This window comes from Ahaetulla prasina, chromosome 3, assembly GCF_028640845.1.
Source record: "Ahaetulla prasina isolate Xishuangbanna chromosome 3, ASM2864084v1, whole genome shotgun sequence".
In the NCBI taxonomy this organism is placed as follows: Eukaryota; Metazoa; Chordata; class Lepidosauria; order Squamata; family Colubridae; genus Ahaetulla; species Ahaetulla prasina.
Genome location: NC_080541.1, coordinates 40,371,139 through 40,441,855, shown reverse-complemented (window position 1 = coordinate 40,441,855; position 70,717 = coordinate 40,371,139). Strand labels below are relative to the sequence as shown.

General features: G+C 37.2%; 1 protein-coding gene across 4 annotated transcripts; it reads right to left on the bottom strand.

The window, feature by feature from the left end:
• Nucleotides 1-10,354: 10,354 nt before the first annotated feature.
• Nucleotides 10,355-41,513, bottom strand: PEX2 (peroxisomal biogenesis factor 2). Of its 4 annotated transcripts, XM_058177506.1 has the most exons (4): nucleotides 41,249-41,386; nucleotides 38,517-38,738; nucleotides 35,758-35,801; nucleotides 30,899-32,044 (listed from the first exon to the last, which is right to left on the bottom strand). In XM_058177506.1, the coding sequence occupies exon 4, from the start codon at nucleotides 32,025-32,027 to the stop codon at nucleotides 31,119-31,121; it is 909 nt and encodes a 302-aa protein (XP_058033489.1). In that variant the 5' UTR covers nucleotides 32,028-32,044; nucleotides 35,758-35,801; nucleotides 38,517-38,738; nucleotides 41,249-41,386; the 3' UTR covers nucleotides 30,899-31,118. The 4 variants fall into 4 exon arrangements, 3 of the variants coding, with proteins under 3 accessions (XP_058033489.1, XP_058033488.1, XP_058033487.1); XR_009154475.1 differs by lacking the exons at nucleotides 30,899-32,044; nucleotides 35,758-35,801 and adding an exon at nucleotides 10,355-11,639; XM_058177505.1 differs by lacking the exon at nucleotides 35,758-35,801.
• Nucleotides 41,514-70,717: the final 29,204 nt, after the last annotated feature.

Here is a 70,717-nt window from a genome sequence, read left to right as displayed (position 1 = left end):
CAGAAGTAAAGCAAACATCTTTAGGATTACTCCACCTTTTGCATACACAAATAGACAGCACAAAGAATTTAGCAGTATAGTTCTCCATTGATTTTAGGTGCTCAAAAGAACAAAAAAACTGTATCTTAACCTTGTACTTCGGAGATCTTATTTAAAGTGTGAATCCAAGGTTGATTCTTCTTCATTTCACTGAAGAATCAGGATTGTTTTAAAAGGATGGTACTTCAGCAAACTCATCCGGCATCCAAGTAAAACACCTAGTTATAATGAAAAAAGGCAGTCCTATATGCATATGATGATCACTGATAAAGGTCACCAATAATGGTTTTATTAATCTGCAGAATTTTTATTTAGATCGCTAGAGTTTGTACCTAATTTTCTAGTAATGAAAGAACTGGAAGTAGATCAACAGTAGGTTTTGCTGGCACTGTGACATTTTTTATAAACTCAGGAAAAAAAGAGTTTTCTACTGCTTTTTATAAAGCAGCTTTGTAGAAATCATTTTTGAAAACAGAAAGTTATGCTGAAATGTAATTATACCTCACCATACCAGGATAGCAGTTAAGCCTAAGGGACTGAAAATGACTATTCTGCTTCCCTTCCCAATTGGCATAACTGGAAACTTGGAAACATTTCTGGTCAAATGTTCTATATTTATGTCGTTTTGTCTATTGTTTTAAAACTGACAGCTTTAAAAACCTGAGACTGATCTTCCTAAACATGCATTAACTCATATTATTTTTCCGCATGTTTGCAATTAATTATTTACATAAATACTTGCATAATTTCAATAGGTTTTAGAAATCTGAGATTAGTTTTCCTAGGAGTGCATGAACAAATATCAAAATCAAAAACAGAGTTAGATGAAAAACCTGTTTTTGTTCATAGCTGACATTTTTCTTTTTTTCTTTTAAAAGCTACTTCTTTAGTATAGGTTATCTCCATTTTACTTTAATGATAGTATGTTTTCATTGCTTCAACACAGTACTTTATACCAATTGTTGTTTCTATTTCACTTAAGATAAAATATTCATTTTCCCCATGTGTATGTCTAACACATTCTGCCTCAGTTAACACTCAGATTTGTAGATACATAAAAAACAGCTAGAAGAAATGGGAGAAGTATGCAAATGAGGGAGAAAATTTACATCAGTTGAAGTTAGAATCAAGACTTACTAATCAAGTCAGGGATTATGTATTATGGTGCAGTTTCCGTCATATGATATGTTAGCATCAATTATAAATTTTAAGTCCTAGCAAAACATATACTGAAGTTATGACATCAGTATTCTATGGTGAATGTAGGGCCTTCTTAAAATCTATAACAAAGGAAACAAAGGTCTAGCCTTTTAGACCAGAGGTTTCCAAACTTTTTAGCCTTGGATGCTATTAGAAATTATTATTGTTATGGTCCATTGCATAATCACCCAGATGTTTAGACTAAATTTTACATTTTTATCCCCCTGGAAAAGGCAGATTTTGTTTGATGGTTTCAAAATCATCGTCATAGGATTCAGGGATGTAAGCTTCTAAGTAAAACTGCCTTTTGTAATTGATGGTGATTTGGTCAATGTCAGAATTCATGTGGTGCTCCAGATGTTTTGCCAGTGAATCCAGGGTGTTTATTACTATTGGTACTATCTTTGCTGTCTTTTGCCACAGTCATTCTATTTTCTATTTACTGATATTACTATGGTTGGTTGCACAGTCAGCCACATCTTTAGACTGGATTTAGCATTTTCATCCACACAAGGACTTGGGATGGGAAAATGTTGTTTCATGTAATAATAATGTTATTATCAGAAGCCTTGATCGAGAGGTAAAATGCTAGTGATGGAACATTGGCTGCTTTCAAGTGAATTTTTCCTTTCTTCGGTTTTCTTTTTCCTTCTTCCATATTCTGTCATGGAACCCAGCAAGTTCTTATGGAACCCTAAGGTTTGAAAAGCCTTATTCTGCTTAACTTATGGAACCCAACCAACACAAGTAACAGTGATCAATATTGAAAAGTGTAGTTCAGTAACATGGATCTTACGTCTCTGCCATAGATAATCATTAAAGGGTTCAGAACAAAGAATTCATTAAGCAGTTTTGCTTTTTGCTTTTTGTAGTATGTAAAATAAAATCCAAGTTCTATGAAGAATTAGAATAGCGCTATTTAATTTCATTGTAAAATATCAGACAATTAGGTTTAAATGTCCTGTTACGTATATTCAAACAACCATATTTGTTATCCAATATATATGATATGAGATTGACATCAGTCAAGGCTTTACATAATATCTCAACCCTGATATTTTTTATTCTCCAAAGAGAAGATTTTGAGACTATAAGATATTGAGTTTATAAGACGCTTCTTATAAACAATGTTTTGTACATAAATATCAAGATATCTTCATTTTTCTTCTATCCAGAATGAAGAAGACTATACTTTTTTGGGGGGGAGTTTAAACTTGAATACGCCCAGAATCGATTGAATCTTAATATGATTCTAGCCCTGTTGAAACTTGAAAGTTTCAATTTGCATGTGACTGCTAGTGGCTTCAGTGACAAGCCCATGTGGCTTTATTAGCAATAATATAATATAGATTTAAGATGTGTGTAATCATTTTGAATATGAAAAATAATGATTTGCCATTGCTGTCTTCCTGGACTTTTTTTTATTTTCCAGGCTACCTAGCAGATCTGGGATAGATTGTGAGAGACTAGTGATCTCTCACTTAAATATTAATGTGCTCCAACCATGCTTAAATAATTAAGTTGGCAAATTTCTGCCATGCATTGTAGGCATCTATTCTCTGAAAACTTGTAGATTTCTTCAAATTGTTTCTGAGGTCACATTTGAGCATGTATGGATGAACGACATTTCTGCCTCACAGGTAAAATCCAGGTAGTATAGTTGATATTAATACTCTGATTTTAATTTAGCACTTGATTAAGACCATAATAAATGCATCTATATGGGGCAGAGCAGAGGATAATAAATACCTGCGTGGGTGTATCATACCTGGCTAATTCTGGATTCCAGTTTTGAACTTGTCCTATTTTGACTTTGTGTTGTTGTGCTGTGCTCCTGGTCTTGAGCTTGATCTCTTGAGCTCCAAGTGTTGCAAAGGAGGTGTCATGCCATTCATTATGGTGATAAAGGGAAACTTAATTTGTTCAGTCTGCCCTCAAAGGGGTGGAAAAGTCTTCCAACTGGAAGATGGTTTGCTATATGTAGCTCAGAGGTCAGCAACTTTAAATACTCAGAGCCACAAAGATCCTAACCGGAAGCCCTCCATTCAATTCTAGAGCTGACCGGAAGTCCAGTTCCCGCACCATAGAGACTTTCCTAGCGTGGCATCCTTTTTCCTCTACCGAAAGCCTTATCAATTGTGGAGCCGACCAGCAACAGGGGGATGAAAGAGCCACATGCGGCTCCAGAGCCCCAGGTTGCTGACCCCTGATGTAGCTCATTATTACCAGTCATATAACTTGAATAGTTGCATCCTTTCTAAAGTCCATTAACTAGCAGCTACACAACAGCTGCTTATCTCAGAAATTAAGTAATTAGTACTTGGTTAGTGGCCTGCCTGAGAATCCCACAGCAGTTAACTACACTGGGAAGTCATTTAAAAAACTGGAACAAAGCAATGGCATACCACTGCCATAATGATCGTAAAAAAACTTCATGAATGAAGTGAACAAAAGCTGAGTTCAACTTGAAGGTGTTTTTCTTTTATCTTTTTTTTTAAATTGAATATATTAAACGTCTCAACAGATCTTACCTCCCAAAATTTGAATCATCTTATTAAAAATACCATACTTTTGTACAAATACCACTTTTATTTTCTTTTTATTGTTTTAATTTCATTGGAAAATTTATCCCAATCTGTCTAAATTTTTCAAGGGGGTGCCACACTTAAGAAATTGCTAATACTATGAATCATATTTTGTTCCTCAAATAAGAAAAGTTACATTTTATAAGAGTACTGTATCAATTTCTATAAAATTGGAAAAATTGCTTTATGAAGTTTTATTTTGCTTGCAAAATAAAGAATATATGTAGGGTATATACCTATCCAAAGGAGCTATTTAATCAATTGTAATTTTACCATATTATTTATGTAAGATTGTTCTATATTTATTCAGAAGTTCAAGGCTGCACACACTTATATTTTTCTCCACAACTACCTAAGAGGTAGGTTGAGCTGAGAGGCATATTTTCGGGAGCTTATCCTATTGGAGGACAAGAGCCAAATACCTTACAGCTCAAAACAAAGAAGCAAAATAAGGGTGGGGGGAATACTTCATAAATTACAGACTCAAAGAATGGAAGCAAAATCGAATCCAGTAAAAATACATTGAAGTGGGTTGAGTCCTTTAGGTTAAAGCAGATTAAGAAACCAATGTCATACACTTCAAGACTAACTGTATTAAAACTGCTATACTAAAAGAATCATACAAGTCTGAATGTCCTCCCTTCTTCCTCTCTCCCTGTAGTTTTGTGAGAATTACAGAGGGGCCATTCTGACATGTTTTCTCAAGTTTCTTGGAATGGGATTAAGCCGTGCTTCCCTGACGTTGCCCTGGTAGTGAACCTTCCCACTGTATTTCAAGGCCATTCTTCATGACATCTACATTGTCTTCTGATATAAGCTGAATCTCACTTTTAAAAGAATCATTTGTTGTTGTTGTTGTTGTTTTTGAAAAATGATGGATGGATGGATGGATGGATGGATGGATGGATGGATGGATGGATGATTAGATCTGGAAAAATACCCATCCTCCAAAAGATCCTGGTTGGCGTGCAATACTCACAAAAAGAACAAACAAAAATATGTGGAAGAACAAACAATCAAACATACTCCAAATCAACAGAAAACTAAGAAAGTGTCAGCACCCTCCCTAACCACATGTTTTTAACAACTTCTGAAACAGATGTAGGGTGAAAACTATACAAATCTGAAAACTAAATGTGTAGCAGATGGTAAGTGGTGAACAAAATGGCATCTTTTATTTTTACATTGTTTAAAAAATTGCTCTTCATGTACAATCTGATAACTAGGTCAAAGATTACTGTATAATGTGGTATTTACTGAAAAATATCACTGTGCAATAAGGATTACACAAAGTCTACTGACATTCATGCCGGTGAAAGAGATTCTTCATATATGTCCCTCCTATAATCCAGAACCCTGGAGATATTTTGGGACTGTAATTCCAGTCTTTCCCTGAAAGTATACTAAATGGGACTTCTGTGAGATATAATCACATTTGGAGGACTGTGGATGCATATAGTAGATATATAAACCAAGGACTATGGTCACTTTCAGAAAAGGTTTGACATCTTGGGTTTTTGTTCATTATCATGTTGGAATCAGCCTAAATTCTTTTGTAATGAAGGAAGCTAGCAAATACTACCTGGTGAAGCATGGTTATCCACATGGTGCCCTAATTAAAACAAATGGCATGCTGTGTGTTGAGGCTGCTTGAGCAACTGACAAAACACAGGCTATTTTCAAATGGGAAGCAATTTTATGTGAAACTCCTTCTCGCAAAGACAGAAAGTATAAATTAAAGTGGCTTGGCTGAAATTGCTATATCCAAAGTAATATGCTTTAGAAAAGGAGAATTGTTTGGAAGACATATTGAATTTACTACAATGAATTATTGAAACAGTTTAATGAGACTTAACCTCTACCTATTCTGCTTAAAAAGTGCTCTTTTTATGAACTCAGCAAAGCCTTGTGATTATGAAGATAGTGATGGTAACAGGCACTGGTTAATTCAGAGACTTGTATGGTAAAGCTGTGAGTAGCACACAGTACTTACAGTTTATACCAACGGAGTGCTCCAAGAATCACTTCTGAAAGGTCTGAGTAGATAGACACATCCATAGAAGAAAACAACACAGGTTAATAAAAACGTGTGCTAATTATTAAGATATAATGTTCTTATAACAAGAGGCTCCTGATGAAGTGGCTGAAAATAATGTGCCTTAGTCTACCACATATTGCCTTGTTGATTCTGTGTACCTTCTTTTCCATGGTATCCTTTTAAGTTATCTTCTTATGAAATTGGTACATTTCTGTTTATGAATAATGATCTAAAACAGGGGTCACCAATCTTTTGGACCTCAGGGACCACTAAATTCATAATTTTAAATCCCAGGGACCACTAATATGATTTTTTTAAAAAAAATAAATAGTATTTAGTGCAATATAAAAAATGCAAATATTTTTTCTGTGGACCACCAAAACTTTTTCGCGGACCACTTATGGTCCATGGACCACCAGTTGGTGACCACTGGTCTAAGATGCAGTTAATAACTTTTAGCAAAAGAAGCTAAGAATTATTATCCACTTTTCAATTTATTCAACAGAACCTTAAAACATTTGTAAATTGCCAAATCACACTTCAAGGCAAAGCAGCAGTGTTATTATTAAAAAATAAAAAAATAAAAAAATCCCTCTCTCACCAAGCTTATAATCATAAAAACAATTAAATTTGTTCAATAAGTTATAAATTCATTTAAATGAACCAGTTCTGGTCATAGAGGCAATCTGATTAATCCATAAAAGAGAATATTTGTAACTCAGGGTTGAAATGAGGGGTCCTTGGTGCTCTCTGAACTTGGTTGGTATTTTTTTGCAGACGTTTTAGCACTAGCACTTGTTACCTAGTTTGGGTAATGAAACACCTGCAATAAAACCACCAAGCTCAAAGATTACCAAGGTCCCCAAAATCTGATTAAATTCACTGAAGCATGGATCCCATCTGATTCACCTTGTAAAACAATTTGAATGGTTTTGAATCACTGTAAGTCACAGTTGAAAATGCAGGCTCTTTATTGCTAGTCAGTGTTTCCAAGTTGGGTGATTTCAGGATCATGTACATTTTATTAAAATTATTTGGTCTAGAGGATATTTAGTTTAGTGGGTGTCAGACTATGTATCTTCAATATTGCCCAGCTTGCAATCATCTGAGCTTCCTACTTCTATAGTTCCATAGTTGATTCTTTCATGTCATTGATTCTTCATCTCATATTTTTTCCTTATTACTGATCTCTCTCATCCATTGGCCATCTGGAAAGTGGTTGTAAAAACCAATGATATGAAAACAACTTTCCCACATCACTGGCATCTCTCATCTGTGGGCAAAAGTGGGAAGAAAGGAAAGAGAACACATCCCTTCTATTTCTAGGTTCTGTTAATAATTTGTCAGCAGGGTTGTTGCTGGAACAGCCAGCAGAATGAAAGGAACTTGCCTTCATCATTATTCTCTTTTGGTCAGATGAACAGTTTGAAGGATTCCTCACAGGATTCCTCACAGACACCACCAGAACTACCCAGCTTGGGAGATCCTTCATGAGGTCCTAGGCAGACTGATTTCTTCTGCAGCTCACATAGGAGCTCAGTTGGCTGGCCATCTTCTCTCTCCTTAAAGGTTATGGGATCCTTATTGTATGTCATCTCATCAGTAAACTCTGTTTAACTATTGGAATCTCATAAAAGCGGAATAAATCCAAGAAAGGAAGCAGAATATCCTTAATTTAGGAGGCCAGCTATTTATATAGAAATAGGTAGTGATTCAGTTGAAGTCTTGTTATAATGCCTGGAGTCTGGCAGTTTGGGTCTGATGTGGAAGACTGGCTCTAACATAAAAATAACAATAGCTATTGTATTCCTGGAAATTTTCCATCTGAATGGGATTGCACTTGAGGCCAGGATGGCCTTTGCATAGACTTCTCCGATGTGCCAATTGTGCCCTTTCCTGGACCAGTAGTTCTTTCCCATGGTCACTTCACATGTAGTTTACTCTAATGGACTTTACATTGAAACCATTTGGAACTACAGCTGGTCCAGTTTGCAGTAGTCAAATCAATTATAGGCCCATCTAAGTATATCCCTGTAATATCTCTGCTACACATGCTTATTGGTTACCAACAGATCTTCAAGTGCAATTCAAGTAGCTGGATAGCATCTATAAAGCCCTTCATGGCACATGGCAAACTTGCTATCCTGTGATTTCTGCCCTCCTTGTAAGATAGGACAAAGTGGGCAGGCTTTATATCCAAATAGACCAAGAGGCATATTTTCTCTGCTGCAGTACTTGCCCTATAGAACAGAATTCCTGGAGACTTAGATCATTGTTATCTTGTAAGTCTTTAAATGTTCTTTAAAAAAAAACCTGGCTTTTCCCCAGGCCCTGGGGTAGGTTGGTAATGTACATTTAATGTGTTTGTTGGTTTTGACTGTGATCTATGTTTTCTTCCATTATCTGATTTTCTTTTTGGTTTCTTTTTTGGTTATGTTTTAGATAGAACTAATTTTAATTATGCAACACTCAAATGTGACTCTAGGGTAAATTTGACTTTGGGGCAAATTATGGATGTTGTTTTTCATATGGCTTACTAAACTTTCAAGACCATTCACCCCACTGTATTACATGTATCATTTGTATCATGTTATGATTTATACAATATTATGTTTTTTTACTGAATGTTGTGCCCCTCAATCACCCATAAATATATATATATATAATATTCTCATCCAAATCCTTGGAGGCTGATATTGTTTGTATAGTCATAGAAAATTGGTCCATGGGTTGACAGCACTACAGAATATTCTTTAGGAAGATTATTTGTTTGCCTTAAATAACATTCAAAAGGATTGCTTATCCAGATTTTTTTTCTTTTTACAACTCTTCGATCCCTTTCTTCGGGATGGATTCAGGCGACTGAATGGAACTGAGCATTTACTGGCTGGATGCCCTTTCTGATGCCTATGCAGAGTTCACAGCAGATATTTTCTCTCTGTGCCCTGATAGAGGCTGTTGCCTATGATTGAACTCTCAACTTTCTGAGTGGAAAGTGAGCATCTTCATACAACCATGCCACTCACTGCTCATCGAGATTATTAAAACTAAAAAAGGCCATTTTAAATTAAGATAAAACAGCTATAAATTAAATACTAAGAGTCTTCAGATGTTTCTAAGAAGAGATTGGAAACCGTCAGAGTAACAAGAACTACTGTATGATTTCTCACTCATTCAGAATGGAAGAAATTATTTCCTCACTTGATTTATCATACATAATGATATAGATGCTGTGTTGAATTCTCCAGTTCACTGCATGTTGGCTAAAGTAATTTGCTGGAGTTTTAATGTTAACTCTTTTACCAAAGATGGTTTAAATATATTGGATATGAAACATACCTTAAACAACAATTTGAGGTAAAACAGGTACTATATTTCCACCTCTATTCTATTGTCCTTAATTGGAATAGTTACTACTACCTTTACTACCATTATTTTCATAATAATATATCCTTTGTCAGAAACAAAACTTGCACATAGAATTCACTTAACAAAACTGCTGAACTGCTAAATAGCACTTATTTCAACAATATAATCATACACATACAGTATAAGGCAGATGACTTGTATCTTTTAATTCTGGTGTGGAAAATGTCAAACTATTTCCATGTGGGATATAAGAGAGTCTTGTAATAACTCATAATTGGCTGGATGGTTTTGGAACTGATACTAAACCAATTGCCTAAGCAATAGGCCAGTCTGATACATTTTATTTAATTTTAATGCAGTCATTAAATCAGGGGCTGGATGCAGATGTATTAATACTTGAACTCCATGGGATGCAAGTTAATTGTGATCCAAAACAGATTTGACAATGCTTCCTCTTCTTCTGGAATTTGGTTATGAGTCTGGATTTCTTTCTATTTCTAAACGAAAATAAATGTCTAATCTTGTGGGTTTCGTGAATTTGCCAAATCAGGCTGTCATGGAAAAAGTGATTATGTTTAGTCACAGAGATGGAGATATCTTTCCCAATTCCCTCTGAAGGGTTCCCTTTCCATGTTCTCTTTCTTCTACTTGCTCTTGGAAGCAGAAACTAATGCCAGCATCTCTTGTCTGAACGCACATTCTTTCTCTGAAAGAAACTAATATTAGAATATCTTTCTCTCAATTGTTCCATCACTTTTCACAATCATTTCCCTGGATCAGAAAAAAATATCAAGATGTTGCCTACATATTATTACTCATATGTCTATTTAGGAAATTGTGGTATTAACCCATTTTTGGATAAATTGGTAGGGAGGTGGTCAGGCAAGGAAGGCTAAAGGAAAGAGATGTCCTTACATGACAACTGACATAGGTGACGGTTAGTAGCATCCTCCTTCATTTTCAAGGGAAATTAAATGAGGGTTTCTAGATCAGATGGAATGATGGAGTTGAAGAAAGCAGAGAAGAAGAACATTTTCTTGGTTTTTGAAAGTTGTGGAGATGTGGAGATTAAGGATAAAAGAGGCACTGAAAGGATTGGAGTGAGGACCAACAACAAGACAGCTATGGCTTCCCTTTTAATTTCCAAAAACACATTTTCTAAGACACATATTATACATACAGTATGTGAAGTATTTTCTAAATAAATACTTGCTATCTCTGTTTATCTGCAGGCTTTAGATTTTTATATACAATATCACTGGTATAACTGCCACCTATGATGTTACAATATATTCATGAACAGTCTAGTATAGATTATAAATTAGGGTTAGCTAACTTGTGCTTTGTTGTCTCTAGTTTAATTTATTGTGGCTTGTGGTCACTGGTCATTATTTTAAAACCCCACTGGGCCTTTGATCCCTTGAGCGTGGTCACCACCTTAATCATTTTAACCCTTCCCTCACAGATCCCCAATAGTAGCATATGTTTATGTATCATAATCAGGTTGATAGGTTTGTCAGTGCATGGATTATCACCTGCATACTTTAGTGAGCATCCTAATAGCATTAATTAAAACTTTTTTCTTTTCAGTTTTGCATTCATCTAGATACATCTCAAGGCATATATATATAATGTGTGTGTGTGTGTGTGTGTGTGTGTGTGTGTGTACTTTGCTTTTTCTTTTTTCTTTTTGATAAACACTCTACTAAATAGTTGCAACAAATAAATAAAATGAAATATTTATCTATTGAGGCTGTAAGCTTTGCATTGCAAATTGATGAGGAATTCATAATTAAGAAGGAACCCATAATTAAGTACATCTGCTCTAAGCAGTAGCAATTTGCAACTGTGAATTAATGCACTTTTATTGCCATTTGGAGAAACGTTTGTTTTGGTTATTGTTTCAGGGTATTTATTCATTTATTCTCCCACATTACTCATCCCTTGCATGTTTATCTTCAATTGCCTTTCTCTTTTTCATAATAAAGCTGAAGACAAATTTGCTATAAGTCTGTAGCGTAGCTGCAGAAACTGATAACGCAAGCATCACATAAGAGATTATATGAAACAGAAGGTTGCCCTGGAAGCAGTGGTTCTTTTCTTTCCCTATACCCTAAGAATAGTCAATATTATTCTGAAATACTGTACAAAAATACAGCTTTCATATTTCATATGAGGGGGACGGACGATGACATTCTCCAATGAATCTCCAAGAGGGAGATAGAGGCAAAAATGAGAACTGAGTTGTTCTTCCTTGTCTCCTCATGGGGAAGTGCTGATGGTCAAGTGCTGATGCTAAACACCATCACTAAACTGGTTTGTTGTCTTCCTGCTGGTGCCTTTTTAACAAGAGCGTAACTTTATCTTCTTCCATCAAGATACAGGTTTGTAGGCTAAAGGGTGTGAACCTGAAAAAGATGATGAAAGAATATGTTGTAAGAGGTTATTACTGTTTGTTTCTACCTTCACAAAATAAAAATAGTGGGTTCCCTTGTCTACCTGACACTGCTTTATTGATCAAAGGAGCTTAACAGAGAAACCTCCAAAGCACTATCGAAAGAAAGGCTGGAGGGCTGTTGACTGAGAAGGACATTGCATGGATGAAGCTTTCAAGGGCACAATTGTCCCTTATCTAGGAAATTTTCACATACCATTCTATATTATTCAGGAGGAACCCAATACTTACAGCTAACATATTTACTCTGCCATTTAGCATTTACCCCCCAAACCTTCCCCTGAAATGCTAGCAAGAGGCAAATGGATTTTAATACTCAGCAGATCTTTCTAGAGAGTCACTTTGAGCTTTCTCTGGCCCACCTTGACTTGGTACTTCGAATCAATCTGATCAGTTGCTAAGTAGGCAGAAAGAAGGAATTGGGGAGGGAGAAGACTGGGGAAACAAAAGCAGATTTTCTTCCTATCTTAGATTGCTGGCATTTCTAGCATTAGAGGTTAACATATTGTCTGCCTGCTTTTAATAGAAACATTCTTCATGCATTCTAACAAATCATGTATCTCTGAATTCTGCATATAAATTTGTAATTTTGTCAAGAGCTTGTAATGACATTGATAAATGATGTAACTGAAACCCCTTGGTTGAAATACAGCTTTAATTATGGACACCTGAGTCCTTATTATTCCTTATATTATTTCTGTCATAGCACTATCTTGTCCTACTAGCTGGTCCTCTAGTGCAATTTGCTTTATCAGCAGCTCAAGAAATGCAGTAAGGTATAGCAGCCTCTGTCTATGTTAATTTACTCTGCCGAAGGTAATATAGATCTGTAGGATTTTTTTAAAAAATCATGCAGAGCCACAACAGTAAGTTCAGATTTGAGTTTATTCTCAAAATGGAAACTACATATGATGCTGAGTTTCACCCAGCGGTTTGTGTTTGCCTTTTTGAAGGTAATTCAACATTAGATGCTGGAATGAGGAAAGGAAAAATGGATGACAGATGCGTAGCAAATTCCTTTCCAGCTCTTTGTCTGCTTAAAATCATTTCTCCAATTGCTTTTCCATTTTGGGTGAAAGCACACTGTGTGCCGATATTTTTTTTTCTTCAAATGGAGAAAGCAGCTAGGAGGTAAAAGGAATCCATTTTGAGCAGTCATATAGCAATTTTTTAAAAAAAGGAGCCATTCAGGTTTTCCTCCCAAAATTGATACTATATGGAAAATAGCAGCTGCTTTGAATTTTTAAAAGGAAGCTCAAACCAGTAGATGAAACAATCAAAAATGCAGAAGTTACTCCCACCAGTCAGTGATACAATTGGGCAGAAATTAGGGCCCACCACAACCAAATTAGATATAGGGTCAGAATACAGCAGACATGGCTTAACACTTATACACTAAAGTATACAACATGTATTATTCCAAAATCTGATTCAGATTGGAAATTTCAAGGAGGCAAGATATAATTCAAATAAGAGTTTTGATGGCAACAAGATTACAATCAGTTCAATTCAAAATTGGATCTAGTGACAAATCTGACCATAGGTTTAAATGGGAATGCACCAAAACACTAACAGTTGTTCTACTTTTTGATAAAATGGAATAAAAATAGCAGACATTTCAAGGATTTTGGTTAAAAAAATATTTCTCTGCAGTTCTTTATGGCAGAAATAGCATGGACTGGAAAGAAAACAGAACGGCCGTTGCTCAATAGTCCATCAAAGAGCTTAGATAAAACCTTAACCATTGTAGAAATTGTCCACCTTAAGAATAACAATTTTTATTTTATTTTATTTGTTTGTTGAACATGTACAAGGTAGCAAGTATAAGTATAAACATAAGCATGAAAAAAAGGAAGTAAATACAGATAAATGGGGACAGTAAGACAGGGATAGTAGGCAGGCTGGTGTGCTTATGCACGCCTCCTCCAAACAATGTTTGAAGACTGTTTTAAAGTAAATTTTAAAAGAAAAGTCTGAGAAGTTTGCATAATACTATTACTGTGGATATATGCTTAAAATGATGCTAATCTGTATAAGATGCAATATTTTAAATCTCATAACCATTTACACAATGAAGATAACTGACAATAGAAGAGAAATTCAGAGAACTAATAAAAATAAATTAATTTGAAGCAATGAATGGGACACATGGAGAATGAAAAGAAATGGAGGGGGCAAACACATAGACTAATGGACTATATATAGAAATGTAGACTGAAACTTGATAAAATATAACAATAAAAGAATTTGTGAATCTGAAAATAGAGTATCATTCCAAAATGCATTTAAATACATAATGATAATGAATTGATTTTTTGAAAAGCAGCAAAATTAGAAAATACACAAGAGATATTCCCCAAAGCATTCCAATAAGCAGCATTTGCAGAGGTGATAAAATTTAATGGCCAACCACTATGTTTCTCATCTGAGCATCCATCATATCACTCAGCCCTCCTTCAGATTTAGATAAGTGGATATGGAGAGTAAACTGGAACAACATTTGGGGCTCTGCAAAGCTGTAAAACATCAGAACATTAATCAAAACTCAGAATCTCTCAGATGTTATTCTTCCTTTAAACAGTTTAATGACAGAAATACCAGCTCTACAGCTATAATTGCCACACGGTTTTCTTTTTAAACAACTGAACAGGGACAGCTAATAGGAGTTTAGCAATGGAATTCAACAGGAGGAAGAAATAAAGTAGAGAAAGTCTACAAAAACTGCATACTTAGCTGGGTGAAAAGGTCATTTCTAAAATACATGCTGATTGTGAGGAATATGTTCTGAGAGTTTCAGATTGCCCATTGTGGAAGCGTTAACAATTGTTTCTTGCTGAGTAAGCAGAATATATACTTCAGATATTGTAAAAAGAACATAAAGCAGTCAGTTTGAAAGAAACAAGCTCACTTGTAACGGAATTGATTGCAAGCATTAATTGAAAATAATGAAGTTTATGGAAACTCATTGTTCTCCTCAAGCAAAAAAACCCCCACACTCCACACTTCAATGAATTTCTGTATTTCAGTTCCTCTGGATGAATGAAAGTATCTAAAACCAAACAAAGGAAGCACTGCAATAGACGTTGATACATAAAGTGATTTGCTAGAAGTATTTTTTTTTTTAAATCAAAGGGAGGAATATTTTCAGTATAAGACAGTAAGAAGGTAACCTGTACTGCTAGAACGCAATAATTTTCAGCACCTAACCCTAACAGAAGAAATATGTTTAAAGCCTCCAGTGAATAACAATACAAGACCAAACTGAAAATGTGACTTCTGACTCTTCTTTCTAAGATTTATTTAGAAGATTAGGAAGTTTAATTGCATTTGGGAGAAATGATCTAAAGCTCGTGAGACAGTAATCCTAATAAGGCAAGGCCCTAGTCCTTTAACTATGTTTAGTTAAATGTAATTACATTTCAAATGTATACCTTCTGACTAAATACAGAATAAAGCTGCTATTCATTCATTCATTCATTCATTATTTGTAAAATTAATTAGTGCCTATCTTACCACAAGATAACTCTGGGCAGCTTACAATATTGGGAGAAACATTCTTACCATTGGCTATGACAACAATTTTTAGAAACTAAAATCACTCATAAAAATTCAGAAATAATATTAAACAAATTCTCAGATATACAGTATTTGATTTGGTATATGGCTATCATTTTTAGGGGGACGATGAAAAGAATTCTGACATAACTTTTCTATAAGCAAGATTTTATAGTTTGAGTCATCTGCAAGTTGATGAGATATATTTATAGATCATGAGCAAGCCTGCTGATACACGTATTTTATGAGAGGAGACTTCAACATGTAGCAGTTACAATGTGGGTGGACATTACAAAGTTATTCCTTTGTTCTGTTGACAACCATATGCAAAGGCAGGTTTAGTTCTATGAAAGTTCCTACAAATGTCTGAAATTCCTTATGTCCCAATCACAAAAGCTGTTCTGCTAAGACTACTGTAACTACTGGTCATGTGGTCGTCAAGTAAGAAACAGGGTGAGCAAAGGTCTAGAGTGCCAGACAGTGTCTTTGATTTCCAGGTGCATAAGATCCAGGATGATTTGAAGAATGTTTGACTGTATCCTAAAAGCATATTAGATGAGTTAAGTGAAAAAGATGGATAGGATGAGATCACATGAATGTCTGGTGATTCTTTTAAAACCCTTCTCGCCTAGCTAGAATACTGGTTGATGTCAAACTGAAATCTGTTCTTTTTCATGCCTTATAGAGTTCACTTAACTGTTAGCTAGAATAAATGAGACTAGATTACTATTTAGGAGGCTACAAATGCTAAAGACAGAGTTTAGCTTGACAATTTTAAAAAATGGCTTAGCTAGGCCATCAGGTACTTAATCAATGTTGCCATGAATTTGAAGTGATGTTAGAAAAAGAGATTTAGATAAGGGTAATTAGTAAGATGTACAAAACTCAGATTCAAAGCAAGCTGTAAAATTACTTGAGAATTATCCTTTCACTTCTAGGTCACTAGTTCAGATGTATACTGGATGTATACATTACAAAGTAATGCTGGTTATCCTGGGAGCCAAAAGAGTATATTTTATTCTAAATATTTACAAGCCATTTGCACGTTAATGGCTGGGTTGACTTCACATGAAGAAGCACAAACTAGCCCAACGTATTTTAGTTTACTTCTGCATGTTATGCAATATAGTTAGCCAGGATTAAAAGACACAGAGTAAAAATCTGCATTTGTTTCTTCCCAGTTCTCCAACCGTTTGCCACTAAAATAAAGCATCTTGTTTCAAGTTAAAAATAAGGATGACATTGAGAGCATGAGCCAAACCCAGTGGTCAAATCCAATTGTTTTATTACCAGTTCTGTGGGTGTGGCAGGGGAAGGATGCTGCAAAATCTCCATTCCCACCCCACTCCAGTTGAAGGATACTGCAAAATCTCCATTCCCACCCCACTCCAGGAGAAAGAGACTGCAAAATCTCCATTCCCACCACACTCTGGGGCCAGTTAGAGGTGGTATTTGCCGGTTCTCCAAACTACTCAAAATTTCCGCTACCAGTTCTCCAAACCACTCAAAATTTCTGCTACTGATTCTCCAGAACCTGTCAGAACCTGCTGGATTTCACCCCTGGCCAAACCTATTCCATTTATGCAACAAAAACAATGAGGCCCTCCTTTCTTGCCTTCTTAATCCATAAATACGTGCAGACCATCCTACTGAAATTGGCCATTTTCATACCGAATTCTGGTGCTCTGATTCCAGCTCCTTTGTGGGCTCTCTCTCTCTCTCTCTGTGATTCACCTGATTTATCAAAGATTTGTCATTCCCCCAATTAATTCTGATATTTTTGTGCATGTGGTTTCACAACTTCACTTGATACTCTCCAATAGCCGTCAAGAAGGTTGAGAGAAAGTCTGTTCAGTTTGACTGTGCTTGAACTACCAATGCTTTATGACAGATGATACTTCCCAGATCAAAAGGTTTTCCAGAGAAATTATTTTCGTAATAATCTGCCAGGTAGTTCAGTTTCACACCTGGTTGATCTAGAATAGACAGAGATACCAATATATTTGATAAGAATTCTGCTTTGAGGTATTTTCACAATCATTGATCCTAAGCAGTTCTTTGGTACATTAGTGACTGAAAGCAGAGTGGTAATCTCTGATTCTTTTGACTTTGTGGATCCCATTGAAATAGACAAAGTCTTCTATAAACTGAGACCTACAATTGTGAGCTTGATCCAATCCTTTCTTTGGATAGCCAAAAGCATCATGAGCAGATGGATCTCGGAGATAATGAATGTTTCTTCAAAGGTGGGTATAATACTGAAGGAGGCAATACTGTCCTATCCAGAAACAGTCCTCCCTGGATGTAGACATATCTAATAACTTTTGTCTAGTTTGCAGTTTCTTGGTGACTGCAACTAAAAATGATCTCAGAGGATTTCTGTATCCTTTTCAATCATAGTCCAAGACCAAGGTCATAGGCTTAATGCCATTTTGGTGGACCTAAATTGAGATCTAGACAATCAGAGTATGATTCTGGATAATTATTCTGGACCACCTATAAGAGTTAGGTTTTGGAAGCACCATCTCATAATAGTTTCATTAATACTTGCCTGGGAATTTCTACTGAGTGATCCTAGAATGGGGGGGGCACACTTGAGCCCATGATAACTCCAGTGTAGAAGTTCACAGAGGTCTCCCCATTAATAGATAAATAAAACTGTGAAGAGAAGTAATCATTTTAGAATGGGATGCAATTAGGATATTCATGAAATCAAGTTATTACATTGCCATTCTGGGCTGAGCCTGAGATGCCATTGAAGTTTTGAAAAGTTTGATGGGGAAAAAACTGAGATTAAATCTTACTGCCAGTAGTGATTTAGGATTGGGTCATGGTCCCTCTGAGGGTGGTTCAAGACTTGGGTGCTCTCCTAGACTCTAGACCAGACCTGGGCAAATTAAGGCCCACGGGCCACATCCGGCCCTTTGTACGTCCCTGTCCGGCCCGCGTGAGGCCAATCATAAACACCATAAATTAAACTTTTTTTTTAACTTTTATTTTGAAAAATAAATTGTACTGGTTCAATAATTGTTTTTCTTATTTAACCAATAGACCACAGTTTCACATAACCTAATATACATATTTACAGAGTGCTTTATTCTTCTGATTATCAGTACCAGCTATTCAAAATATTTAATTTAAGTATTTTACAATGAAAGAAAGTTGGTGGCCCTCTGACACAATTCAGGCTTCTCATGCGGCCCCTGATAAAAATTAATTGCCCACCCCTGCTCTAGACAGAGGAAGTCTATAGAAGCTGGGCCTGGTGTGTCCTGATGGTCAGTTACACTACTACTTGATCCAGGTTGTCATCTTGATTGACGTACAACAACTCAACATGAGACTCCCTTCGGATGTCTAAAAGTTGCAGCAGCTAAGGGGCTAGTGGGACCATTGTGCAAAGGCAGAATAACAACAATACTAAAATTTTCCCCTTTATTACCAATGTACTTCCATGTCCAATTTCAGAATGCTGGTTATTAGTTTCAAACATGGCATAGCACGATATATATCAAGCAGTGCTTCCAAGAACTGTAATCTACCTATCCAGCTGGGAGATATTGAAGGCCTAATTTTTGAAAGATGCATACGAAATAGACTAGATGAAAGTTTCAGTGATTGTTCCCATCCTCTAGAATATTTTGTCTCTGGAGGTCCATGTAGTTCCACCAGACTTTCAAGTCAGCTGATTAAAGATAGTCATCACACAGTGTTTTTTTTAACATAATTGTTTCCCTTGAAACGATAATTTTAACTTTAATTTTGTTCATTGCCACAAACCTTATGGTTAGGTGGATTATAAAAACTGTAAACAAACAAACAAACAAACAAACAAACAAACCAGCCAACCAACCTCTCATCTTATATTTAACTTCCTGAAACACTTAATATAGTCTTATGATGGATGCATCATGTTGTAGTGATGCTCGTAACAATTCTAAAAATTTCTAAATGTGTCTCAAAACCTAAAGCTACTGGGGATTCCTGAGGAATGATTGGTTTGGATCATTTTCTGAAATGTTAAAAAGTATACACTAACCCAGGGGTAGTCAACCTTTTTATACCTACCACCCACTTTGGTATCTCTGTTAATAGTAAAATTTTCTAACCACCCACCGGTTGCACAGTAATGTGCCATGTATTGTCGTCTGCACATGCCTCTCACGCATTGTAGATTGGGTTTGGGGGGGGAGATGCGCGAGCTATTCTGGAATGAGGCTCTTTTGTTTGTGGTCACACTATAGCGCCATTTAGTTTCACTTACATAACACGAACTAAACATGCGCGGGCGATACAAATAGTATATTTTCAGAAATTTAAATTGTCACGGGGAATTTTATGAAAACCTAATGAAAATGTTTTTAAATAATTCTATGAAATTTTTTCAAAAAGTCAATTAAATTTTTAAAAAAGGAAAGTGCTTCAGTATCGGACAAAACCCCTACCGCCCACCATGAAAGCTGGAACGTCCACTACTGGGTGGTAGGGACCAGGTTGACTACCACTGCACTAATCTGTGGCTTTTTATTGTTATTTTTTAAATAATTGCAACATAGGTTTACCTTGTTTTATCTATTAACATGGGTTAATCAAATTTTGCCTTTGCTTCATACAACATAATTTTCCATCTGTGATATGGATAATTAAAAAATATAGTGTTAAAGAGACATAGAAGTTTTAGCTGAGTGGTTCGATATAGGATCCTTTATTTGTATTTGTGGGTTATCACAGAAAACACATGTTTAGTCCTGATACCAAACTCAGATTTAATTAATAATGCCAGAAATGAGAGAATCTGTGCTAGCATAGGCAAAACAACCACTATAAATGTTTTTTTATTTCTTTGATTAATGTGCTAGAGCCAATGTTTGCACAAGACAACTTAAAATATATCTGCAACAATGTCAGTATTTTCAGTTTTAGTGATAAGGATAAGGATGCAAATACAATAGTAGTGTCAAAAGTCTCACATAGTTAAGTGCCTTTATATCCTTGATGCTACAATTACCATAGGTGAAGTAGGTCCTGTAAAAATAATTTGACATTTATTTATAGTCTGAGTTCTTTGCACTTTTCTCACATTTTTTTTACTGCAAGTGAAACTGTCACTGTTGCATTTTATATGTATTGCTCATTTTGCTTATGAGAAAAGTTTCCTATGCATAATTTTTGACTAGTTTTACATCATTCAAATGTGCTGCCTTCTGCTGCAAGACATCAGGCGATACTTTTTTAAAAACTATATTGTTAATCTTTTCTCATCTTGTTCTATTTCTGAATCTATTTCTTTTTACCAAATTCCACATTCCGTTCTGGTTAATTTAGTCCTCCAGGCATTCAATAAAATTACATTTAGGGTTAATGAATTTCCATTAATATCTGCAGGTAAAAATTAATTTAATGTTTTAGAATATAAATTAAATCCAGGTCCTTTTAATAAGTCTACTAAGTACAGCGGAAATAGCAGTGGTTATATTGTGCAAATGGTGGTTTCTCTGCATACACAGAAAATGTGTATGCACATCTGTGGGGGCTCCTGCCCTCTGGAATGAGCTGCCTCCGGGGTTTCGTCAATTCCCCGACCTCCGGACCTTCCGCCGTGAGCTGAAGACATTGTTGTTTCGACATGCAGGACTAGCTTAAACGTAGTTTTAAATTGGGGTTTTACATTGGGTTTTTTTTAAATGGGCTTTTTAATCGTATTTAAAATTTTTAGGCATATATTGAATTAGTTTTTTATACTGTTTTTAACCTGTATTATATGTATTGTGGTTTTTACTGGCTGTGAACCGCCCTGAGTCCTTCGGGAGAAGGGCGGTATACAAATGCAATCAATCAATCAATCAATCAATCAATCAATCAATCAATCAATAAGGTAAGATATTAAACAAACTTTCCAGGGAGGAGCCCTTCTATACATACATACATGCATGCATACATATACATCATACATTGTTATAATTATAATTATAATTATAATTATAATAATAATAATTATTATTATTATTTATTATTATTATTATTATTTATTATATTTGTATACCGCCCATCTCCCGAAGGACTCAGGGCGGTTCACAGCCAATAAAACAACAGAAAACATATAATACATATAAAACAGCAAAAAAGAATAGAAAATTAATTCAATTGATGGCCTAAAACTTTTAAATACAAATTTAAAACCCTGTTTAAAACCCCTGATTTAAAACCCCAATTTAAAACTACGTTCACACTAGTCCTGCTCTTCGAAACAGCAACATCTTCAGCTCGTGGCGGAAGGACCTGAGGTCGGGGAGTTGACGAAGCCCCAGAGGGAGCTTGTTCCAGAGGGTAGGAGCCCCCACAGAGAAGGCCCTCCCCCTGGAGGTCGCCAGCCGACATTGTTTAGCTGATGCTATCCGGAGGAGGCCCTCTCTGTGAGAGCGCACTGGTCGGTGAGAGGCTAATGGTGGCAGTAGGCGGTCCCGTAATTATCCCGGCCCTAAGCCATGGAGCGCTTTAAAGGTGATAACAAGTACCTTGAAGTGAACCCGGAAGACCACCGGGAGCCAGTGCAGATTACGCAGGAGGGGTGTTACACGAGAGCCACAAGGTGCTCCCTCTATCACCCGCACAGCCGCATTCTGGACCAGTTGGAGTCTCCGGGTACCCTTCAAGGGGAGCCCCATGTAGAGAGCATTACAGTAGTCCAGGCGGGATATAACAAGGGCCTGAGCGACTGTGCATAAGGAAGCCCGATCCAGAAAGGGGCGTAACTGGCGTACCAGGCAAACCTGATAAAAAGCTCCCCTGGCGACGGCCATCATATGATCATCTAAAGACAGCCGTGCATCCAGGAGGATGCCCAGATTGTGAGCCCTTTCCGTGGGGGCCAATAGCTCGCCCCCAATGGTCAGTGATGGAATTAGCTGACTGTACCGGGCCGCCGGCATCCACAGCCACTCGGTCTTGGTGGGATTGAGTCTGAGTCTGTTCCTCCCCATCCAGACCCGTACGGCTTCCAGGCACTGGGACATCACTTCAACAGCCTCGTTGGGGTGGTTAGGGGTGGAAATATAGAGCTGAGTATCATCAGCGTATAGATGACAACTCACCCCAAGACCATGGATGATCTCACCCAGCGGCTTCATATAGATGTTGAACAGAAGAGGCGAGAGAACCGACCCTTGCAGCACCCCACATAAGAGGCGCCTCGGGGTCGATCTCTGTCCCCCTGTCAACACCGTCTGCGACCGGTCGGAGAGGTAGGAGGAGAACCACCGATGAACAGTGCCCCCCACTCCAAGTCTCCTGAGTTGGCGCAGCAGGATACCATGATCGATGGTATCAAAAGCCGCTGAGAGATCTAATAGGACCAGGATAGAGGAACAACCTCTGTCCCGAGCCCTTAAGAGATCATCAACCAGCATGACCAAGGCTGTTTCCGTGCTGTGACCAGGCCGGAAACCGGACTGGAATGGATCAAGATAGACAGTTTCATCCAGGTACTGGGGCAACTGTCGTGCAACCACACTGTCGACAACCTTTGCCACAAAGCGAAGGTTGGAGACCGGACGATAATTTGCTAAAATAGCTGGGTCCAGGGAAGGCTTCTTGACGAGGGGCCTCACCACCGCCTCTTTCAAGGCGGCAGGGAAAATACCCTCCATCAAAGAAGCATTCACAATTTTCTGGAGCCAGCCTCCTGTCACCTCCCGAGTGGCCAGTACCAACCAGGAGGGACACGGGTCCAATAAACATGTGGTCGCATTCAATCCCCCCATTAACCTGTCCATGTCCTCAGGAGCCACAGGATCAAACTCATCCCAGATAATAACATCAAGACCTGCCTCCCCCACCCCGTCCGGATCTACCCAATCTGTGTCCAACCCTTCCCGAATCTGAGCGATTTTATCAAACAGATATTGTCCAAATTCCTCAGCTCGACCCTCCAAGGGATCCTCTACCGCTCCCTGATGGAGGAGTGAGCGGGTCACCCTAAACAGGGCGGCTGGGCGGTTATCTGCTGATGCAATGAGGTTGGAAAAATACTCCCGTTTTGCCAGCCTCATCGCCACTAGATAGGTCCGAATTTGAGACCTAACAAGTGTCCGGTCAGATTCGGAGTGGCTGGCCCTCCAGATACTCTCTAGGCGTCTTTTCCGGCGCTTCATCTCCCTCAGCCCCTCCGAGTACTAAGGGGCTAAACGAGATCGGCACCGGGTCAGAGGCCGCAAAGGCACGACTCGATCTAGAGCACCAGCCGCCGCCCGATCCCAGGCGGTGACCAGAGCTCCAGCCGAGTCGTGGGCTAAATTCTCAGGGAATAGCCCAAGCTCCGTCTGGAACCTTCCAGGGTCCATCAGGCGCCTGGGACGGAACCAGCGAGTCGGCTCCGTCTCCCTGCGGCGGGGGTCAGCGGTTCGAAAGTCCAGCTGAAGGAGCAAATGATCTGACCATGACAGGGGTCTGATAACTAACTCCCCTAATTCCAGATCATTCAACCACTGTCCAGAGACAAAAATCAAATCCAGAGTGTTTCCCCCGATGTGAGTGGGGTCGTTCACTAACTGGGTCAGGTTCAAGGCCGTCATGGAAGCCATGAACTCCCGAACTGATGTGGATGCTATCCCCACCGACGGCAGATTGAAATCCCCCATGACCATAAGCCTGGGGGTCTCTACTGCCGTCCCGGCGACCACCTCCAACAGCTCAGGCAGGGTTTCTGTCATGCAGCAAGGAGCTAGGTACGTGATCAGTAAACCCACCTGAACCCCACGGCCCCACTTCACAAGGAGGGACTCACATCCAGTTATCTGTGGCACAGTGATCTCCCTCGGCTCAAGACTCTTGTTGATAATAACCGCCACTCCCCCACCCCTACCCTGGGCCCTGGCCTGATGGAACGCACGGAAATACGGTGGGCACATCTCTATCAGGGGAACCCCCCCTTCCGTGCCCAACCAGGTCTCCAAAATGCCAATCAGGTCCGCACCCCCCTCCTGTATAAGATCGGAGATGAGGGGGGCTTTATTTATAACGGACTTGGCATTGCATAACATCAGGCGAAGGTCCAGCTTCTGAGGATTTAAGCCACTCGGGGAACGGGAAACTATCGGGGGACCGGAGTGCGCGATCGCTCATAGATAGCGCGGGCGCACTCCCCGAACCTGGTATGGGCCCCCACGTCCGCCATACCTGCCCCTCCCACCCACCGTGCAGATAGAACTACCCTCATGACCATGAGCTCTAGCCTCTTCTTCCACCTCAGAATCGATGATGTTTATGCCGCGAGCCGGCACAGGATCTAGCAATGGCTCCGATAGGTATCCCCCTGAACCTAACTTCGCCGTCCCACCCTTCTCCCTGGATAACTTATATAAGAATTTACTATAACGCCTAGTTAAAAAACCCCTAAGCCTCCTCTTAGAAGCATGCCATTACACATACATATACTGTACATAAGAATTGTTGGCATAATGGTTAGAATGTAGTATTGCAGACTAACTCTACTAACTTCCAAGAGTTCGATTCTCACTGGCTTAAAGCTGACTCAGCCTCTCATTCTTCTGAGGTTGGTAAAATAAGGACCCAGATTATTGGGGGCAATATGCTGACTCTGTAAACTGCTTAAAGAGGCCTGTAAAGCACTATGAAGCAGTATATAAGTCTAAGTGCTATTGCTATTGCTATATATATTTGCATACACACATTTGGTTCCCATGTCCATGTCTCCCTTTGATGCATCCACCTGCCCCTTATATTGCATTGTTTTATTTGAATATATTTGTTATAAGAAGATGCCATCTTTAAAGAGCTCAATGTAGCATAGACACCTATTCTAATTTTTCTCGCGACGCCAACGTTGTGAGTTAAGATAGGCATAGAAAGAATCTCCCTAGCCCCTCAGGAGATCCCTGGATGTGGACAGACCTGAACCTGGGTTTTCCCAGATCTGAACCTAAAATCTAAAGTGCTTCAATTGTGCTTGCTGGGGAATTCTGGGAGTTGAAGTCCAGACTTCTTAAAGTTGCCAAGGTCAAGAAACATAGATGAATCTTGCTTCACAGGGCTGCAGTTTAATAAAGATGGCAATCAGCTGTGAGTGAATTGTGATAAAGCAACTCACTCCCACAGAGAGTTTTACAATCCATGAAAACACTGGTGCTGCCCAAACTGCCGTAAGCGTCAACAGGAATAATTAGCAAGCCGTTCTCTATCCACCGCACAGTTGGAAACAAACCTCTATCCACTTAGCTGAAAGAAAGTACCCTGATCTAGAAGAAAGTACCTTCCAAGTGGGCATGTATAGAATTGTATTAGACATTTCCCAAGAGAAACAGTGGACATATAGCTTTTCTATGTGGTGGTTGTGGATTATTGTTTTTTTTTACAAGTTATTACAATGTATAATAGAGAGCAGTAAAGGAACTGATCATCTACCCAAAGAAAGAATGGCAGTATGATTACTTTAGGTTTATTTTGAAAAGCTGATGAGACAGCAAACATTAGTGAATTCTATTAAAAAGATTAAGCACACACACGTGTGCGTGCGTGCACATACACATTCTTTTTGTTTTTTTTTTAAAAAAGTACATTGCTAGCATTGGGAATGGTTGATATGATTTTACAACTGAAGAGGGATGGAAATTACAAAACATCTGCAATGAAATTGGTTTTCTGTGAAAAACTGATGAATCACTTACTGCCAATGACTGGAAGGAAAAATACTTGTTTATACCCTTATGTAATGAATTTTTATGAGGTGAAGTTTGCTGTTTATAAAAAAAATACACTTTAAACTGCCAAAGATGTAAAATAATAGAATTCCAAATTCAAAGCAATGCATTACTGCAAAGACAATCACAAGTAGAATACTATCTGCTCCCAAACACCCAAGCAATTCCATTACTCTTATAATGACATTAAAGTGTTTCATCCATCCAGTTAAGTGGGGGGTGGCAAGGAAATGGACGGGTGGGGGGATAAACTGCATTCCAATTCAAGTTGAAAGCAGATCTGCATTCAGGGTTTCTGAGTTCCAGAATATCTTTTTCTTCCTCCTGGAAAAAAAGACCCAGGGAGGCCAAAAGGTTCATAAAGAATAAAATGATGTTCCTTAGCAACTGTTCCAAAAAACAAAAATCGAATGTTGAGGCGCTTTCTGCAGTGGACGGAATCCAGATTTAAGATGCACCTCTGTCTCATTTTGATACACCAGTTTCACAACTGAAAGAGGGATGTTGAAACTCAAAGACTTGAGTTTCTTTCGGTAGCTGCAAAATGCTTTGTACGTTTGCATCTCTAACAGTTAAAATAATTACTCTCTCTAAAGACAAGAGAACAACTTTAAATAGGAGTGCAAATTAATTCATGTTCTTGCTTGTGGCTAAGGTGGGGAGACTGAAGCTCTGTGCCAAACTGGTTGCTAAACTAATGATTACAACTTAATTACCCTCAATGTGCTTAATATCAAACCCCCATGGATTCTTGTCAAAGTGCAAACTGTAACGCTAGTCCTTGTTGGGCAATTGTTTGAGAAAATTAACTTGCTTAGTTAGCAGAACGTACAGTATATATCATAATGAAGGGCAAAAGTTATCCCACTGAAACTGTTCTGTACTGGGTGACGATGAGGAGGATGTTTTTCTGGCAGAAAACCCCTGCAAAGATATCTTCACTGCCAGGCTTTTTTCAACGGCCAGTGTAGGTATTACTGGAGCAATCAATCATTGTCCATTCTGTGGCAGAATTGGACACTGATATTTTCCTAGATAAGAGGTTCATTGCACTGGCTAGGGACTCAGGAGCACTAGGTTGTGCCATAGTTCATACTCCTGCTTCCAATCGAAAGGCAGGCTACTGAGTAATTAAGAGTAACCTTGTTTTCCTAATTTACAATCCCTTGATTGACCATCACTAATGGAGAACATATTGAATCCTCATGCTGGAAAACACTTTCTATCACTACAAGATTTGAGGATGGCATATTCTTTGAATGACTCGTCCAGTGTTGATGCTGTATGGTCCTGAGTTAATTTTAATTTTAAACTTTCTATGCCATCATTTGATACCAAATTTTTCTCCGACTACATGTTAGTGTACACAATTACAAATTATTTTTTATATAAGACTGTATCTTGCACAGTTAGGATAATATATGGAATTTAGAAGTGCTTGTATCTCAAAAGAATGTGATGATGCTTCATAATAATCAAATACATATGAACTTTGTAAGAAAAGTAACCACTTGGGTACATTGTGTTTACTTATCTAGGCAAACCATCCTTAATTTTTTTAATTGTATTTCAAAAAGATATAAAATACAAAGAAGCTGTAAAAAAAAAGCTCAGGAGGAAGGAAAAGGGAGAAGGAAAAAAGCAAAATTGGGAATGCAGTTAAAAAAAAGGAAAGAGCTATGAAAGAAAATAAATAACTTCTGGTTTCTTTGGTGCAAATACAAATATAAAATAGAATATCCCTTTGAATTAAAATTAAATCATTAAGATGCCATAGTTTTATAATCAATAATAAAATATAATCATCAAAACCCAAAGTTAAAATTTCATTTCTTTCCATTTCACACAAAACGTTCAGGACTGGTTTCCAAGTAGAGATGAAGCTAGACAAAGTTTTTTCTCCAATCAAAGCATCAATTTCACCATCTCTGCCAAACCCATTAGTTTCACTATCGATTCTTATATCAAGGATACTTATGAATCTTTCTATCACTGTGCAACTATCTATCTATCTATCTATCTATCTATCTATCTATCTATCTATCTATCTATCTATCTATCTATCTATCTATCTTTGCAACTGTTATCATGCATAAAAACAATGTTCTGTCGGTTTTTAAAATCTGTTTATCCATCAAATCTAAATGAAAAGGTTATGGCTTTACTTATACATTCAATTTGAAAAAAAAATCTGAATTAAAATGTATCTCAATTATTTGAACTGAAATGCCATCCTTTCTGATCATTCTTCGCTTTCTTAACATCCACCAAAAATGATAAATGGTACCTTCAGACTGTTTACATTTCCAATATACATTTGGCACACTCTTATACATCTTAGACAATTTATTAGGTGTTAGGTGTTATCATTAAGTAACAATGATATATTATCTTATAAAATTATCTTTTCAATCAATACATTTGAATTAAATAAATTTTATTTTTATCCTTTACAGCCCATATCCCACTAATCCAATATTATATTCCAACCAAAATTCTTTGCTCATTTAATCATACAATCTTTGACTTACTCATCTTCAGTGTTCATTTTCAACTGCAGTTTGTACATTTTAGCAATCACATGTTCATCATTAGTACACACTTATTTCCAACTCAAAGTCTGTTTTCTCATTGGTAAACACATAACTCCTTATCCAGTTTAAATCTTCTATTAACTGGACATAAGCCAGACATTAGCAAACATGGCCAAGGCAGACCATTCTCTTTAAAAATGTTCATGCTGTTAAAAGTTAATGTAGTGCAATCATTTTTCCAGATTCATTGACCCTTCAGAAATGGCTTTCTCCATTATTACACCTATCCTACTGGTAAAAAAGGCTAGGATCACTACAGGAACAGCAGAAAAAAAGTTGCTGTAATGTATGCTGTTTGAGTTATTTGATGAAGGTCAGTAACATTTCTGTCTGCCCCTATTTCTGCAACGAAACCAGGGCAGTTAATAACTAAATAAAACCAATTTCTGTCTCACAAGCTGTGACTAGAATCCTTGTTACATAGAATTGTGAAATGCCACATATTGAAAATAAAATGATGATCTATATAAAAAAGAGGAATTTTTAGAAAATAAGGAAAATAGATTGTTTGCTTCCTGGGAGTTATTCAATCTTACAGGAACAAAACCAAATGGTCATAAACTCAGATACAAACTTCCTTTTGAATTGGGCTATGATGAACTAGAAATGGACTAAAGAAACAAGCCAACCAGAAGGAACAGGCCATTGATGCTCCTTCTATGCCAATTGTTCATATTTTATCAAAACAGAGCATTTAAAGTAGCAGTAATTGTGAAGATCAATCCAGAATATTCAGTCATTTCCATATCAATTTGTAATCTGTCAATTGAAATTTAATTGCAAGCTAAATTTAAATATAGAGGTAAAATGTTCTTTGAGTTTCCACATTCATGATTACTTTTACAAATATGTCCATGAAATCTGCAATAGTAATACAGTGGGGTCAACATTATCAACAATTGTTGCCAATATATTTATGAAAGACACTGAACAGGTGGCTTTATAATCCAGCCACCTACAGATAAAATGTTTTTAATATGTTGCTACTTTTGTTAGGGAAAACTTGATGAAATTTGTAAACCAATTAAGGGACCAACACCAAACCCTAATATTTATTAGGAAAATTGTGAACAATAGTAGTTTGGATTTTTCTTTTCTAGTGACAAGAAAAATTATGAGTTTCTTAGACTCTGAGAAAGGGGTTAGCAGTTTGTAAAATATTATTAGCTCAAGAACATTTGTACATTCTGTCAGGAAAATGGTTAACCACCTAGCCTATCCATTGTATGGGTGTTAGCAAAAGAATTAAGAAATCCAACCCGCAGTGAACTTAAGAGATAAATTGGGTGCTAAAATGGAGCCAGTTGTTGATATTTGTGTAACCTAATCCATGTTCTCCTTCAATAAATCTACTTAAAGAAGATTTTGTGAGAATCCTGATTTTTGTTGCCAAGAACTTGCCAAGAGATAATGATGTAAATCTAAACTACAAAGTCTATAGAAAAAGAGACAAAGACCATTAGCTCAATACTGCAAAATACCAGGACCCCAAATAAAAGACCAGTTAATAGGTCACTGACTGACCTAAGGGCTGACAAAATAAGTGATACCACAAGCACACCAAAGGAAATTCAACTCTTCTAAATAATGGGTGCACTATACAAGCTAAAACTAAAGCAAGAAAAATATCAAAATAAACCCCAAACAGGATTATGAACAGCATGCAAGGAAGTGCCAGATAAAAGAGATAAAAGATCAGGAATGATAGAACTGTTACCCTTTAATAAAGATGAATTCCCCAAAGTAAGAAACAGGAAAGTGTAAAAAATTAATAGCTGTACAAAGACTGTTACGTTGGATAAACAAGATATTTTACAGTTAAAGGACAGGAAAAGAACATTTAGCTTAAAAACATAGGAGTTAATATTGTCTAAAACCAGTCGGAATGGCCAAAAAATAGGCTAAAAATGTCAGCTTCCTGGCACAACGTAACATTTTTCCTCTGAATGATTACAGCAGAAATAGAAATATATATTTATCCAAATAATTTATCAAAGAAAAAGGATGATCAATTGTCATCTAAATGGCTGGTAGCATTTGATGTAGGCATTTTGTTCCATAATACATAGGCAATATGTATGAAAACATATTTTATTCAAGTTAAATTTAATAGGACTAGGAATCTCAGATCTAATATTTCCATTTTCAACATGTTACTTAAAAAAAATCCTGAATTGAAATGAAAATATTGTCATTTTTTTATAATCTTCAGATTAATTCATAAGATTTTTCTGTTCCTCTCATTGATCTAGAATAGGCATAAAAAAGTTAGCTTTCAGATCTTCTGGAACTTGCATGTGTTTTGAGAAAAAAAATTCAAAAATTAGGTAAAAAGCACCAAATATGACTTTATCTTTTAGAAAGCAGTTTATTGGGTTTCAAGTACACAATAGTATTTGAGTATCTGTTTATAATAAATAAAACAGTATATATAGCAATGAATTATAGAAAGACAATTATATGGTGGAGGGGGGAGGAACCCAACTAAAATATACAGTATATGTAAATTATTTCTGTCAGTTTTATGAATTATATTTTGTTACGGGTCTGAGGAAAATATCAAGTCAGTTATATCTCTTTCATTTCTAACTTATATTTTAATGGCTGGAGATCTTGCACCTCAGTGCCACATTTAGGACAGGTAAAGTATATATCTGATAAGAAGCAACTTTTAATACAATAGTAACAAAAAACATGTGAGCAGCCAATAATATGTGGCATAGTAGGCCATTCCCCGCACACAGAACATTCCTTGTGACTTATTTCTGACGTATTTTCATTATTGGAGTTTTTCCTAACAGGTAAAAACCAAGAAGAAATCTTGAGTTTGAGTTTTTGCATGTTAATAAGTGGCAAAAGAAACACCAGAAACTCAGCAAATCCATGCCACAAGAGTTCTCGGTTCATGTATTCAAATGCAATTGGACGGACACCCTGTGGCTGGCAGAACACTGATCTGATTCCTAAGATACGTTCAGTAAGTGTAGCAAATTTTCCCTTCTGAAGAAAAATTAGGAAGTTTAGCAACTCACAGAGTCTGAGAAGCCTGACTATTAAGTTAATAAAATATTTTGTCTTTTGGAATGACTCCAATGGACGTTTGCTAAATAAATCATAACACCTTTCTTCCAGCCATTTCCCGCCAACAGTACAAATAAGATACCATAATTTCTGTTGCTTGCTCAATGTCTGGTATTTTTGTATCTGGGATAAATCATTTGTGTATTGAATGTTCAGTAGAGCCTGTCCCACTGTTGCATTCTTGGAGCAGATGGTGAATCTCCACAAAAAAAGCCACAGAGATGCTTTAATTTCTGGTTCAAAGCGAGCCAAAAATCCAGGTTTAAATCCATGAAAACAGCAAGTGAACTGGGACCAAACTAGTTGTTCCAGGGCTTTGTTCAGTTCAAGTGCATCCAGCTGACTAATTCTGAGAACAGGAATCACTTTGTTGACATTGTTGCCCTTCGATGCCATGGTCAACACGGAGCCCTCTATAACAAAAAATAAATTCATCAACATATTTTCATTTGCTCATTTACATTTTGTAGTCCTTTGGAATATTTATTCTTTTCATTTTGATAACAGTTTCATCAGCTACACCAGTCAAGAGCAATTCAGGCTATAAAACGTAACTATCCCAATGTCACCGAATGGAAAGCAAATATTTTAAAACTGGATCTTAAGTTGTCATGTTAGACACTGAAATTGAAATAGTCAACAAATGTCCACTCAGGTTAATTCCTTTGCTGGTGGTTTTTCACCAGCACATACAATGTACCTTCAACTGTACACATGTTGATTTTCACATGAACCAGGATCCTGATGGCACATGTTACCTCACAGTACTTCTACTTCATAATGTAAATGTTCAGATTAAAACAAGTTTCCCTGAGGGACAGCATGTTCTTAATTACTATTCCTCTGTCCCAGGTATTTGAGATCAGAGGTCCATAACATTTGTTAAGGCCAAAGGCCGAGCATGGCCTTTGAAAGATATGCTGAAGGCTATACTCCCAAAAATGGTAACAAGATAAAAATTAAATTTTGTTTCATTCCATTTATATCTAGAGTTAAATAAAATTAAATATAGTTAATATAATTGCCCTCTAGACAGGTATTTAATCATTTCTTCCTTCTATAAGTTAATTTCAATTTGATATCAACTTTTAAAATCTCTGAAATGTCAGTCAAACTTTTTAGAGGATACATTTGGCCCTAAAATCTGTACTTCAGGTGCACCTCTAATTCATATGATTGAACAGTTAATATCCAATCAGGTTTGGTACTATATAAACCATTTTTATACTTAAAAAACATTTTTATACTTTTACTTAGGTTCACCTGTCATTATATTAATATATTTAAACCAGAAGGTGCTACTTATCATTTTTATTCATGCCTTTCCATTTCAGTCTAGGTTGCTAATATTTTGTTATCAGGTTGAAGGGCCAACGAATACAAAAGTGAGTTAGAAATCTAATGAACAGCCATTGTGTTAGGATATAGCTAATAGGGGGGTGGCTTTGAATCCCACCTCTTCTTCTCACATTCCATTCCCATGGGCTGTCCCAAAATTTCCACCAAAACATCAACCTAAAGGACTGCCACATTAGTGAAGTGTCCAAATTTTATCCTCCTCTCTCTTTGTCCTTGTGTCTGACTACCTGAGCACAGGAAGTGCCATTTTTCAACTGACCTGCAATTCATAGATGAAAATACTCATTTTAAAAATTTCTTTACATTTAAGAGACTTTAGCTTGTTTAAATCCCTTTTATGTTATGCTTTAGACTTTCATGATATTGAAGTTCAGATACATTAAGAAATGCTCTCTTTTGATTTAGTGTTAAAACCTGGCATTCTAGAGCTACTTCTGGGCTCCTGTGGCCAGATAGATCTCACTAATATTGTACCTACCACACCAACTTTATATAGGCTTTCCTTGTTTAATGACTGTTTGGAGTTACGACAGTGATGAAAATGTATCTTTTTGATCAATCCTTATATTTACAACTTCACAGTTCTTTTAAAACAAAGGAAAGTTTCGAAATAAGATCATAAATAGAGTTGCAGTTTCTCTTAGTGGCCACTCTGCTTAACAACCAAGTTTCTGGTCTTAACTGTAATTGCTAAACGAGAGAATACCAGTACTGCTAATTGTATCTTCTATGATCCTTTCTGTTTCACATACTGTAAGATGCGTTTACATGGTCAACACAGTTTCTGAGTAGGCTTTCTCACTTCCTTTTTGAACAGATGGCTACCATCTTAAATGTCTCCAAATACGGTATCAGCAGGGACTTTCATTCAAATTTGCATTTGTATTTTCTGTGGAATGTTGTCATATTAACTGCCAGACGGTTATGAGGTTATATAGTGATTTTCCTCTTCAGAATGTATTAAATATATAACCAGGGAGTTTCTAGGCTATGCAGCCCTACCTAAGGTCATAACTTTACACAAGTTGTGCCTGACATCTTCACTGCTCTATTAATTACCAGGTACTTTGTACTTTATTTGTTTAAAAATGTTATTATTACTAGTATTTTTATTTACTAAAGGTTCCTATTGACCAATAACACATTCTAAGACAACAAATTGTTGAGTATCATTAATTAAATAGGTATATTTTTCTGATATATGTTAACATTGCTTACTGTGTATTATACAAATTATGAATGAATGTATTTTATTTAGAAATGCATTATTGACAGAAATCTATCAATACTAAAGTGGGTATTGTCAAGGGCCTGTCGATATTAATGTAATTATGATTAAGGGGATAACATGGATTTTAGCTTTAATACCAAATAACATCTCCTACATTGCTGCTATCAATATAAGCATTATTATTGACCTGTTCTGAGGCTCAGAACTAGATGTATTTCCATTAAGCATATCTATCAATGCATCCTGCCTACAAAAATTTTACATTTAAATTTACAGGCCTGTAAACTTTGGCAGCAGAAATGTATGAGTTCAAGCAATCTCCAGAGTGTCATTCCTCCCACCCCTCCCAGCAATTCTGCTGTAATAAACTAATTTATGCCAATCCAATGACATTGCCATCTCACGCCTACTCTTTAAAGGATAATTAGCAGAAAACAAACAACGTTTTCATACCAGAGGGGCACACAGTCCATTGCCTACGTAGGCAAGCCCTAAAAGATCTTCAGAATGTAAAACTTAAGCAACATACCAAGCTGTCCCTTTTGGTGTTCTAAATTTGATTACTAAAATATTCTGTTTGTGATGCTCAGAGCAATTTATAAGTTAATGTCTATAAATGATACATCAGTGAATTCAAATATATTTTCCAAGAGTTTTAGTTCCCAGGATCACTTATATCAATCAGGTAGTATTGAAATATGCAGCCAATAATCATCAGAGTAAAATGCGTCTTCAGCTGCCAATCAATGTCACATCTCATTGATAGCACTGTCTTACAAAAATGTACCATAGGGTATGGGTACCAAAACTTGGAAGGGTTATACTATTTTCATTTACATATATCACAATCTATTCCCAGGTCACCTTAGTTTATGAGAGCATGACAGCAATTGCAGATTTTTAAAAGCTTTTTCTAGTGTAATTAACATAAGTATTAGATACGGAATTTCAAAGGGAAACTTAGCCTGTGTGTGATCCATTCATCTAGTTCCCAGCCCTATGCCAATAAAATGGGAAGAAAGAGTTAAAAGAATTCCTATTAAATAAAGCTGCACACACACTGGACTGGAGAACCAGAGGCTGCTGTGCTATAACTTCCAATATCCCTCATGCTGGGACTGCTGGGCATTTTAGTCCAACAATATATGCACAGTGAGAGTCCCTAACATCTCTAACATAATGAATGCATGGGGACAAAGGGAATATATATGTAATAATTGCTATTTATAAATATATTTTCTTAGAGAATGAGTTGTTAATTTTTAATATGTCTGTCTCTCTCTTTTTTAATTCCCAAGGAATTCAAAGTATTCTTTTCAAATTCAGATGCTAGTTAAGAATTATCAAAGCTACATAAACATGTATACACCTTTATCTGAATATCTATTGCACACTATATGGGCTGGTTGTAGGCTATCTCAGATCTATGGATTTTCAAGCCAATTCATGATAAACAACCTTCTTAAAGACCTGTGAGAGCTGAAGCTGGGAAAATGTAAAGCTAGAAGGCTCAGAAATAAGCATTACTGCAAGTACCGTTTACTTCCCAGTCTGGAAGCAGAGCAGCAAAACATCCATTTCTATGAAAAAGCAGGAGAAACAAAACTATGATTTAAACTCTGAGGATCATACGTATTGCATACTAACTGACAAACACACTCATTCACAAGCCTGCACCACGCATACATACATATATTCACATGGCTGGATTCCTGGTTTCCATAGCAGCTGATATTCTGTATAAATATGATTTCCTCCATTTTCAATAATAGTTTATATTTAATGCTTAATTAAACTTCATAGAGTTCTTGAGGGTTGTGCTGTTAAGCTAACTATTGAAAGCAGGGAATTGAATAGTGAAGAGGAGTGAAGAAACCTGTGCCTGCATGTAGCCTGACAAGACTGTCCTTTGTATGTTCTTTTATACATTCAAGAAAGACAGGTAGGATCCCTCAACAAAAGCTACACCAGAATTACATATTATCTTTTCATCACTATAAAATTAGTTTGTCATTACTATGACATAGCTTAAATAACCTTCAAAAAGATTAATTTCATATTATATTTTGAATTTCTATATGCTTCAATTAAATGCCTTCTATCATTTAATATACTACAGACTTATATTTGTTAAGTGCTCTGCACAGATAATACTTAACATTTATAAACTTAACTTGAACGTTACTCAAATGTTACTTGAATATCTGAAAAAGAAATTGTAGGAATAGTTTTATGTGGCCTATTTAGTCTTTATAACTAAAGGGAAAAACAATGCTTTATAACATGTAACAAGAGCATACAAATTTAATAAAATAAATAAATCTAAATGGAATTAGAATTTAGTTACTTGGTTTAGTAACCGTTTGAAGTTACAATGCCCTGGAAAAGTAACTTTGCAATCAGTCCTTGCACTTATGACCATCCTCATGGTCACATAGCTGAGATGTGGGCACTTCACAACCAGCAGTTCTTTATGACTGATCAGCATTCATGTCTATTTTTAATGAATATGTACAAATGTAGCAATGAATATGTTCACTATCAATGAAGTAACATAGACATCTTCTTTCTACCCCTTCCCCTTTTTTAGGGGGGGGGCAGGTACTTTCAATTCAGTCTTGAACCCTCCAAACTGCATGGATAAATCTATACAATTTTCTTGGGAACTTTTCAGAAATAGTTGGCCATTGTCTTCTAAAGCTGAAAGAGAATGCTTCAGCAAATAACTAGTTTTCTCAGTAATGACAAGTATGGCTTCTAAAACTTCTGTGCACTGTAAAACAGCTTTGTAACAGCCTATATAGCCTTGTCTTCGAAGATACCAAAAACATCTTTATAGGTGCATAGTAAAAACAATTATTAATTTCAGGCTTTTCCATGATATTGATATTAGAATTGTGTAATGATAAAATCATGGGGACATATGACCAGTGACTGTGAATTGCACTTCAAAATTGTAGGAAAGTTTTATTTTATTACATGGCACTAGTATATTTTAATTATTACAATGTTTACTTTGGAGAGATATAGATTACAAAATCTCTTAATTTAAAGCATCCTCCACTTCAAATTACTTTAAAAATACTAGAATAGAACAATTAATTACTGAAACAACTTGCCTGCAGAAGTTGTAAATGCTCCAACACTGGAAATTTTTAAGAAAATGTTGGATAACCATTTGTCTGAAATGGTGTAGGGTTTCCTGCCTGGGCAGGGGGTTGGACTAGACCTCCAAGGTCCCTTCCAACTCTGTTATTATTATTATTATTATATTATTATTATTTTTTACAGAACAAAAGGGGTTGAGGGGTAACAGACTGTTTGGAAGTATTTCTACCATAATATGTAAAAAAGTTCCTGAATGACATTTAGTACTGCATGATGACTTATGAACATATAGTGGTTTCAGATACTTTATTCATCTAGTCTCCAGCCACACCCCCTATCGGTTACATTTCTCTATAAACATTCCAAGTTTAGATTTTACTTCATTATAGATTAATTTTTAGCCTTCCACTAATAAAATGGACATAATTTCTGTAACATTTAATAAAGAATCTTCCCCATTTTTGATGAATTTGTAAAAATGAATCACTTATTAAAACCTCATCCCTTTTTATATCCCACATAAACAGGCAGATACATTTCTACACTATTGCTTAAACTAAATGAAAATTTCATAAAACTAACTTCATAAAACTGCTTATTTGTAGCAGCAGAACATCCAAATGTTTTAACAAAATTTTTACTTATACACAGGAAAGTGCAGAAAAGAATTTCTATGACATTTTTGATAAGGATAATGACATACAGCAACTCACAATGCCCTCTAGAAGCTCACTTACATTTTTATCTTAAAATCTTATTTAAGGGAAGTATCATGGACTTCAAAAGGAAATTAAATGTGCCTCCTAATGTAGCATTAATATCCTTATTGCAATTTCTCTTGGATCAAGCTTGAGTATTGCACATTGGCCATACTTTGAATATGTGATTTAAAATTAGAATCTCCTTTCTTGTATATGTCATCAATTTAAGAAGTCTGAGATATTTCTGGCATATAATGAATGAAATGGGTACAAACACACACATATAAAGAGTGACTCTGGATTTAACAAAACAAATTTTAGTGGGCATACTAATAAGTGAAAAGCCATGGAAACTTGAAGAAACCCTTCTGTAAATTTCTATATATAGTATTTGGTAGAGTTGTGTAACATTGTGCAGCTCCATCTGAAATCCTCACTTCAAACAGATAAGAGAAACAGTTCTTTGGTTCATAAAATAAAAATCACCTTGTATCAACTAGAAGCACTGAGAGGGTCAACTTGATTTAGCCAGTAACTTCATTCTAGCAGGAAGGGCTTTTGTGTACGAGCAGCAGCTCTTTATAATGGCGAGACTGAAGCAGTATAGCCCTTCTGATGTAGTACTTCGGAGGGAACCTCTGCTTCAAGTTGTGGCATCCCTTTCAAGTTGCACACAGCCTTAATAATCAGCAAACCCAGGTGATAGGGCTGTATCATATTAAAAAACAGGAACATAAGTGAAAAGAATCTTTAAAAAATATTTTAATTTCCATAGTTCTAAGTCACCCCAACCAATTACCTTCACAATCATTATACAGTGAAAAACCATAATATAAATGGCAAACAGTTAAAACACTTATCACTTGTACATGCCTCCTGGAACTTGGGGAGTGAGAGCTGCTCAATAGTTACCTTTGCTATTCGTAGCAGCCAGGCCAATTCTATCCTGGGAAGCCTTTCCCTGATATTTTACTTTCCATGAACAATAATCCATTTATATGAACTCATTTTGTGGGTTGCTGTTTGAAGAAAATAGGCTGGGCAGGCACTGCTCAGTCTTGGGAATAGTTTTCGAGATATCCCCAAGTTTGGCTTGACCTAACAAGTAGTCTTTACACAGAGATTGTTTCCTGTGATCAAATTCAAATGTAGAGCGAAGAACATTGGATTACGTGGATTGCGAAACTCTGAATAGCTCTGAGCAAGGCCACCAATAACATTTTATAACCATTGCTTGGGGAATTAGAATAGCATTAGAATAGAATAGAATAGAATAGAATAGAATAGAATAGAATAGAATAGAATAGAATAGAATAGAATAGAATTTTTTATTGGCCAAGTGTGATTGGACACACAAGGAATTTGTCTTGATGCATATGCTCTCAGTGTACATAAAAGATACATTCATCAAGAATCATAAGGTACATCTTTTAATAGCACAATCCTACATAGGATTTGAGGGAGATGGGCAGTTAAATGTGAAAATAAATAGTTTAACAGTGTTGTCAACTTTGACAACTTTTAAAATGTGCATACCCAACTCCCTTCCCCTCCCAACATTTTGGGAACTAAAGCCCACACATCTTAAAATTGCCAAGACTGAGAAACACTGCTTGTTTGATGACTATCTGAAGTTATGACAGCGCTTTAAAAGATTTACAACTGGTCTTTGAACTTGCAGCTGTCCCAGCATCCCCACATAAAATGATTGCAATTCAAGTGTTTGGCAACCAGTTCACATTTATGATGTTCACAGCATCCTCACCCACATGATCACCATTTGCAAACTTCATAGCTGGCTTCCAACAAGCTAAGTCAATGGAGAAGTTGGCAGGAAATAACAAGTTGCAATCACCTGATGTTGCATTTAACAAATGGGGATAATTTGCTTAAAGACCACAGTGAAAGCTGACCTAACTCAAGCATGGTCATGTAAAGTTTCCCTTTATGACAGCATTGCTTAGTGCTGGAATGGCTGACCCCAACTGCTGCCAGTAAGTGAGGACTACCTGTACCTGTATGCTGAGAAATAACTACCATAAAATCATTTCCTGCTAAGGAAGAAGGAACTGTATAAAATTGCTATCTGAATGGCGGGTGTAATTTTAAGTACTTTATGGGGTTTTTTTGAACCAGTAACACAAAGCGGCATGATTTTCAAGCATTTTTAATTACAGTAATTAAGGCAATATCGTAAGTGATAAAACACAGTAAAGCCATCCTGTAAAGATTGAGTGATCCAACAGTTAAACCAACCACATTTCCAAGTCAGCTTATGAGCCAATTTTTTTTTTTTTTTTGGCCAATCAAAGGAAAGTCCCAAAATTTAAGAATGGTCATGAAGGCGACCCTCCTTGTGTTTCTAGGGGAGGCCGAATATGAGCTCACATCAGGGGAGAAATCCAGCAGGTTCTGGAGAACCGGCAGAGGAAATTTTGAGTTTTCGGAGAGCCAGTAAATACTACCTCTGGCTGGCCCCCGAGTGGGGTGGGAATGGAGCTTTTGCTATATCCTCGGCCCAGGAGTGGGGAGGATATGGGGATTTTGCAGTATCCTTCCCCTGCCACGCCCACCAAGCCACACCACACCCACCAAGTCATGCCCACAGAACCGGTAGTAAAAAAAATTGGATTTCACCACTGGCTCACATCCCTAATTCTGGTTTTCATTTAGGACAGGGATCTCCAACCTTGGCAACTTTAAGACTTGTGGACTTCAATTCCCAGGCTGAGGAATTCTGGGAGTTGAAGTCCAGAGGTCTTAAAAGTTGGCCAAGGTTGGAGACCCCTGGTTTAGAGTATTTGCTTTTGTCCCTCTCCCAACCCGTGTGTGTGTGGGGGGGCGGGGGCGGGTTCCAACGGCGAAGCCCCTATCTGGATTTTGGGTCAAACATTCGCAGGGCTGTCCAAGGATAAAACTGACCACAGCCAGCTTACCCACAAAAAACCCAACCCAAACCAAACCAAACAAAAAAACAAAGGGAAAGAAAAAGGTTCCACGACAGGCAGAAATCCAACTGGATTGGCTCTTCGACGCAGGACAAGAAAAAAGCCGTTGGTTGCTATTTTTGGTTTGTCGGCGGGGAAAACCCCTGTCCCCTCGCGCTTCAGAGCCAGTCTGCCCGGTGGAAGGAAACCCCGCCCCCGCTTTGGCCGGTCTCCCTCCGGCCTCATCAGCAGCCCCGGCTGGCTCGCCCTCTCCATCCCTCACTGACTGACCTCCGCTTTCCTCCTGAGGGAGGGGCTTGTAGGGAAGCGCCACCGCCGCCTCGGCCTCCGCAGCTCGCGGCTCCAGGAGGGCGGGGGGAAGAGATGACCCGGATTTCACACCGAGCAACGAGACCCTCAAGCTGGGTTGCCTAGAGCGGCCGGAGTCCTCTTTCTTTTCTTTTATTTCCGCTTTCGTCATCTTCACGGCCCTCAATGGCGGCGCGCGGCCCAAGCAGCTCCGGATGGGAGCCGACAATTGGAAGAAAGAAACAGGAAACGCCGATTAAACTCGCTCCCATCTCCTAGAGAGGTTGCTTCCTGGCCGCTTTGTAAGTCTGAGCCTCCGTTTTGTTCATAGAGATAAGAAAAAAACCCCTACAAAACTTATCCATTCCCGTCATCGGGAGATGCTTCATTTTCTCTCTTATTGGGAATTTGTTTTTAAGAGAGGCGGCCAGGAGCTTCGCGGTCTACTTCACTGGAGTCATTTTTTTTCCCTGGCTGGATAATCTGGGAACTTGGACTTAGAATGTCAGTATTTACGGATCATTGAACTTTGGGCACAAGGCGTTCGTTTTGCTCTTGAGGGATATCATCACCTCACCTTTAGAAAGCCCGAATGGAAATGTTAAATCCTCTCCTAAGCACTCACTATTTGGAGCTGAGTCATTGTGCGACCTAGCCTGCGATAGTGAAAAACCTGCTGCATTTGCCCTTCGTTCTGCAAGACTCCCGCAACGTTTGAAGACTCCTGTAACAATCACTCGCCCCACCCTACACACATCCCCAGACACCCTCCAAAACGAATAATTTGTGGGTTTTAACCAACTCTTTTAAAATAAGCTAAAATAAGACCTGACTTTCAAAGAGTGTAAAGCCTTATTTGTTGAGGGGGTGGAGGGGGGGCAGGCTACGGCGATAACACCATTTCACCGGCTCTCTTTCCCCCCCCCTGTTTTTCTGTGCAACTCTCATTTCCGCCCCTGCGGGTGTATGAAATGAAAAAATGGCTTCCTAAAGAGACCCGGAATCTCGCTTATCCGCATCGGGAACTGAACTCTTTCAAGCTCACGATCTTTCCAAAGGCTGTTATTAGAAAGAGAGAACTGAGAGATCCGAAGCCGCTTGATGGGAATCGGCTGTTTGACGAGCGGTATATGGGTCCAATCACAGCGGAGGGGTGGCATTAAATGGTAACCAATGAGCTACCGGTTGAGAAAAATAGGACTCGGAACGATAGGGGGTGGGACGATTCCAAATACGTCACCAGGGAAAGACCCTTTGGTGGAGGCTGATGGTTAGCGCAGGTGAGCTGTTGCATCCTTGGCTGGGTCGTAGCAGCTCTCAGAAGGCTTCCGCGAGAAGAAAATACTCATGTTTTGAGTTTTTATTTGTCCCGTAGCAAATAATATTTGAAGGTAGACTGCCTGTGAATTCTGAGGCTCCATAATTACTAATAACTTTGGGAAGCTTATCTATCACGATTTTGTTTTTGTTTTTTTTCGAAAGCATCCGTTTCCAGAATGCCACATTTTATTTTTTTTCAAAGCTTTTTTTTTTTTTGCAATGCCACATTTTTCTTTCCTTTTTTTTTTTCTTTTTAAAGGCATCACAGTTGTTTGGTAATGCCAATAGTGCAAAGTGTTTTGGAGATGAGCAGGATATAAATTTAATATTTTTATTAAAATTGTAAAAAAAATATTTGAGTAAATAATAATTCAGAGATTAACTCCTCCCATCGCCAACCCAAGAAATTTGGAATTCAGATCATTTCAGGAGTTTGAATCAGTTTATTACATGATTTATCTTTGGTGTTTTAAAAAATTAGTTCATGTATACAAGTAGTCCTTGGTTAATTATAGTAAATGGGATTGCTATCACTAAGTGATGCAGTCATGTGATTTGTGCTTTACAGCAGCACAAGTGATGCTCCATCACTTGGCAATAGTAATCCTGGTACTCCCCATTGCTGTAGTTAAACGACCATTGCAGGTCTCTAGTAGCTTGCAAGCAAAGTGGCAGCCACGTAAGGCTACATGAGTGTGGCAGGTCCAGGAGTAGTTGGCAGATAGGGACAATGCGTGTGGTCCATGAGATGCAGCTTTAGTGGGGCTGGGGGTGACCACTATCAGGTGGGAAATATGTGTAAGTATCCCCTGCAGTGCAAGAGTGGCTGGAGGTGATTGCTGCTAGGTGTGGAAAAGTGTACTGGTAGCAAGTGTGGCCAGGCAGGTGTGTGAATGCTATAGAGTTCAAGTGAGTTCTGCAGGCACATACATGCTATCAAATATGAGATCCTTGGAATCTTATATTCCATAACTGGGTCTCCTTAGGATAAAATGCTGTGGGACTAGTCATGAGTTACAGGACCAACTTGCTGGCTTCTCCTTTGACTTTGCTTGTGGGAAGCAGGCAAGGAAGGATACAGATGGTGATTATGGGACACTACAACTGTGTAAGTGCAAGCCAAAGACTCACATTGCAGTCATGTGACCATGGGAATGCTGGACTAGCCAAAATTTAAGACTCAGTCGTCCCAAAAGTGCTTTTCCAAGAGGCAACTGGACTTTCTGGTTTTTCTTTGAAGACATTTCATTTCTTATCTAAGAAGCTTCTTCAGCTTCTTGGATGAGAAGCGAAACGTCTTCAAAAAACCCCCCAGAAAGTCCAGTTGCCTCTTGAAAAAACACCTTTGGGACAACCATGACCTGGTTGACTGAGAATCTCCATACACGTTAAGACTCTGTCATAAATACCGCTCATTCAGCATCATTGTAACTTTGAACCATGACAGAACAATGAGTAGTCATTAACTGAGGACTACTTACGTATAGCATCTTGTCAACAGTTGCTTCTCCTTTCAAATGCCTTGCATTTTTTCTTACCACGGAATATACAGCATGGAGTCACTACCTGGACATTTACTACAGTGAACCTTAACATCCATTTCATGTTAAAACAATATACCTTTCTGTACCATTGCATTAATAGCAACAGAATTGGAATAGTCAATTTTTTAATTATGTTACCATTTGCCAGCCATTTTCTGTGCTAGTATAGAACTCGCACTCCTATGCATGTTTCAAAATAACCTTCAATATGACTTTCATGATGTGTTGAATAACATGTTCTAGCTCTAATTGGCTTATTTGCTCCTTGATATGTGCACATGATTCTCATTAAAGCTAATGGAGCTATATAGATTCCTAAAGGTAAAGAAATAACTTTGAAGGTTCTGTTGTATTATGGATATTAATGATCTCTTAATTGCATACATGCTGCAATTTCAAAATGGGGCAAGAAGGAATTAAAAATTGCAAATATTTAGCAATTTATTTACAATAAACATTTGTGTAGTTGAAGTTACAGCTGAAAGTTCATGTAAGAAGTATTTTCTAATGACCCTAGATGACTCCACTTTACATTATTTTTTCCTGATGTATTAGACAAATGGAGCTTGCAACAATAATGTTATATCAAATCTGAACTCTAATGCCTGTATATTCTGTCGGTGGGTCAAGGGGCCAAAACGGATCCTAATGGGTACCAGGAAAGAAAAATACAGCTTTGGCAAAGTGTTGTTTTTTTTCTCCACAGGAAGTGGAGAAATATTTCACCATGCAAATAACATGTTTGTTATTGACTATAAGCTTGTATAGACAGTGGAATGTTAAAGAAGCATTCAAAATTTGTTTTGGATTTTTTTTTTTACATGTCAGCGTATTGTTTTAATTTGTAAATTAAATGGAATTTTCAAGCTATTTTAACATTTAATTTGAAATAGGCGCTCCTTGCTTTCTCTTTCCCCTAGTCTGTCGGTCATAGCTTGTATCATCCTCTACTAGAATTTCAGTGGGACCAGGGAAAAAAGGCTTTATCTGGATTTTTCAGTGGAAGTGGCAATAGTATTAGATATGCATGTTTTCTCTGCTTATTTCTATTGAAGTTGACTAATCAGGAATCCAGATACTTATCTTATAATTTAAGAAAAGTAACATGTGAGTATTGTATTGTGGTTGCATGAAATCTCATACCTGGATTTGAAAATAAAACTTTGATGGCTTGAGATCCCATTGGGGACGTTCTACGCTGAAGAATGCTGGTGGACTAAAAAAGAAGATTCCACCTCTGTATTATCCATGTGTCTGGTTCCTACTTTTGTCCAAATCCTATTTATGTTTCTAATGCTTTTTACATTTTTAATATTTTATGTTCTTGTTTTTATTGTGTTTTAAGCTGCTTAGAGTCACTTTGATAGTGAGATAGATGGCATATAAATTTAACAAAAATAAAATAAAATAAAAATTGAGGTCACTCTCCAGTCCCAACTTCTGATAATCCCATAGCTATGTACAGTACATACATATATGGTAGCACTTTTTTTCTACTGTACTCAATGTGGGATAAAGACAGTAGTTGTGGGGAAGAAAATTGGAAAATTGGAGACAAAATATATCTCATGATGTTGCTCCAATGCTGTGACTTAGATACAAAACTTACGTCAGATGTTGAACAGAGGTATGTAATGGGGTATTTGTATGATGGTGTCAACATATGCATCCCATTTTGTTATCACCGTTTGTTGTGGTTACTGTTAGAATAGATACATGGAAGAGTTGTAGTAATTAAATTGGTTGCTGAGATTCAACTGTGGTACTACAGCTCTGAGACTACAGTAGATGATTGGCTGAGGTTGCACCAGGCCATGGTTTATTTAGGTAGCAACTAACAATTGGCTGAAATTATAAATTGTATTAATTCATAAACCACAGTTTACAAACTGCATGGCTAGATTCACCCTGTACAGTAAGCCAAAACCAAGCCAACCATATATTTCTTAATGGAATACATGCCTCCAATCATATCATATCAAGATCACCTAGATAAATTTTGGATCTCCTTAGGTATTACTCATAAGATGAGTAAAATTATGGCATGCTTACTATACCCCTGTGTTCTACTATCATCTGCTAGGATACTGCTTGAAGGTTTCGTGGTTTTCCGAGACAACAAGGGACCTGGATCATAACTGAACAATTTTAAGAAGGAGTAGAAACAAGTAGGCATTTTGTAGAACTTCTTGGTAATTTACCATTTGCAGACAAACATATGTAGTGATCGGATAAGTTCAGCTTCCTCTCCACCTCCTTTGAGCTAAATTCTGCTTGCATTATCCATCATTTTTGGCTAGTGGAAGAGCTTTGAAGCCTATCTCCTTTTTCCAAACTTCTATGTAAAAAATTACTCTTGTCTTTGTGCAGTTCAAATCCTTTTGTTAATTATACTGAACCCAGGTTTCCACTGAAACTCCAACAGTAGTGTTATCAGTATGTGATCTATCAAGGCCCCATGATTTCTTCTTCAATGGCTTTTGTAAGTTTAGTGCTTTTTCTGTAGACTTCGTTATACAAAAGATGTGCTACTGTGCACTGTTTTGATCAAAGTTATAGTCATGTGAGTATTTTTTAAAATTTAATCTATTTCTAGTCTTTTTTTAAAAAAATTAGCAAGTTGGTTCCCATCTTTACCCTTGCATCCCAATCTGCACTGGAAAGTAGAATTCAATCTTTATCAGAAATTAAAATATTAATCTGTTTTGTTTAACAAAATACATATTAAGTGCAGCATAACATAGCAAAACACAGAGAAACATATTCTTTGCTAACAGAGACTTAATAGTGCCCATTAAATGTCTTTCTTAAAGTGAATATACTGAACATTAGAATAAAACAGGCAGATGTTGAGGGGAAACCAAAAAAACATACTGAAACTGAGAAATTGGCAGTGATAAAGCTTCTATAAACTGCATGACATCTTCTTTTCAGAAGGATGGATACTGGCCAGAGAGATTGACTCATTCATATTTTGTCTTTTGTTCATTTTCAACACTTGAAAGAACATCAACCTGTAGTAATGGTTGATGTTCCTTGTCTTTCCATCTGTATGCCCCTGCTTTTAATTAAAATAATACTTTGGCCAAGGTGACTTTAAACTTAATTGTTGTTTAATTAGTAAATTAATTAATGAAGTGAAAGCAAAAAAAATGCTTTAGGGCTAACCAAGAGGAGAAAAAAGAAAAAGAAAAAGTATAGTTTACCAACTTTTGATTCACATTCAACAAATATCTGTATTGCACCGGGCTTTGTCATTTTACTCTGATTCTGTAAACTGTTTTTTGTTTGTAAGGTCTGTAGTCCATTTTCTTTTTGTTATGCAAAGATCAGTGCAGATCACTACATTTGGAGACCTTCAGCTTGGGGTATTTTCTAGCCTTTTTTTACCCAACTCAAGATCTGAAAGCCAACAAGTACCCTAGCCTCGTGATGGCAAACCTATGGCATGCATGCCGGAAGTGGCACACAGAGCCATCTCTCCGGGCATGCGAGCCGTTGCCCGTTGCTCTTCCAGGTTCAGGTGCGCTGGCCGACTGGTCTTCATGCATGCGGGAGCACCGGAAACCAGAAGAGCAGCCACCCTGTGCCCATGCGCATGTGCCACCTGGTCTTCCGCTTTCTGGCATGTATGCACGCGTGAAGACCAATTGGCTGGTGCACATGCACGTGCCGGAAACCGGAAGAGTAACTGCCTGGTGCGCGCATGTGCACTTGGCATCTGGTCTTCTAGTTTCTGGCAAATGTGCGCACATGCACACCCGCTCCTGTTTTGGCACTCGGTGCCAAAAAGGTTCCCCAACACTGCCCTATAGGAAAAAGATTGTGTGGGTTTACTTTATCTAATTTAATTTTTTAGATCATTTATTGATGTTTGCTTTTTATTTGGCAAATAGGTTTTTTAACACAGTAATACAGTATATTTTCCTTTGTAATGAGAGTGCCATGATTGTTCAGTTTAGCTAGCCAGCCAACCTCTCCCTTCTACAAGTAGTCCTTGTTTAATGACCACAATTGGTACTGGTCACTCAGTCGTTAAGCAAATAAGTATGAGGCTTTGTTGTAAAAAATTTTCCCATCACCATCGTAACTGGACTAGTATGAGAGAATGACCTTGAAGGACAAGAGGAAGAGATCCTACCTGGGAAACAATCAGACAAAGAAGCCCACAGTTGCTTAACCATCAGAGGAATAAACTACAAGATTGATATCGGTCTTCCTAGGCAAAGCAGATAGAAAACGCAACCAGTTGAGCGAATTCTACTTTATTGTAAAGCTACATTAACAGAACCTTGCAAATCTGAAGTATTATTATTATTATTATTATTATTATTATTATTATTATTATTATTATTATTATTATTATTATTATTATTATTTTATTATTATTATTATTAATTCGATTTTTATACCGCCCTTCTCCCGAAGGACTCAGGGCGGTGTACAGCCAAAAGTAAAAAACAGACAATACAATATACAATTTAAAATACAAGTTAAAAAACTTATTTTATAATTGGCCTAAAAAACTTTAAAATATATAAAACTAAAACCCCATTAAAATTAATAATAGAAAATTTAAAATCGATAAAATTTAAGCCAGCCCCGCGCGAATGAAAAGATGTGTCTTCAGTTCGCGGCGGAAGGTCCGAAGGTCAGGTATTTGGCGTAAACCCGGGCAAGCTCGTTCCAGAGTGTGGGAGCCCCCACAGAGAAGGACCTTCCCCTGGGGGCCGCCAGCCGACATTGCTTGGTGGACGGCACCCTGAGAAGTCCCTCTCTGTGAGAGCGTACGGGTCGGTGGGAGGCATGAGGTAACAGCAGGCGGTCCCGTAAGTACCCAGGCCCTAAGCCATGGAGCGCTTTAAAGGTCGTAACCAAAACCTTAAAGTGCACTCGAAAGGCCACAGGTAGCCAGTGCAGTCTGCGCAGGAGCGGTGTTACGTGGGAGCTAGGCATAGCTCCCTCTATAACCTGCGCAGCTGCATTCTGGACTAACTGAAGCCTCCGAGTGCACCTCAAGGGGAGCCCCATGTAGAGAGCATTACAATAATCCAAGCGAGAGGTAACGAGCGCATGAGTGACTGTGCACAAGGCATCCCGATCAAGGAAGGGGCGCAACTGCTGAACCAGGCAAACCTGGTGGAAGGCCCTCCTGGAGACGGCCGTCAAATGATCTTCAAATGACAGCCGTTCATCCAGGAGGACACCTAAGTTGCGCACCCTATCCTTTGGGGCCAGTAACTCACCTCCAACAGTCAGCCGCGGCTGCAGCTGACTGAATCGGGATGCCGGCATCCACAGCCACTCCGTCTTGGAGGGATTAAGCTTGAGCCTGTTTCTCCCCATCCAGACCCGTACGGCTTCCAAACACCGGGACAGCACTTCAACAGCTTCATTGGGGTGGCCCGGGGTGGAAAAGTACAGCTTGGTGTCATCAGCGTACAGCTGGTATCTCACCCCGAAGCCACTGATGATCTCACCCAACAGCTTCATATAGATGTTGAACAGAAGGGGCGAGAGGATCGACCCCTGCGGCACCCCACAAGTGAGGCACCTCGCGGTCGACCTCTGCCCCCCTGTCAACACCGTCTGCGGCCGGTCGGAGAGATAGGAGGAGAACCACCAATACACGGTGCCTCCCACTCCCAATCCCCCCAACCGGCGCAGCAAGATACCATGGTCGATGGTATCAAAAGCCGCTGAGAGGTCTAATAGGACCAGGGCAGAGGAATAACCCCTGTCCCTGGCCCTCCAGAGATCCATCTGTATATAACACCCGCCAACACTTTTATCCGCTTGGGCGGGTTTTCCTAAATTTCTTTTTCTGATTGTTGAGAAACTGCCTTTGTTTGATAGTTTCCAAGGAAGCATCTCTTCCTCTTATCTCTCAAGGTCATTCTCACATATCATTACATCAACTGTAAACAGTTGCTAAATGAGGCCGTCATTAAACAAAAACTATTACCGGTATTATTTATCATATTTATATGGCCACCCAACTCACATGAAGTGATTCTTGGCAGTGTACAGCAATCAGATAAAACAGCAACTTTATAAAAGCAACCATTATAAAAATATATTATTAAAAAAATATTTTTCAAGTTTATATATCTGTATATCATATACTCCACCCCACTCCTTCCTCCGATAAGTTTTCTAATGCAGTTATTGACTATTTATTGAATACAGATAGTCCATAGCTTTCATTCATTCTGTGACTGTTCTAACTTATGGTAACACTGAAAATAATGGATGTACAACCAGTCTTCAAGGTTCTAACCACTTAGAACCTCCACAGTCATGTGATTATGATCCGGATGTTTGGGTGCCCATTTCATGATTATGACATTGCAGGGAACTGCAGTCACGTGATTACCATTTGTGACCTTCCCTTCCAGTTTCCCACAGGCAAAGCCAGTGGGGAAACTGGAAGGGAAGGTTGCAAGTTGTTCCGGTAAGTCAGTCCCCCTTTTCACTGCCTGCAACACACATCCTTGCCCACCTGCAGTGGCCCTTCCAACCTCTCCCCTGGCCTTCCATGATTCATAGCCTGCGCTGGCCTTCTCTCCAGACTCCAGGCACCCCTGTGGCATTCCCAGTGGCATCCCTACACCCCTTACTTGGGACTTCTGCCTCTTCCTGCTTAACAATCTACATCTCTTGGAGTCATGATGATACGATTTCCATCACTAAGCAATGCAGTAAAATGATGTTGCACTTTTCAACATTAGCGATGTGAATCGTGGCCTCAATTTTCATAACCCGAGGACTACCTATATATTTATTCCTTATTAGCTGTGGACTTTGGGGATGGGATTTCTTTGCTGATGTTAATAACTAATATCCTCTTCTTTGAATTGCTGTTTTGAATAGTGACCAAACTATCTTCAAATGACACAGGAAACTTCTTATAATTAATTCTTTAGTCTGATTCTTTTGGAACATGGAACTGAATACTGATAAATGACTGGGGATGTGGAGTATTTGTGAGGATAAGCTTTTTTGTTCTTTTTGATTTTCATTCCATCTTGGATCGGATTGTTCTGATGCAGAACCAATGTTTTATAGCCTGTCACAATTTAATAATCAAATTTGATGCTAGATCTGGCAGAAACAATGTGATTGACAGAAAATGCTGTTATGTATGGATGGGATGCTCTCTTTCTGTATAACAAGATCTTTGAATGGCAGCTTAACAATGGTACAATTGCCACTGTACATGCAGTAAACGATTCTGATTGTGGTACCAGCAGTACTGCATCATCTGTACTTGGTGTAGAATATTCTTAAGGTGAGCTTTAAAAATAGCTTTATAGGTTGTGACAATTAATCACACATTGTGAAGCAATGTAAAATATCACTGCTTTGGAAAACGCAACCAAAGTTCAAGGTTGTGGTGTACAGTATTGGAATACATTGGCCTCTAAATCAAATATTCCAGGCAAACTGCTTTCAGTTTGCATTCATTAATATTAACTTTAGTAAGTTTTTAATATGAGGAAAAATGAGATTCCAAATCTGATTTTGATTTACCTTCAGGTGTTTGCAATGAGCATCTTCTCAGACTGCTAGCCAGGAATAGGATATCTTGGAAGAAATTAAAGTATGAGCTGGAAAAGAATTGGTGGCTTCCTCAGCTGCTTGATATTTTCCCTATAGAATGGAATGAACAGTACTGGTCTACTGTTAAATGAGACAAAAAAGGCTGCAGGGGGAAAATAGTATAAACAATTTCCCTTTGGATGATCTACAGGCCATGGTATCCCCCCCCCACACTTTTTTGCCTCTGTAATATCAAGGACAAGATTGTTTAATATAATAGAGCTGCCTTAATTAATGAAATTCAGTAGGAGAAAATCAGGAGCTTCAGGGGATAAAATAAAAGAGAGGATCCCATTTACCATGCATACAACCTAGAGAGGATGCCCCTATTAAATGTGGTCCGTAATTCCCCAGTGTTTATTGTAATGGAGTGACATTGATTCAATATATTCAATAGGTGAAAATAAAAATTTACAGGAACAAAAACTGAGGGCATTGATGAGGAACTGATTTTCCTTGGGCTCACCTGCTCTTTCCAATTATCCAAGCAGTGACAAAAGTGGGCAGATAAGTATCCCTCACACTGCCTTGAACTCTTTCTTTTGTGCGATTGTGCATACTAGAAGTAGAAGAAGAGAGAAATGTCAAGGAGGAGCCTGGGATGTAACTAAATGAAACTTTTATTGAATTTTAATACTTCAAAGGTGGTTATTACAGTGAAAATCTGACCCAGTTTTTACATATGGCATACGGTTTACATAGAAGGAAAAATAATTTTCCTTGAATACTCTTGGTTAGAAAATTTGAATGCCTTATTAGAAAACCGTTTTACTTATTTATAGATGTTACCTCCCCACCGCCACATTTTTCAGTGCCCTGAGTGGCTTACAAAATGTCTACACAGAAATGCCAAGCAAATTCTGAAGAATATGAAAACTAAATCAGAGGCTGTGTAACTAATAGAAATTGGCTCTGAGGGACATGCTTTATCTTTACCATATAAAAAAGGACAAGTAGCATTAACTCAAAGTTCTTGTTGGGGGCATGTTAAAAGTAGATCTGCAGAACCAAAATGTTCTGCCGCCCATCACTACGTGCCTTCTGAGCACTTTGGAATAAGACATCATTTCAGCTTCTTCAAATCTTCGATATGTTACTCCTGGAACAGCAAACAATATATAAGCTTTGTGCTTTCTCAGAGTGGCTTTTTAGAACACCATTTCTCAACCTCAGCAACTTTTAAGATGTGCAGACTGAAGTTCACACATCTTAAAATTGCTGAGGTTAAGAAACACTGTTCTAGGACAATGGTAGGGACTTTCCAGATGTTTGGGAAGAAGCATTTACTTCAAGGTGAAATGACCAACAACAACTGAAAGGAGCCATGTTTTCAATTCTGTTTGGGAAAGCACTGTGAAGGCAAGGCATTCAAGACAGAACTTAATTTATTGACATTTAAGCACCTACAGTTCATAGTAATGCATTTTTTTAAAGCAAATTACATTGTGGCTTGTGGGTTTCTATAGATGTTTAGCTATAGTACAGTGCAGTCAGGGCTTCACATAATTTAACAATGGGTTAGCCTAGTGCAGAACCGAAAATGTGACCCCACTTCCGTGCGGCTTCAAACACATGGCAATTTCATGGGAGCGGCTTCCAGCACATCTTCTCAGGCAGCCGCGGTGAGTAGAGCGGGCAAGGCGCAGCAATTAGCTGGGCTGCGTGGGCAGGGCAGGTGAGCCAGAGAGTAAAATATATGGGACAGGATAGCGCCAGGGCAGGTGGACGGGCCTAACCAATGGTCAGAACTACTGGTTCGCCTGAACTGGTCCGAACCAGCAGCAGCCCACCTCTGAGTGTACATGTAATATATGTTTAGTTTAATTCTGATATCTAATCTTCAGAATTTATTTATTAGGGCAGCATGTTAGTCAGGCCAATAAAAGTGCCAAATAGCTCAGGCAACAAATTCTTCTTCTTTTTTTCTGTATTGCTAATGAAATGCTGTTAAATGTGAAGCATGCTCTGCAAGTATATCTGAAAGGAATAGTCAGTGACCCATATTAGAGAAGAACTAAACATGATCAACCGCATGCATCTTTTACAAATATTGAATATCATCACAGTCATTTGTTTTCATAGTAGACTTTGCTTTCTTGCTCAAGTCATCAATGACAATGTTGATTCCACACAATAGCCAAAAGTTCTGTTTTGAATAGATTTGGAGTTCTGCATTGTTTTTCTTAGTTTAGATGACAGTTACGACATAAGTAGTTTCAAGGATTATTTTTAAAATATTTATTGTGATATTTATATATGGCTGACCATCGACAAATACAATGAAACAAATACTTAAAACCAATAAAAATATCCATCCACCCTTCTTCGGAACCTAGAAAACAAGCCACATTTACAGATTAAAAATTTTATTTAAAAACCCCACTGTTTTTTGTTTTGGAGACACAGTTATCCAGAGGTAGGCTGTCCCAAGTGGATGGAGATGATGGAGTTAAAAGAATATATCATCAGCAATGATTACCATCAATGCTCTTTATGCCCAAGCAATGGGAACTTTCAGGAGTTGCAGTGTTCATTTAAAAATCTGCTTCCAAAGAAGGAAGTTACTGGATAACTTCTATTTCTATTTCTGTTTCTATTTAATAAATCCAATTTATTGCAGACATAGGAAACTTCTAACTTTCCTGAATGAGGACTCTATTAGGCATTTGAATAGTTTGCCAAGTGTTATGAAAAAAATAGGACAGAATCTGAATTTGTTTTTATTTAATTTAAATGTAAATAATTAAATGTGATCATTTTTCAGTCATTTATTTTACTAATTTTTCTTTGTATCACATTACAAATTGTAAATTAGCATCAGCTGTTGAAGTTCTCTAAGCTCTGTATTGAGAACTAGGGTCTTGTGTTCTTCAACTCTGGTTTAAATAGCAAAGGTAAGGTTAGGGCTCACAGTAGTTACATATGCCAACTTCCTGTTTCTGTTTCATATAGGAATCCTGCAACTACTTGCATTCCTTCCCTACAACATTCTAATTTTATTTGTTTTTCAAACCTTTGTTGAAACACCTTACCCAACCATTACTATCAGCTTTCATTTGACAAGAAGCATTACTATGTTTATGGCTCTACTCAAATAATATACTCAAGAATTACAGACGGGGAAGGACTTGTCTCTATCAGCTTTTTAAAATAATCAATGATTTGTCTAAAATTGGATTCATGGCTGAAAAAAGAAATTTTTCAAGTTCTCTTAAATTTAAGATAGTCACTTGCAGAGTACAGAGTATTTTCTCTTTTGCATATAAGATACCAGGAGGAAAGGATTTATTTAAAAAGAAATTCTACCAGTCAAGTTTATAAATTCCCCTTCTTTCCAGAAAATTCTGGATTTCTATAACTGTAGCAAAAGATTACATAGATGATATGTACTATTTATACCAGGGGTGTCAAACTCATGCCCACGTCTTTAGTGAAGTGGAAAAAAAGTTGTGATATGTCATGTGCCAACAACGTGATGATGCGAGATTGACACCCCTGATTTATACTGTGGGAACTGATATTCCAAGTCAGTAAGATATATAAACAATTTTTTTTGTGGCTTGTGTCATCCTCCCAACATCTTTGTCTCTAAGGAAAGAACTCTGTGGCATCTTCTGATTGTTTATTTGGATGTTGCTCTCAATCTGCCTTCAATAATACATTCCTCTGATTTGCCTGCTCTGATTTTTTTAGATCCCAGAATAAATTGAGTGGTGGCAAAAAGCTTATTGTCTTGGAAATTTTAGAAATTATTTATATTATAGGTATATACAGTTAACAATTTTGGAATTCTGCTTTGTTACATGAATCTTGTTCTTGCACTTCTGTCTGTGGATTGGTGCTGGTATGTAGAGACAAGACAACCTACATATCGTGTATATTTGATTTCTATGTGTTGTGCAACTTTGATAGCATAGACTGTTCTCCATGCTATGGAATCTGAAGACATAAAGAACATGCTTTTCCAGTGTGAGGAGAAGGTGGTTCAGGAGTTTAATGGTGGGAATATGATGCTTTCTTCTTATGTTTTATCTTATGTTTCTTGTTAACCTATGTGCAAAGGAATACAACAACATTACTGCGGGTAATCATTAATGGCTTTAAACTGTTCCATTATTGCTGTTTTATCATTAGTTTTATCATAAGAATTTAGCTAATTCTTTTATTACAGAATGGATGGTTTCTTTTTGTCCCTTTATGTTTCACTACAGCATTTGTCCATTTGTCACTGTTACCTTATTCTTTGTTTAGGGACATGGGTAGTTAATTTGTTCTAATTTCTGTTTTATTTTCAATATTTGGTTGCTTTTAAGCTGCAAAGTTTTCTATTGATTTTAAGGTGTGTATACAATGAATATTGGAACCATAACTTTAGAAATGTGACTATGGTTTCTCAGTAAACCAAGAAACAAATCCTCAAGGATACAAAAGCTAAAGAGAATATTAAACATATATATTAAAACAACTCACAATAACTGTAAATATTTAAAGCTTTCAAAATACATAAGCAAGACTCAGAATAGAAGTGTGAAATTAACATCTGAAAACTATGCACAGAAGCCAAGCTCTTTCCTTTAAAAGATTGGCTATGAAGCCGTGTAAGTTGCTTGTTCTGAATCACCTGCCATAAATTACTATTATAGATGACTAGTTTATTGATCAGGTCCCCAGTTATTGTTACACATTAAAATGTGTGGCAGGGGAAAGATCACGTCGCAGCTCTATTAGTATAGATGACCAAGCACCATATGTAGAAAAAAACTACAACTTGGTAAATTGGCTATTTGCATTTGATTCCAATGTCCAGTCACTGGAATTGATTGTTTTTAGCTCCGGTTTTGAGCTGCCTCATGTTTATTCTTGGAATAAAAATGCTGATCAAGTGTTTAATGATATAAATAGAGTTATATTTTTCTTAGTGGTGGTTCTTTTAATATACATTTTTCATAGAAGCTCACAAGAATATCGCTAGGAATAGAGCAGTGTTAAGTACTAGTCCATAATTAATTCTTGAGGCACTTGGGTTGGCTCTATTAAAAATTTCCCCATCCGAAAGTTTGCAGAAGTGTTGGAACTGCAATGCCTAGAAAGGTGTGGCATTAACAACCAATCAGCATAGTATGCATACGGGTGGACCTCATTTAACAACTGCTGTTTAGCTACTGTTAGCAAAGTTGCGTTGGTCCTGAAAAGTAACTTTACAATCAGACCTCACATTTATGACCGTCACGATTGAGTTTGACACTCGTGTTATAGAGTTTCTGGTTCCAAGCTGTAAGTGAAACATACCTGTAATATTGGGCCTGGGAATCAACTGGGATTCAGAATGATCAAGAATCTTGATGAATTCCTAGTTGCCATTTTCCATAAGGCTTCCAATCTAACATTGTCCAGGACCCTGTGGGAAATTAGAGATTCTCATATGCAGTGGTGGGCTGCTGCCAGTTTGGACCATTTTGGGCAAACCAGTAGTTCTGACGATCAGCTGGCCCCATTCACCCGTACCCGCCCTATCCTGTCCTATATTTCCTTCTTTCTGGCTCAGCTGATTCGTGTGGCACAGCTGATTTCCGCAGCATAGCTAATTTCCACACTTCTGCTGTTCCACTTACTGGGGCTGCCTTAGAAAGTAAACAGCTGAACTTCAAATTGCTGTATTTTGAACGCTGAGTGAAAGTGCGTTAGGTGCGCAAAACGTGCGGTCACAGAACCAGTTGTTAAACCGGTTGCATCCCACCACTGCCCATATGGAACTGTCCTTTGTTATCCCAAGATTCAGGGCTGTGGTAGCCATTAAACTGAAATTCATTAAACAGCATTTTGATATATCAAGAACTATTTTCAGACACTGACAATACACAGCAGATCAATCCTTGATGAGCTCTGTGTCAGGTGAGGTCTTGGAGATACAGATGAAATTCAGAAGATAGTATTGCATTTCAAAATATTTGGTGAAGAGCATTCCTTTAAAAAAGAGTAAAGTAAAGAGTAACAGACGAAATTGAAGATTATATTATATTAATATTATAGTTATATTATAGTTATATTTATTTGTAAAAGGGGAGGAGAATTTACTGCTTTTCCTTTTCTTTTAGCATCCAGCCAGGGTGGCTCCTACATCTTAAATGTTAAATTTAATTGATCATTTTTCTTCTTCTTTTTTGTACACTTTTTTTTTCTTTTTTGGTTGTTGTTAGGGTTGAATGTATGCTTTTGTTTTGTTTCATTTTGTTTGTTTTACTGTTTTGTATTTTATTTTTTGTGATAAAACAATAAATAATATTAAAAAATGAGTAAAGCCAACATTAATTACAACTATTGCTATTTCTGAATTGGTCCTTCAATATACTGGTGTCTCCTGAGGCTCATATGATTAGGTTGCTGAGTCAGAAGGCCATTGAGAGGTCCACAGCTCGGTACTTCAAAACATAAGAGCACAAGCCAGGTGAAGGAATTAGTTGTCAATTTGTCCCAGCTCCTGAAAATCTAGCAGTTCGAAAGCTTGCAAATGCTAATAGATAAATAAGAACCATTTCAATGGGAAAATACCAAGGACATAAAAAGAGCCCCTTTTGGTGTCCCCTGGGCAATGGTGACATCATTGGCTAATCCTTTCAATAAAGAAGCACCTTGGTAGGTGCTTCTGACAGGAACGTAGTTGTACTTGAATATAATACTAATCACGTAGTGCATGTAACCCAGAACTAACTATGTAATCCAATAAATCACAATATATATATTATTATTATAAGTAAGATGCACTATATTCTTTGTAAGCCCCCAACAGTCTTTTGGTTGCAGCAGTATAGAAACGTGTTTAATAAAGTAAGTGACATGCATCTGTTTTTTCTTATTCATCTTGCCTAAGTTATCATAGCTCCTTTGCTCAGTGCTGATTTCAGGTAATTCTTCGATGCACAAAATAATACATGCTTTTAAAAAACAATATATAATCATTGCTCTCTTGTTTTTCTGTTCATAAGTGGTAATAAGAACAAAAGTAAATTCAGTCAAATCCTGCGAAATTTACAATTTATTCACTAATAGTTTATATGATGTTTGAATAAATGTTAATTCTGTTTTGCATGTTAGTAGATTTATGACTTTTTATATTATGAAAGCTTTGTAAAACTATGTGATGTGCTTTTTGCTATAAGAGAAGCTAGACTTTTTGTTCAATAAATTTTTATTTTTTCAAGAAGATCATACTGAAAAATATAAATCTCACATTACTTTGTGTATTCATAATAAACCACTTTCTAAGCTAACAAGATACAGTGTTGTGCAAGGTTTACTTTCTTAACTGTTTCTTACTTTTTGCTAAGCAGAGAAAGCAGGGTTAATTCAACTTTTGTGGACAATGAAGCACACAAAATGGATAGTGTCAGTGTATAAGTCTGTTTATAAAACTCTAGGTCAAGGAGGTATTAAAGTTTTATCAAAAAGCAAAAGGGATCCCTTTTCTAAAGCAAGCTCATTTCAGACACTTCTGAAATCTGAACAATTCTTAACAAGTAAAAGCCAAGGGTTTCATATGGGAAACCTTTCATGGTCAGATAATACACATACATTTGCAGTTCCGAGGAAGATACGATGCTCTCCAGGTATATGGCTAGCAACTAAATTTGTTGGAGGATTTCCATTGGAAGATAGTTTACAATTCATTGTTTCATGCACTAAAAGGCGAAAACTAGGACAGCCTATTTTGTGCTTATTTTCTGGATTCTACTTTTCCATTGATATAACTACATTAGTTATCAAAAACAAATACTGTGTACAGAAAGATGAAATATTAAAACTGCATAGATACCATAGTGGTTAGAGTGCAGTACTGCAGGCTACTTCTGCTGCCTGCCGGCTGCCTGCCTCATCAGGCTCAAGGTTGACTCAGCCTTCCAAAGTGGGTAAAATGAGGACCCAAATTGTTGGGGGCAATATGCTGACTCTGTAAACCACTTAGAGGGCTGTAAAGCACTGTAAAGCGGTATATAAGTCTAAGTGGTATTGCTATACATTCTAATATGTTTATACACTACAATAAACCATAGTTTGATCAAGTCAAAAAGAAGCTATCTGCAGAAGCTTAGCAGAAGCTAAGTTTCTTCAGATAATAGTCTGTTACTATAGTCTAGTTAAAATGTAATTAGAGTTCAAATCTAAATCATTCTTGAGAGAACAATTGTACAGTTACTTTATTTTTCCATATCTGCTATGAAATAAGAGTACCTAAGTTCAGGAGGTACTGCAGGTTTTATTTCAAACTAGAATCACAAAAATCACAACTAGAATCACAAACAGAATCACAAAATAGAACTACAGCAATGCTTGACTTAACAACCATAATTGAGCTTGGAATTTTGGTTGTAAGTCATTGTGTCATAAGTGGAGTCACCACATGACTGGACTTGATTTTACAATTGTTTTTGTGACAGTTGCTAAGTGAATCAGGTGGCTGTAAATCTGAATTCAATTTACTGAGTGGCATTTCCCCCCCAGAAAATAACGAAAAGCATCACAAATGCAATGATGTGATTGTTGGATGTTAAAACCGGTCATGAATGCAAGTTGGTTTCCAAGTGTCTGAAATGCAATCACATGACTGCAGAGGTGGTACAGCAGTCATAATTTTGTGGACAGATGGTAAGTAACTTTTTTTTTGATGCTGTCATAATTTCAAATGGTTTTTAACTGATCAGAAGTCAAGGACTACCTGTATAGAATATCCTGTTTGGTATAAAGAAATATGAGTAGAAAAAACTCTATTCTGTTGCATATTTTGGGATTCCTTGCAAACGAATAGTGTAATGGACCTTTATCTTCAATTTTCTGGTCTTGGTGGACACTTCCCTAACAGCAATGTGGACAGCAGCACTCTGAAAAGCACCAAGCTACCTTTCCAAAATAACAAGAGCAATAGCACTTATATACCTCCCCATAGTGCTTTACAGCACTCTCGGCAGTTTACAATGTCAGAATGTTGCCCCCAACAACCTGGGTCCTCATTTACCGACCTCGGAAGGATGGAAGGCTGAATCAACCTTGAGTCCTGTCAGGATTGAAATCTAAACTGTTGGCAGAGTTTGCCCTCAATGGCGCATTCTAGCCACTATGCCACCAGGGCTCTAATAATTTAATTAGCTGGATCACTTCTGTAAAGTTTCAGAGCAGTGATGCGCTAGGACATTGTGGGAAATTAAATCACTTGTTAAACACAGCTATTTGGATTGTTAAACTAGAACCAAAGGGTAAACCCAGGGCAAAAATTATAGTAGGCATGATGGTATGCTTTTAGGAACCTCGGAATCTAGCACATATGCCAGAACTTGCTGATGCTTATTATGTAGAGTCATATTTAGTCTGCTGCTTTGCTTGTGCAATTAATTCTGAAATTTGTACTTTAAAAACTTGTTTTATGTAAAAAAAAAACCTATACTTGTGAAATATAAAACTATACATGTAAAATATAATGTGAAATATAAAAACTATACATGTGAAATTCCATTAGTTAAGGAGAAGATAGTGGCATGTCTTTCTCAGGGTGGGGGGGGGAAGGGCAAAATGTTTACAATAGTCACATAAGAAAATCTTTAATGAGAGGTTTATGTTAAGAATCTCATTAATAGAGTATACTAAAGGAATGCATCAATAAATGTTGAAGTAGAAAAAGCTAAAAAGAAATAGATATTCTTGGGATATTTTTAGTAATGCACAATAGAGAACGTTCATATTTCTCACAGTATAAAAACAATTAATTAAAGTGCTCTAAATTGGATGTCCCAGCTTTCCAGATTTTTTTAAATGAGTGGTGTTAGTATAGAGATGAATAAAAATGTTCTAGAAATTGTTAGTTTCGAAGTTTTGAAGTTATTTATTTAGGAAGTTTATATTGAAATTTATATAATAATAAATAATAATAATAATAATAATATAGGAAGTTGTTCTAGAGAACAAATTAGAATTAAATACTTGGTGGCTTTTTTGATAGTAGCCAGAAGTTTAATGTAATTCTATTATTAATAATAAACAAAATGTCACAATATGATTATACTTTTCATATTTAAAAAGGTCTATATAATTTTGAGCATTTGCAATTAATACTGTGTATCAGCTGAAAAAAAGATGTGTATTGGAAAATGTTTCCGTTTTGCTTTTGTTTTGGATTTATCTTTATTTTTATATCTTTTTTTTTAGAAAAGGTAACGTTCATAATGAGTTAATGTGTACTTAGCTCTTTTAAGCTTTGTATTTTTAAGATTTGATGGTAGAAATACATCTCTTTTGACTTGCATTGTGAATAAAAGAGACCAGGATAGGGAAAGACAGCCACCTATATAATATCAAGGACTCTTGTGGGTCTGAGATTTTAGGCTTCTGTTTTCCTTGTGTGAAACAGGTTGATCAAGCCTATACAAGTCTCCTAATCAAGCTGAAAAGATGATGGAAGTTGCCTTAATAAGCATTTTATGCCATCTCAAAACCTGGGCGAAAGGAATGGTAGACAATGTGACTTCATAAAACACTTTCACCTTGTATTGTGCTACAGGAGAGACAATTTTGTAAAGGTTTACTCAACTTTTGAATTGAGAGCCATTGCTTTAGATCTGTTCTGGTGTGAAAAAATCTTTCCTGTAATGGCAGTTTTGGTGAAAACAAATTTACTGTCCTAAAAATGAAACAAATTATGTAAAATGGTATTATTGATAGAGAAAGAAAATTAGATCTTTTAGAGCCTGAATGGCATAACCTACAGTATTGCAATAATGATGATAGCATGATTAGCAATTTAAATTTCCAACGGAGGATAGCCTCAATCACATACAATGCTGCAAGCACGGTCTCATTTGATGACTAGTAAAAGGGAAGTTGTTCTGCTCTGGGCGAAGTGCCACATTAATGCTTGTTAGTTCCTCATTATCTCCCTGCTGCTATGAGACATTCTCTAGTTACTCATAACTCCTAATGAAGTGCTGAAATATTTGCTGTGGAGAAATTGTGAAATTGCTGGGTTTCTGAGCATTGGCACAATCTGTGATTCCTCAGAAAGCTAAAAGGGAGTGTAGTGCCAAGATTTAGGATTCCTTATTGAGGACTTACATATATGTAGGTTAATTTATGTTAATTTTATGCAATTGTTTGCTTCAGAATTTGATTTGCAAGAATACACTCTGGAAAATAAATAGAGCAACCTAGTACCCTCTCAGCAGAAGTGATATTCAGCAGGTTCTGACCAGTTCTGGAGAACCAACATTGGAAATTTTGAGTAGTTCGGAGAACCGGTAAATACCACCTCTGACTGCCCCTGCCTCCCAAGTCCCAGCTGATCAGGACTTGGGAGGCCTGCAGTAACCTTGGCCTGGAGTGGGGTGGGAATGGAGATTTTATAGTATCCTTCCTCTGTCACACCCACCAAGCCACACCCACAGAACCGGTAGTAAAAAAAATTGAATACCACCACTGACTTTCAGTGTTTAAGTTTCATGCATGTGGCATATACTGTGAATAATGGGAATTAGTCCAAAACATCTACAGTGGTAGGTAGCCTGTTTGGCCTAGAAGTGCATTTATAAATGGAATAATTATTGTTGGATACAGCTGTTCAGGGCAGGAAAGTAAGGTATGTATGCTTACATTCTTTACATTTTTAGGAATTTGTGACGTGGGATTTGGACTCATTTCATTAATAGATTAGATTAATGATTAACTTATCCTTTTCACTATTTTGTTACTATAGGAATAGGGATTCCTCATAATTAAAAAAAAAGTTCATTACTGAGGTAGGGGTTTAATCCTATGTTTTAGTTAGGATTTGGAGGAAATAGGGTGAAGATAGCTTCCGATTGGCTCATTCCCATTTTCTCATTAAGGGAGTGAAAAGCAGAAGAGCAGAATTTAATAAGCAAAAGATGAACATAGATATCCATAGCAAATAATCTCAGTGCTATAGCACTCACCGTACAAATGAAGACAGAATAGAGGTAGAAAATAATAGAAAATGTTAAAAAAAAAACCACTATGGTTTTGTAAGTAGCAAGGTCACAGTATATAGGAGGAGGAATATTAAATCAGGGCACCTGTTTTTTCTTTCTTTGTGAATGCCACTAAGAATCAGCAAACAATGCTTTACAAGACTTGCATATTTCAGTATAAATACCCAATCTGCCAAAGATAATGCTTTTTGAAAAATACTGTGCAGAAAGAATGCATAGTATTGCTGGACTTCCATTTTTTAAAAAAAGTATCCTTTTAATTTAAGGTCATAACAGAGATATGTGGAAAACTTCATACAGGAACAAAAACAGGGAAAAATATTCACTCTATTATCTATTCTTTATTTTCTGTAAGAATTCTTTTAATGTATGGTCCAGGAACCAGTGACTTAATCATTAGATTTATATTTCCTGTCTGTAAAGTGTTAAGAGGTCAGTGAAATCAGAAAACAATGCCTTTGGCCATCCATTATGAGTAACAGACTTGGCCTACTTTGTTGAAAGCGATTATCAAGCTAACTAAGAGGCATTTCTTTTAAAATTGGGTCCTTACTTTACTTTTCTTATGGTCTATGGAGGAAAATCTCACAAGAAATTGAAGCTTCTTAGCAATTTGCTGAAACAGCAAGCAATCTGACTGATCTTGCACCATTATTTTACTAACTCTCTTGATGAAAATCTTTTTTTCCAATGTGAACAAGATCTTGAATCATTTTGCTATTGTTTCAGTTTAATAGATGGCAATTATTATTTTTCATCAGAAAGTAAGTATTAATAATTATGTTGGACAGAAGCTTATTCTATAATACATATTAATGTATGGATTGAGTTGCTTTTAAAAAGAAAATGAAGCAACTGGGTTACAAGGGACAAATCTTGATGCTGCATTTCCTTATTTGCATCCTGAAGAGAGTTGCATGTGAATTGTTACTATATAGTCCACTATGTAAGTATGTATATATGTATCCAGTCTACTCATTTACTCCTGTGCTTCATGTTTTAAATTGCAAATCAAATACAAGGTAAAAGCTGTGTTATATTTATTTTTTTGTATTTGGCCCAGAGTCACTTCTGTGAGTTGAGCAGCCATATAAATTATCTAAAAAAAAAATTAAACAAATAAATATCTTACAAGTGTTCCTATTTGTTTATTATTTATTAAATGTATGTTTTTCTTGTATACTTACCAATTGCATTATTATTCTATAAATATGTGGTTCTTTGTCTAAGAAACCAGGCAGTTGTCAGCCAACCATGTAAATTTGCTATGGGAGGCTAATTATCAGTCTAGGCACTAGAAGGTGGTTGTTGTTGTTGTTAGTTGCAAAGTCATGTCCGATCCATCGCGACCCCATGGACAACGTTCTTCCAGGCCTTCATGTCCTCTACTATCCTCTGGAGTCCATTTAAGCTCACGCCGATTGCTTTGGTGACTCCATCCAGCCACCTCGTTCTCTGTTGTCCCCTTCTTCTTTTGCCCTCAATCTTTCCCAGCATTGGGCTCTTCTCCAGCGAGTCCTTCCTTTTCATTTGGTGGCCAAAGTATTTGAGTTTCATCTTCAGGATCTGGCCTTTTAAAGTGTAATCAGGGTTGATCTCCTTTAGGACTGACCGGTTTGATCGCCTTGCAGTCCAAGGGACTTGCAGGAGTCTTCTCCAGCACCATAGTTCAAAGGCCTCAATTCTTTGGCGCTCAGCCTTTATTATGGTAAGGTACAGTAATGAAACAGAAAGAAGTGAATAAGTAATAACAGAAACAATATAATTTTATAATATTATATAAGGAATTTCTAAAGGGGCTGACTTTCTAATAATACAAGAGCACAATAGTGTAATTTTGCTGCAAAAATCCTATTTTTAAATCCATATAATATTTTGATGAATATTGTGCAATACAATTTACTTTTACTTGACCAGATATTGGTGTATTAGTTATTCTGGTTGTTCTAACAGTAGTTATCGTAATGGAACAACCACATTTGGGAAGAGGAATTTTGGAGATATTTTTTCCTTAATTTTTTTCCCTTTGATCTTTTTCTTACTTTTCCAAACCTTGGACCTGCGTACATTTTCGTGCTTGTGGGTAATTCTTCAGTTTTTTTGGCAGTAGAAGAACTGGCAGATGAAACTAGCAGTGGTTTTTATTTTAAGGCTTTTGTAATTTAAAAATTCTTTTCAGAGGTTTGAGAGTATGTATAAACAAATGATTTTAGAAGACCATTTATTTGTCTGTCTGTCTGTCTGTCTGTCTCTTTCTCTCTCTTAACTTAAGGACTGCACTCTTGCACGGAGAGCAGTAATATTATTTGGATCTGTTGAAGACACTCTCCCAGTTTAGGAGTTAGAGGAGACCCAAGAATGTATACATTTCTGTGTATGCATGTACATATACAAGCATACATGCATGCATACTCTGAATCTCAGATGTATAGCATAGGCTACATCTAGCACTCTTGACAATACTTTGTAGGTATTGTAGATACTTTTGAGCAGGGCCAAGCACTGAAGGCCATGTAAACGTACAGTCTGAGCAATTGAAAGTGCTCCAGAAAGAGATGCTCCCTGGAGATAGTCTTGGCCCTATCTCAACAACTTACCCTGGTCACACTAGGATCTGAAGGAGGGATATTACAAGGACATGAGACTAGGGATGCAAAAAGTCAGGAAGGAGGAAGCACTTTAGAAGAAGGAAGGCAAGCTTAGCTAACTATTAATTAACTTAGCTAAATATTAATTATTGCATAAGAGCACCAGCATGCCTACCGTCCCTGTCCTAATGTTTCCCTTAATTGTATTCATTTTATGTATTCAGTTCATGCTTAGTTATATTATCTAATATGTACTCGACAAAATAAATAAAATAAAATAAAAAACTTGCCAGAAACAAACACAAACAAGGAAAAAGAGTAAAAACAAAGTTGGGAGGGGAAATCAGAAGGAGGAGGAGGAAAAGAAGGAGGAAGAGGAGGAAAGAAAAGGATAGAAAGAAAGATTGAATGAATGAATTGGGCAGCACTGTATGAAACAATTGGAGGAAAAAAAAGGTATATGTTGGCCCCATAATGAAGCCAGATGTTGGTGTTCTGTTTAAATGAAAAATGCTGCTAAGTGGCCAAAGTGAAATTGCTATTTCACCAATGTTTCACTGTATATTTTTATTTAATGGATTTATATTCCAAGACATATCATTTCTTAATTTTTGATCCAATAGAGATTTTTGACTGCGGTGTTGTGGCTATCGAGCTATTGAGCAGCACTTCTGACTAAATGAATTAGAGCCATTTCCAAAAGTGTCAGAAGGGCTGCAGGAAATACCCTGATTTAAATATGGCTAAGTATAAGAAGTGGTGTCCAAGGAATTTCAAGGGGTCAAAACTCTCAACTAAAAAGCCTTCTCATTTTCCTCGCCCTTCTGGTTTTTTTTTCCTGCTCATGGCTTTAAAAAATCTGAAAATCAGGCTTTCTCTTGTTGTTGTGTTTCTCTCCCTCACCCCCCAAACTCTGCTTTAATATGTGTATTTAAACCTCTGGATTACAGGCAGTGCCACAGGGTTTAAATCCAGGGTTTAACAGCTTTCTTTTTAAATTGGATAATTTTAATGAGTATTAAAGATCTTGGAATAAAATGATCAGGATGTAAAATTAGTATGCTTATGCAAATGGCCAAGCCATGGCTTCATAATTTGCAGTGGCATTAGGCTTGGCAGTGTTTACACTTGTTAATGAGTTCTTTTATGAATGATAATTGATCCAACTCATTATCATATGAAACCCTTGATCATATGCCATTAGTTTGGAAGGTAATGAATGGTCTATTTGATTTTTGGTGTAATGAACTAATTAGACTAATTAAAATCAATATGTGTGCCAATATTAGATTTCGCATCCAAACACCAGTGCTGTCTGTGCAAGTTAAAAATCAGCAACTCTGTAAAAAAAAGGGTCTAGTGTTGATTTATGGCCACTTGATGAATGTGAGGTAGAATAAATTGTTTGCAGTGGAGGAGACATTATTAGAGAGGAACAAGATAGTAAGTGCTTTGTAAGGTCAATAGTAAGGTCATACTTACATATGTAGTTGTGTGGTGCTTTGAACCTTGCTTAATAGATCAGTCTCTTCTAAAGATTTATTTAGATTAAACCTAAAATTATTATATTTCAATGTGTACGTGCAAAATGTTCTGAAAATACCAAATATTTAGCATTTAAAGTATGTAACTTTATATCATTTTACATGTTTTCAGTATCTTTTTGTATATACATACTTTGTCAAATATGCTCATCTACGAAGATGCCAAATTAATCATCTTGGCAATGTGATAGCAATGCCCATCTCATTGAATTGGAATGGGGCCAAGAAGCAAGTGCTTGTTTATATCTCTCCGGCTTTCATTCTTTTGCAGATGGCCATAAATGGATGCCAAGTGAATTCTGTTTTAAGACAGTAGTCACTGTACGGCTTCAACCTTGTTTCTTTGCTTGATTTTAGAACAGAAAGGACAAACCTCAGATTTTGAGGAAATGTGGCTCCCCTGAATGAAACATGAACTGAAGACCCATGTTCAATATTCTTCAGTTATTCAAAGCCTAGGCGAATTACCATAAAAAGAATGGGATTAGAAGGAAATTAAAAGCAATGGAACCTTCATATTTTGTGGATTTTGTCCATTCTTAAAATGTTTTGTATTTGTATAGCCTGTCTTCAGCTTCATTATAATTGTACTGAATCCTCTGTAACCGTCCTTATTTATTCTTGTTTTCAAACAGCTTATTCATCATTTCAGAAATTACTTCAGCAACTTTCTTGAATTGCTTAATACTTATTTCCCCCATGTTGCTGGAGAAAGAATTGGGGTTGAATTAGAGCTTTCAGTTACTCTGAGAATTTTCAGTGACTATTCTAGTTGTACCTTTTATCCAACCTTTTAAAATGGTTCCCCCCCCCCCCCATAAATGATTGTTCTCATTATCTAGAAAAGTGCTACTCTTTGCTACCGAGTCAAACTTTGGCTACTGCATTCAAGTAAAACCATTGGTTTTGAATGAGTGCACAATTAACTACTCAGTCATGATAATTAATAAGTTACAATTGTGAACATGCACATGTATTATATTTACAAAGAGAAATTAATGGGGATGGCATGCTTAGTTTTCTGAATGCTGCTGCCAGGAGAATTGCACCATATCTGAATCAGTTTTTGACAGTGCACTAGCTTCTATATTTGTATACAGCAACCAGTCTTCACGCTGCAAAGTGTGTGCTTTGATCAGTGTTTCCTTTTAGAGTCACAGAGACAACTTAGATATAGTGAACATGAATTGCAAAACCAGACTATTCTTCAGAGAGTTTATGTAGATTGACTACTGTCCCAGAGAAAATACTTTCTTTTGTGCCTGAAGCTGTATGCCCTGACAACATAAATGAGATTTTTTTTGTCTCAGATATATTCAGCATGCATATAATAAAGTCTGCAATCTAAGGCATATAACCAATGTCCTTGATTCATTTAAATGTATTGAATACCCCAAGGATTAATACGGGTTTGAACAACCTGCAGTTGTTTGTGAGATGTCACCAGTTCAAGTATCTTAGTTCAGGAAAGGGAAATTGTACCTCTATTCAAAATAAGGAGAATACAGCTGTTTGAAAGCAAATGTTATCTATTTTTTGCTATGTTTCACTGCTTTCCTATTAATGATTTGAGTTGAATTTTACAAAGCTGTTGCATGTGCAGAGAAAGATAAAATCTGTTAGATTGCAAGCTTTATATACATATTTCAACTTACTTCCTTAAGAAGGGATCAAATTTTATTAAATATATGAAGCCACGGTGGATTTAGAGCAGATAGTGTTCTTCTGATGCATAGAATATTGAAGATATGTGTCTTTGACTTAACTTACAAAATTAACCAGTCACTTTGCTGTTAAAGAAATGGGGGAAAGGTTAAGAAGAAAAACCGTCAGCTGCTCAGCAGTTTTATCAAGTCTGTTTAAAGAGAAGATAGAAATCAATTCTATTTCTGCTCTGTAGTATGCAATATAAATGGAGGAGTGGGAAGGATAAGCATGACAAACTACACTTAACTGAAACAATCCTGATTTAGAAATGCAAAAGGAATTTCTTCTGTCCTGAAGGAGTTTTAGCCTTTTGTTCCATTGGATATTGTTACCACTAGCATTGACCAAATCTCTTCCAGTCTAGAAAGAAGCAACTTATATGACTTGGTGATTGCAACCTGGGTCTGAGCTTTGCATTTTTTAAATTCTACTTCCCAAAAAAAGGTGGTCTGAACTGAAACTATTATAATTAAATGGGGAGGTTTGCCATCTTTGCCATCTTCTGAAAATCCTCTTTTTTTGTTACAGGATTGAAAGAAAGAAGAAAGTTTTCTTTGGTGCCCTTAGAAATGGGATGGCTTCCCTGATTGTAACCCACATTTGGTCAGAGAAATTTTAAGAATGAAGTGACATATCCTGTTCACTGAAAAGAGATAGCAGAGGTACAACTATATTAGCCTTCTGCAGTAAAAATAAGAGTTATGGCATAATGTAATGAAATGATTACCGTATATACTCGAATATAAGCCGATCCGAGTATAAGCCGAGGTCCCCAATTTTACCCCAAAAAACTGAGGTAAACTGGGGACTCGAGTATAAGCCGAGGGTGGGAAATGAGGCACCTACCGGTTGGGGAAACCCTCCCTCCCTCAGCTGAGAAGGCTGGCGGCTCCCCCGCCCCACCCTCTCACTGCACCGGCAGGGCTTCCCCGCGCCGTCCGGTAAAATGTGAAAAAAAGAAAAAAAAAACTCGAGTATAAGCCGTATATACTCGAGTATAAGCCGAGGGGCTTAAAAAAAAAAAAACTCGAGTATAAGCCGTATAGACCCGAGTATAAGCCGAGGGGACATTTTTCAGCACAAAAAACGTGCTGAAAAACTCGGCTTATACTCGAGTATATACGGTAAGTTGTTGTTTCATACCGTTTTGTGTATCATA

What these genes read in the sequence shown, in the direction of transcription:
- PEX2 (XM_058177504.1), bottom strand. Translation starts at nt 41,438, where the DNA reads ATGACGAAAGCGGAAATAAAAGAAAAGAAAGAGGACTCCGGCCGCTCT. An exon ending in CCCTCAGGAGGAAAGCGGAG is followed by an intron (nt 32,045 to 41,248) that starts GTCAGTCAGTGA and finishes TTTTTGTTATAG; the next exon opens with AGGGCTCCGTGTTGACCATG.